The sequence below is a fragment of the Vulpes lagopus genome, chromosome 3 (assembly GCF_018345385.1).
Source record: "Vulpes lagopus strain Blue_001 chromosome 3, ASM1834538v1, whole genome shotgun sequence".
NCBI lineage: Eukaryota > Metazoa > Chordata > Mammalia > Carnivora > Canidae > Vulpes > Vulpes lagopus.
The window spans coordinates 114967732-115022232 of record NC_054826.1 but is presented as its reverse complement, the minus strand read 5'-3'; the positions used below and the strand labels follow the sequence as shown (position 1 = coordinate 115022232).

The 54501-nt window shown below is 46.5% G+C and overlaps 2 protein-coding genes and 1 long non-coding RNA gene across 3 annotated transcripts in view; 1 reads left to right on the top strand and 2 right to left on the bottom strand.

Annotated features, from left to right (window-relative positions):
* The first annotated feature begins 19415 nt into the window (after positions 1-19415).
* Positions 19416-27001, top strand: LOC121487959. Its single transcript, XR_005986949.1, has 4 exons — positions 19416-19470; positions 19911-19982; positions 20180-20254; positions 26654-27001. It is a non-coding gene; the product is annotated as an uncharacterized LOC121487959 (long non-coding RNA).
* Positions 27002-27386: 385 nt separating this feature from the next.
* Positions 27387-33709, bottom strand: ITPRIPL2 (ITPRIP like 2). The gene has a single exon (XM_041750103.1). It carries the CDS (start codon positions 33580-33582, stop codon positions 31978-31980), a length of 1605 nt encoding a protein of 534 aa, XP_041606037.1. The 5' UTR covers positions 33583-33709; the 3' UTR covers positions 27387-31977.
* A 19062-nt stretch (positions 33710-52771) lies between these two features.
* Positions 52772-54501, bottom strand: part of COQ7 (coenzyme Q7, hydroxylase) — a 17436-nt gene continuing 15706 nt past the window's right edge. The window contains exon 6 of the mRNA XM_041746917.1: positions 52772-53728. Coding sequence (XP_041602851.1) covers positions 53672-53728 — 57 coding nt within the window. The 3' untranslated portion in view covers positions 52772-53671. The remainder of the gene's footprint in view (positions 53729-54501) is intronic.

Here is a 54501-nt window from a genome sequence, read left to right as displayed (position 1 = left end):
ACATGGCACAAAATGGGAGTTTCAGAAATAGTTGTTAAAAGTTTAGTAGGAATTGGCTTGAGTTGGGATTTTGCTCATCTTTTTGATACCATTGAACCGGGGATCCGGCAACGCCTGAGACTTAGCACAGTCAATCTCCTTATTGCTCCCCTCCTACTCCATCCAGTTCTCAAATTTCCTTAGGGAGCCATATACAAGGAACAAGAGCTAGACTGGAACTCTTCATTATTAAGAGTTGAACTTGGACCTAATAATCACCAGTGTAGAAGTCCCTAACAAAAGTTAGATCTGAGCACTTAGTTTGAGTGCTAGACTAACATAGGCTTCCTAACTCTCTACCCCAATCCATGCCTATAAATCTTGAGGTCTTTTTTTTTTTTTTTAAGAGTTTATTTATTTATTCATGAAAGACACAGAGAGGCAGAGACACAGGCAGAGGGAGAAGCAGGCTCCCTGTGGGGAGCCTGATATGGGACTCGATCCCAGGTCCCCAGGATCACGACCTGAGCCAAAAGCAGATGCTCGACAACTGAGCCACCCAGGTGCCCCTAACCTTGAGGTCTTACCAAACTTAATATAGAGCACAACCAAACGGCCATCAGTTTCCCAGTGGGAAAGCACAAGAGTTCAGGCGGGCACTAGATCAGAGCCCTGCCCAGACTCTTGAAGTGGGAGAGGAGGTGGAGCAGAGCTGTGCCATGGCCACACAGTGACTCCTCCCACTAGTGATGCATGGCCCAGAGAATGTCCTGGACTCTCAAGGAGCCAACCAGCACCTTCTCCTTGGAGAGGAGCTAAAAGGGTGATGGGCAGTGGGTGGTTAGGCATGAGATCTGAAGAGTTCTCTTTGCCTGTGTAAATGAATAAATAAATAACCCCTCAGGTACCATCCAACCCCCTCCCCCTGCAACTTTCATGAGAAAACTGAAATCCCCAAAGGGGAAGTGGCTAGCCCACAATCATACAACAGGACCACTGGTACACCTGGAGGGAGAAAAAGGGTCTGTGATTTCTGATTCTTAAGTGGATCCTCTTTCCAGTTGGACACACACAGTCTTCAAACTATGAACTCTATGGAAGAATGACAGGGACTGTGGGGCACCTGGGTGGCTTAGTCAGTTGAGCGTCTATCTTCAGCTCAGGTCATGATCCTGGAACCCCAGGACGAAGCCCCACATTGGGCTCCCTGCTCAACGAGGAGTCTGCTTCTCCCTCTGTCCCTCACAGCTTGTGCTCTCTTTCACTCTCTCTGTCTCTCAAATAAATAAATAAAATCTTTAAAAATAATAATAATAGGGACTCAAGTATAACCAAATATCCTAGAAACAGACGCAACACACACACTGGCCAGAACAGGATCAGATGGCTACCCCTAGGTGCAAAGGGGTCTGGGAAAGCAGGGAATGGGATTGCCCAATGATTGGCTTAGTGATCAACCATGATCTATAATCTAAGTCCATAAGAACAGATTCCCAGTATGTAAAGAAGTAGGGGAGATGGGCAATTTGTAGGTAACATTGTCCAAGCCAGTAATAATATTATGTTCATATTACAAACAAAGAGCCCTCTACTAGAGAGCAGAAGTGATTTGCCTAAGATCACAGCTAAGTAATGATCAAGTCACATTTCTTCTTTGATTTTCAAGTCTGAACTCTTAGCTGTGATGGAATACCCACTTCCAGAAAGAAAACAAAAATGTGAGGCACTTCAAAAAGTTGAGAACCATACTTTGCAAAGCTATGCTAATCTTCTTTAAATAATCGGTTGAAAGATTCTTGAAATTTATACACATTTTTTTATTCAAAGCAACAAGAGATCATTTTTTTCTTCACAATAAATCTTATAGGATGGTTGAACCCCAACAGGTGCCATTCACACGGAGCCTACATTAACAACACCTTTAAGTTGTGCAGTGCACAACCTGCCCAGCCACAGATATTAAACCGTCCTAAATTTAACCTGCATGGTCTCCAATTTCACCTGCAAATTGAGCTGGTGGTTCTAGGATGATTCTGAGGTCCCTGGTGAGAGCCTATGATACTGTGACAAACCACTGTGTATTCACACAGGAGAATAATAAATAGGCAGGAACACAAAGGTGTCTTTGCCTTCCCGGGAAACCTTGCTATTGTTTTACCACAGTGCAGAAAAGAAATGGCTCCGAAATTTCCCATATTGACCATAATACGGCCTTTTTGAATGTAGAACACCCTTGTCAACAATCCAGAACTCTCTCAAGCTTAATTTATCAGAAACAAAGTATGTACTTAGAATCACACGAAAGTATTCCTTCCTCCTCCTCAGACTAACAGGGAATAGGGCACTGAGCCTTGAAGGACACTATTTATGGGTTTTATGCCTGCTATGAATTGGCATGACCTTTCTTCATCCTATCTGTTTAGTCTCCAGAGGGAGAGGCCCTCTTATTACATTTTCCCAGCCTGGAGTTTAGCTCCGCAGGCAACCTCCTGTTATTTGTTTGTCTGATGGGTATTCTTTCTTTCAAGAATCTGATTAGGATCTTTTAAAGGATTCAGCCTCAGAGTGCGGGAATTAAATATGACTCTGAATGTGTGCTTCCCAAAGCCAGGCGAAAAGTGAGATGATCATTCATTTGATTTATTCATACATTATTCAGCCTACAAACCCTACAAGTCTGACAGTGCGGCTTTTCTTTTCTTTTCTTTCTTTTTTTTTTTTTTTGGTGCCAACCTATGCTGGGAGTTAGGCAAGTAGGTAGAAATGGACGATCTCTGTCCATTAGCTACATTTCACATGTAATGCTGTCATGTGCCCACCAAGTCCCCTTTCATTTCCTTCGTTTCTTAGGTCAAAGCAGATTACACTCCACGGCCCGTCTGCAGCTACCATGATGCCATGGAACTGATTCTAACCAAAGGGTGGTAGCAGAAGGGATGGATGTCTTTAAGAAGCAGGGTATAAGCTTCAGTTCTCTCTCATCCTACTTTGGGGACTAAGAATGCAGAGGTTGAAGTATATAAACATCTGTCAGCCTGAGTCTCTGAGTGATGCAGAGCCCCAGCCCTGCCCCTACTATTCTAACTTACATAGGCAGCAGGGATAAGAAATAAATCTTTGTTTGTTTTTAAAAATATTTATTTATTTATTTATTTATTTATTTATTTATTTGAGAGAGAAAGCATAAGTGGGGGGAGAGGCAGAGAGAGAGAAGCAGAGTCTCTGATGAGCGCAGAGCTAGATGCAGGGCTGGATCCCACAACCCCAAGATCACAACCCGAGCTGAAATCAAGAGTCAGCCACTCAACCAAGTGAGCTACCCAGGTGCCCCTAAACTTTCCTTTTCTTAAGCCACTGAGATTCAGGGACTCGTTTGTTACAACATAACATCGATTCATCTGATTAATTTTAAAATCTAGACTTTTAAACTGTTTAACTGGTGGTGATGGATTTGGGGAGAACAATTATATACCTCATTTACTTGGTAAATGTTTGCAGAGCACCGACTGTATTCCAGCTACAAAACTGTATTCCAGGGTTACAAAACTTAGTAAAAGATCATCTCTGCCCTCATGGGGCCCATGGCCTGACAACAATAATAACATCACAGTATCTGGCACATAGCAATCCCTCAATAAATAATACTACTATGATTACAACTCAGATGCAAAAAAACATGTACACATGTAACGCACTCCTATCAGCACACCCAGATTGTTAACAAAACCAAAACTTGTTAGGTAGTAATCAGTGCTTTTGTTTTTCTTATGTGATACACACACACACACACACACACACACACACACACACACACACACATACTGGAATACTATTCAGCCATCAAAAAAAGGAGATCTTGCCATTTGCAACACCGTGGATGGAACTAGAGGGTGTTATGCTAAATGAAATAAGTCAGTCAGAGAAAGACAACTATTATATGATCTCACTCGTATGCAGAATTTAAGAAACAAAACAGAGGATCATAGGAGAAGAGAGGAAAAAATAAAACAAGATGAAATCAGAGGGAGAAAAACCATAAGAGACTCTTAATCATGGGAAAGAAACTGAGGGTTTGCTGGAGGAGAGGTGGGTTGGAGGATGGAGTAACAGGGTGATGGGCATTAAGGAGGGTACAGGATAGAATGAGCACTGGGTGTTAAATAAGACTGATCAATCACTGAAACTAATAATATACTATATACTGTATGTTAATTAATTGGATTTAAATAAAAGTATTTTAAAACAAAACCAAAATTTGTTCTTTTTTGCTGTGGTTCTCCCACAAACATTTCACCAGCCCACGAATGCTTAAAATAGTTATTTGCAAAATCTCAGGAAGTTGCCCTTTTATAAGCAAAGGCAAATAGACACACCCAGCTTCACCACCAAAATATGAAATGTTAAAAGAAAATCAGAGTTATTAAATGCAATGTGGTATGCTGGATTGGATCCTGGGACAGAGAAAGGACATCAGTGGAAAACTTGGAAAATTCCAAATAAAATCTGGAGTATAGTGAATACCAGTGCACCCAAGTGAATTTTTTAGTTTTGATGAATACACCACAGTTTTGTAAAATGTTAAAACAGGGGAACTACGTAAAGGGTACACTAGAACTCCCTATACTATCTTTGCGACTTTTCTGTAAATATAAAATCTTCCAAAATAAAAAGATTTTTTTAAAAAGATTTTTTAAGAAAGAGTTTTTAAAAAATCATTTTAAAAAATGTTTTCCAGGTAATATACGCGAGGTGAGTCTATGTGCAAGGTTGCCACATAAAATACAAGATGCTCAGTTACATTTGAATTTCAGAAAAACAACTTTTTTTAGTGTAAATATGTCCCAAATATTGCATGGGATATATTTATACTAAAAAATTTATCATTCATCTGAAATTCAAACTCACCTGCATGTTTTACATTTTTATTTGCTAAATCTGTCAAGCTTCTCCAGATGTACTATTGATAAAGAAGTATGAATAAATCTTATTTTAGAGGTACTTGGCTGGCTCGGCTGGTAGAGCATGTAACACTTGATCTTGGGGTTGTGAGTTTGGGCCCCACACTGGGTAGAGGGATTACTTAAAAATAAAATCTAAAAAAAAAAACCACTCTTACTTTATAATTTAAAATGACACCACATAGACTGTGTAGATTTTAACATGTGGTAATTAAAATGAAAAGCATCATTGCATATTTCACTTATTTGATATTAATTAATTACAATAGTGAGACGTCCTGTATGAATGAGTGATTAAAGGAGTTCATGAAAAAAAACAGGAGGAAGAAAGGAAGGAAAGAATGAATTGGTCAATAAATAAATGAGTGAGTGAAAAAATGAGTGGTACATGCCCCCAAATTCCAAAAGAGAAAAATGTATAATTATTAGAACTATGATAGGGCTCTCTAAAATATCTACAATATAGGATGCCTGGGGGGCTCAGTCAGTTAAGCCTCCAATTCTTGTTTTTGGCTCAGGTTGTGATCTCAGGGTCATGCCATGGAGCCTGCTTAAGATTCTCTCTCTCCCTCTGCCTTCCACTCCTGCCCTGCTGGGACATGTGCTTGTGCACTCACTCTCTCTCTCTCTCTCTCTCAAAATATAAATAAATAAATAAATAAATAAATAAATAAATAAACAAATAAATAAAATATAAAATAAAATAAAATAAAATAAAATAAAATACCTGCAATCCACTTTATAGATTGAGACAGATTGGAATAAATTGGGAGTCCCAGTTGTGTCTGTTGAGGATGGCATCAATGTTGTAACTCTTTAATCAAGAAGGAAATGAAGGGCATCTGGCTGGCTCACCTGGTAAAGCCAGGGTCATGAGCTCAAGCCCCACATTGGGTATAGAGATTACCAAAGATAATAAATAAATAAACTTTTAAAAAAGAAGAGGAAGGAGAAGGAGAAGGAGGAGGAGGAGGAGGAGGAGGAGGAGGAGGAGGAGAAGGAGAAGAAGAAGAAGAAGAAGAAGAAGAAGAAGAAGAAGAAGAAGAAGAAGAAGAAGAAGAAGAAGAAGAAAGAAGGAAAAGAAACCTAGGAACACTGTGGAAACCATTCTGAAAATGGCACTTCAGGCTCACTCCCTTGTCCAGCCCTCCTACTACCTTATTCGAAAAACCTATGTATCCCCTTTTCCCCCCAAAATATAATCAGTGCTTTGCTCATGCTTTTTACCTCCAAAATTTAATATAAAAAACTTAAAACATACCAAGAAGTCTAAAGAATTTTGCAGTGATCACATAGGCTCTATTAATATTTTACTGTGCCTGCTTTATCATGAAGCTATCTGTTTCCATCTGTTGATCCATCTTGAGATTTGATGCATTTTGGATGAAGTGCAGTTATTATTTTACTTCCTCCTAAATCATTCCCTAGAGTTCAGTATTTGTTTATAGGTGAAATTACACATAGGAATTTACAGATTTTAAGTAACATTATTCAATGGGTTTTGACAAAGGAGCATAGCTATGCAACCCAACCCCCCCTCAAGATACAAAATGTCACTAGCACCCCAGTAAGTGCCCGAATTCATGCTTTGCTCACCACTCCTGACCTTCTACCTTAGTAAAAATATCTCCATGGGTAAAATTAAACACAAATGCATGTAACTCTAAATAACAACTCAAAGTCCCCAAGCTGTGAATGGTAAGCCAGGAGAGTGGGGGTTATGGATCACTGTGGGTGCCAGAAGTTCTGAGGGCTCTGGCTTTGAAAAACATCCTGCCATCCACCCTTTTTCTCATACTCAGGAGGATACAACTGAATCAAGTAATGGAGAGGGAGGTTACCTCCTGTATCCCTATCTTTGCAGACTTTGGTACTTGTTAAAAATAAGTAATATACTACCTGCCACATCATGGTCCCACAGTGGGGCCATTCACCCTCCCACCCAGGGTGTTAGGTAGGTCAGGTCCTTTCTCGAAACACACAGCCATTCAACAATCATTGATCCAGCATCATCCCAGACTAAGTCTGGGAAGAAAGTGGACAGTGCATGACACGATCCCCAGCATCTGATATCTATACTCAGTCCAGTATGACAGACACTTGGGTCCCCTGGTACATCTGGGCTCCTGGCATGGTGCGTGGTGCTAAGTCAGAGCTCAGATACTGTTGATTGGTTGAGTGTATACATGACCTTGTTCATCGAGATCCGCTTAGAGAGCACCTACTGTAACCAAGGCACTGTGGGTATAGCAGTGAACAAAACAGACCAAAAAATCCCTACCCCTGTTGTGTGCATATAGCCGTGTGGGGGTAGGTGGCAATATACACACAAATCGGCAAATACACAGGTTTCCAGATGGTCCTAAGCGCTATGGAAAATGAAGCAGAGGAGGGAACCAGGGGATGAGGCAAGAGGAAATGGGGTTGCGATTTTAAAGAGAGTGGTCAGGAAACCTTGCTCAGTGACTGCAAAGCAGAGACCTACATGAGGCCAGATGCATGGGAAAGTGTGAGGAAGGGAGTGAGTGTGTTCTTCTGGCAGGGCTATTGCAACAAAATACCACAGACTTGGGGGCTTAAATGATTGAAATTTTTTTTCTCAAAGTTCTAGAAGCCCAACATCGGGGTGCTGGCAGGGTGGATTTCTCCTAAGGTCCTCCTCCTGAGCTTGCAGGTGGCTACCTTCTCGCTGTGTCCTCACTTGGTGGCCTCTATGTCTGGGCTGTCTGTGCCCTAACCTCTTCCGGTAAGGGCACCAGTTACACTGGATTAGGGCCCTCCCATAGGATTTCATTTTGAAAGTCCTATCTCTTGAAAGCCCTATCTCTTTGAAAGCCCTATCTTGGGGCACCTTGGTGGCTCAGTCATTGAGGAGCTGCCTTCTGCTCAGGTCATGAACCCGGGGCCCTAGGATCGAGCCCTGCATCAGACTCCCTGCTCGGTGGGGAGCCTGCTTCTCCCTCTGCCTGTGCCCATCCCCTGCTTGTGCTCTCTCTCTCTCTCTCTCAAATAAATAAATAAATCTTAAAAAAAAAAAAAAAAAAAAGCCCTATCTCTAAATACAGTCACATTCTGATACACTGGAGGTTAGGACTTCAATATATGAATTAGAAGGGATGACCACAATTCAGTGTATAACAGTGAGTAAATGAATGAATGAACAAATGAACCGGTCCTCTGCTTTGTTTCTGGGCAGGACCGTGAGCCTGGTCAGAGACACACAGAGACTGAGGGAACAGGGGACAAGGGACTAGTAGCCATATCAGGAGAAAAGCCAGGGATTTGAGGCGTGTTGGTTTTTCAAATCCCTCTTGGCCAATTCAAAATGTGCTTTTTTCTGGCTCTGACTCTTAACTATTTCCAGAAACGATTTTATTAACCGCTGGCCTACAGCAATATGTGCTAGGGGAAAGCCCTGAACAGGGCCCCAGAAGAGCTGGGTTCTGTATCTTCTCTGCTGGGTGACCTTAAGGAAGTCACTTAACCTCTCTGGACCTTCTTTGCTTCATCTCTAAAATGGCAATGGGAACCCTGCCCCTTTGCAGAACTGCCAGAGCGGTGAAGTGAGGCAGCAGGCAAACAGATGAGGGCATGTAGCAACAGGGCTTTTTAAACAGGAAATGTAATATAAATAAAAACAGAAGGTATTACTGCAAAGCTTGCCCTGAAAACTACTGTGGACAGCGCATAGCTGGGACCTCCAGGCCATTTCAAAGGGAGCTTATTTATTAAATTCCAGGCCCTGTCCTGGTTGTGTCTCCTCAACCCCCCTAGGGCAATCAGAGAGTGCGGGGTTGGGAACAGGAAAGGCTTATAAAAGGGGGCAGAGAGGTTGATTCCACCCGAAGCGGAGAGCTGGCCTTCCTGCCTCAGCAAGGCTTCTTTATAACATAGATGTATAGGGATCCAGATAGAGATAAATAGCAAATATGTAGAGCAAATAGCTAAGCTGGGGCTATTTAACGTATGAACTTGATGTGTTTGGAGATGAGTACACACCCGTGAAACCATCAACACTACCAATGCCATAAACTTACCCATTGCCTCCAAAAGCTTCCTCCCACCCCTTTTGTCTTTTCCCTTCTATGGTAAGAACACCTAATGTAAGATCTAGCTCTTAGCAGATCGTTAAGGATATGATACAATATTGTTTCGCGTAGGCCCCATGCTGGACAACAGATCTCCAGAGCTTATTTATTTTGGATAACGGAAATTCTTACCCTTGCCCAACATCTCCTCATTTCTCCTTTCTCCCAGCCCCTGGCAAACACCATTTTACTCTCTGCTTCCATGGGTTTGACTATGTCAAATTCTACATGTAAATGAGATTGCACAGTATTTGACTTTCTGTGTTTGGGTTATTTCAATTAGTATGAGGTCCTCCAGTTCTATACGTGTCATTGCACATGGCAAGATTTCCTTCGTTTTTAAGGCTGAATAATATTCCATCTGTGTGTGTGTGTGTCTGTGTGTGTGTGCCATATTTTCTTTACCATCAAGGATTCTTGGCATTGAGAGCTGACTTTGATGGGTACCATCTTTGCCAGATTCTATGCTACACCCTCCCCAGGAATCAATTTACTAAGTCCTCACAGTACTCTCTGAAGTTGGGGCCATTATCTATCCATTTTTCAGATCAAGAAACTGAAGCCCCAAGGAGTTAAATTGCCCAGAGTCATATGGCTCTTAGGAGGCCGAATTCAGTTTAAGTCAGCTACTCTGTAAACTTCAGCCTCCTCCCGCCCTCACAATTATACCAAATGCCCTAAGGTGTACCTGGTACTTAGGTAGATATTTAAGGTGTCTAAATTCTCCTGTTTGCAACTCAGCCCCGGCATTGCCCAGCTGTGCGACCTTGAACAAGTTACTTACCATCTCCAAGGACCATCCTGACCACCTATCAACTCCACTACTGTCCATGTGGCAGTTGGGGGTTCAGCCTCTTTCAGAACTTCGAATCAAGAAAATAATCATCTCGGGGACACCTGGGTGGCCCAGCGGTTGAGCATCTGCCTATGGCTCAAGTCATGATCACGGAGTCCCAGGATCAAGTCCCACACTGGGCTCCCTGTGTGGAGCCTGCCTCTCCCTCTTCCTGTGTCTCTGCTTCTCTCTCTGTGTCTCTCGTGAATAAATAAATAAATTCTTTTAAAAAAGAAAAGAAAAGAATTATCTCAGCTAAAGATGTGCCATTTTCCTTTGATTAGAAAACAAAAAAATCGTGTGACACATCATGCTTCACTTTTTGCGTTGGCTACTGGAAAGCTCAGAGCTAAATTTAATTCTTATTGAGAGTAAGTGAACGAATCTGGGCTGTCTTCCTTAACGTCATGGGCATTTTAAATTTTCTGTTCTAGGGAATCCCTGCGTGGCTCAGTGGGTTGGCACCTACCTTTGGCCCAGGGTGTGATCCTAGAGTCCCGGGATCGAGTCCCACGTCGGGCTCCTTGCATGGAGCTTGCTTCTCCCTCTGCCTGTGTCTCTGCCTTTCTATCTCTCTCTCTCTCTCGTTCTCTGTCTCTCATGAATAAATAAATAAAATCTTTATAAATAAATAAATAAATAAATAAATAAATAAATAAATTTTCTGTTCTATTAACTTTATTGTAACATTCAGAGTTAATGTAAAAAAAATTGTTAACACAGCCACTTGAAAAATAGGCAAGGTAAAAATGAGCAAGACAGATTATGTAGTTATGGTTTAAAACAGTGCATTTGAAATCTAAGCACTAACTGTTACTTGGATTTTAGACAAAAATAAAAGACCCTGAGATACCAGAGATTAATTCCAAAGTAGAATTAGTTCAGATGAAGCATTTAGGGGGAAAAAATTGTAAATCATCCCAGAGCTGGTCAGTCCTGTTGGTAGGCAGAGGAGGGTCAGCTCTAGCCTGGGCTCCACCCTGGCTGGCACTCAGCTATTTGAGTCCCAGCTCACAGAGGAGCAGAGGCCTGTCCCATGTCCCTGTGCCTTGAGGGACTTCCTGTTTATCTTTCCAGATCATGTGTCCACTTGCACAAGATGTGAATCCTCAGCAGAAGCCAAGATGACAGGAGCTATTTCTGTAAGTCAGTTCGATGTTAAACACGTTGAGAGGGGGGAGGAAATTTACATTTAAATGAATCTTCCATCACCCTCCCATTGTCTGGAGTCTCCAGAAAGAGAATCTGTGGGTGAAAGAGAGAATGTGTATGTGTTTACATCCCCATGCAGTATGCCGTCTACACAGACTGTTACAAGGGCTCTCATCTGGTGCTGATGTAGTGGCCAAAAGATTGGAAATGGTATAAAGTTAATCAATGGGAACTGGTAACAGGATGTGCCCACATCATGGAAAAGGATGCAGGTGTCACTAAAGAATGAGAACCCAACTGCTTTGGAAAATAGTTGGGCGGTTAATCTCAATATACACCTGATCTGGGTTTCTCATCCTCTCTCTTAGGATAAAATCCAAAGTCCTCAGCCTGGACGAAGCAACAGGCTTCCTCAACTTCAGCACAGCTGACATTTGGGGCCAGATGATCTCTGTTGCGGGGAATGGGGCTGTTTTATGAGTTGCAGGGGGGCACACCTGGACCCCATCCACTAGACGCCAGCAGTTCCCGCCTCTCCAAGTTGTGACAACCATGTCTCCAGACCTTGCTAGATGTTGCTACATGCAACAATGTGAATAAATCTCACAAACAGGGGCATCTGGGCAGCTCAGTCAGTTAAACATCTGCCTTAGGCTCAGGTCATGACCTTGGGGTTCTGAGTTCCAGCCCCACAATGGGCTCCCTGCTCAGTGCGGAGACTGCTTCTCCCTCTCCCTCTGCCTCGACCCCTCCCCCTGCCTGTGCGCTCAAATAAATAAATAAATAAATAAATAAATAAATAAATAAATAAAATCTTTTTTAAAAGACCTCATAAACATAATGTTTAGCTAAAAAAGCTAAACAAAAAGACAACAAGAGTACATATTATTGGGGCCTGGGTAGCTCGGTGGGCTAAGCATCTGACTCTTGATTTCAGCTCAGGTCATGATCCGGGGTCATGAGATTAAGCCCCGAGTCAGGCTCCACACAGGGCACTGAGCCTACTTAAGATTCTCTTTCTCCTCTCCCTCTGTCCCTCCTCCCCTAAAATAAAGGGGGTACATACTATTTATAAGCGCATTTTGGTTGGGAGAGGGGAGGGGCAGGCAGGGGGGCTTCTTTGATGAGAGTAACATTTTGTTTCTGGATTTAAGTAGTGGTTACATAGGTGTTTTTCACTCCGAAGATTCACTGTGCTGTGCACTTTTCTATAATTATGATATCATTCAACAAAATGGTTTTTTTTATGAGGCATATCTAGATGGGCTGATTTGGAAAGATCTCCAATATCCATGGCAAGGGGAAACAAAGTAAGGTAAAGAATGAGCATATCATGATTCTGCTTGTAAAGGATATTCAACAGCCTGGGAAAAGCACACACACTCCCCATGGGAATGTAAATTGTGAATCACTGCAGAGCACCACTGGCCCTCTGTAACACTAGGATTGCCCACACTGGGTAACTCAGCACATCTGGACCCGGGAGATGTGCTCGAGAAACCCCTGCCCATGGCCTAAGGAGACATGGACAGGACTAGTCACCAGGGTGATGCTGGGATAGCCGACTGGAGCTCAGAGATGTTAGGTAACTTGCTGAAGATCACACAGCTTGTGAATCAAAGAGCTAGGATCGGATCCCAAGTGCCCGAGGGTTGCCCTGAGGGCTCTAACTCTCCAGCACTTTCTGCTCTCCTGCATGTGCATGGAGTGTCCCACCAGGGCTGACTAAGGGCCCTTGGGCCTGAGCTGCAGGTCAGGAGGCAGCCTTCAGAGTGGAAGCGAGTGCAGCACCCCTGCACATGCTAAGGGTGACCCCTGCCAGCCTATCCCCCCAGACCTCAGTATGCACAATGTGTGTCTGTCTCCTTCCCCCCTTTTATGTGACCTTTCTTGGGAGGTACCAGCCTTGGATGGGGGCAAAGGGAAAAAATCCACTCTCCCCTGTGCTGTGGGCTAACCCGGAATCCCCCCTCTTCACTGCATTGGCTGCCTTGCCTCAGCCCCAGGCTGATGGAGGAGTGCTGGCAGAGCCCAGGCATGGCAGGTCCCCAGACCTTGCAGGGGGATGCCAGAGAAGAAGCTGGAAAGTGCCTGAAGAAGATCATAGGCAGCCCCATCCTCTGTGAAAGTGATGAGCTGCTCACCCTTTAAAAGAGAGAGAGAGGAAATAACCATGGTAGCATTTATCCCTGGTCCAGCAAGAAAAGTCACCCTCAGGCATGATCACACCTGAGAAACTCTTGCTGGAGCCTGGGCTGTGCCCGGCTTTCTCTTCTTTCACTTTTGGATCATCCACCAAAAAAGTCAAATTCCTTCCAATATTGAAAAGAAAGGTAACAGTCCCAATAAGAGCAGGGCTGTCACTACTGAGACGGGTGGAGAGCACTTTGGAAAGCTCTTTACATCTAGTAACATATCTAAACTTCCCACTGCCCCAAAGCCTAAGAGGGAGGTTCTACTGTTAGTCCAGTTTTGCCAATGAGGAAACTGAGGCTCTGAGACACAGGGTTCACAAACTCAAACACCTACAGGAGCAGGGAGGCAATATAGATGGGGGCATTGGGAGGATTGTCCATTGTGATTAGTGAGGACTGTGTGAACTGGAGACGGGCACTCAAGCTGAGAATAAAGGCGACAGCCCCTCCTCAGTCCCAGCCCCAGGGTTGCCACTGGGGAATGTGGGCCCCAGTGTAGCCAGATCTTATTTTTTAAGTGAAAATAGCAATTTGCATTCGAATGTGAATGGGACATCTTCCCATTTTTGTAAGCAGCTGAATCAGCTAGGGTAAATTTTCCTGCTTACAACAAAACTTCAAAAGAACAAGTCTAAGATAAAAGTTTATTTCTGTCACACATAAGAAAGATTCTGGAGGGCAGCCCCGGTGGCTCAGCGGTTTAGCGCCACCTTCAGCCCAGGGCCTGATCCTGGAGACTCAGGATCGAGTCCCATGTCCAGCTCCGTGTGCATGGAGCCTGCTTCTCCCTCTGCCTGTGTCTCTGCCTCTCTCTCTGTGTCTCTCATGAATAAATAAATAAAATTGAAAGAAAGAAAGAAAGAAAAGAAAGAAAGGAGATAGATTCTGGAGAATCATCAGCTCAGAACTGGGATGGAATCTCCAAGTGTCAGCAGGGATCCAGACTCTCTATTCCTGCTCAGCCATCCTCAGTTCATGACTTCCATCCTCAAGGTCACCTCATAGACCAAAACGGCTGTCCCTGCAAACTCCTTAAAGAAGGTGGAATTCATGTCTGGTCAGAGAAACTCTTGTGTTTTTTTTAAGTGAGTACAGGTATAATTGGTGGGATGTAATACGGATGGTTAATCTTTTTAAAGATTTATTAGAGAGAGAGCACAAACAGAGGAAGAGGGAGAGAGAATCTCAATCTCAAGCAGGACTCTATGCAGAGCGTGGAGCCTGACGCAGGACCCAATCCCACAACCCAGAGATCATGACCTGGTCCCAAACCAAGACTCTTGACTGACAATGCCACCCAGGTGCTCCTGTGATTTACTTTAGTAGCTGTTTAATGTATTAGAAAAATACATATAACTAGCACATTAAAGCAACAATTTAAAAGATATTGTTGGGAATAAGGCTAGAGAAAGAAGTCAACGTTAATAAAAAAGATTAAACTCATAAGGTACACTGATGTAGCAAGCACCATAAAGGTTGTACCTCAAGGGCTGGAGTTAAGGAAACCTGATTCTAAGAGCCAGCTCTGGAGACACCTGGGTGGCTCTGCGGTTGAGCATCTGCCTTTGGCTCAGGTTGTGATCCTGGGGTCCTGGGATCAAGCCCCACAACGGACTCCCTGCAGGGAGCCTGCTTCTCCTTCTGCCTATGTCTCTGCCTCTCTCTCTCTCTCTCTCTCTCTCTCTCTCTCTCTCTCTGTGTGTGTATGTGTGTGTGTGTGTCTCTCATGAATAAATAGATAAAATCTTTTAAAAAATCAAAATTAAAAAAAAAATAAGGACCAGCTCTGAAGGCAGGTGAACTTCTTTCCTGGCACTCCTGCTCCTTAGCTCTATGACCCTGAGTAAGTCATTCCACCTCTCAGAGCCCTATTTCGTCATTTATCTGATAAGGATTCTAAACAGACCTGCCCCATATGGCTCTTCTGAGCATCACATCAGCTTCTTCTTCTTCTTTTTTTTTTTTTTTTTTATCACATCACCTTCTTGATGCAGAGCACATGGCTCTGGAACCAGTGCCCATCCTGACTCTGCTGCTTACCAGCTGTGTGACCTTGGGCAAGTTATCTGCCTCTCTGAGCCTGCTGCTTCTTCCATAAGAAGGTACCTAACTGCTAGGTGGAGACAAGGATTTTATGAGTTAATTCACCCTCTGACTGATGTCTGACACATTGTGAGTGTTCAATCAATATCATTATTATTAGTCACTCTGGGGACAGCTCTGGGTGCAAGCTGAAATGGTCCCTCATAGAGGCCTTGATCAGGGGAAAGTCCCAGCTCCAGGAGCTCTTTCCAATGAGGCTGATGTCAGAACTCTTTGGAACTCCATATCCTGCCATTGTCCCCAACATGCCAGCTCCAAGGCGGGAGATGATGTCATGGGAACTGATGTTGTTTTTTTTCCTAAAAGGATGGGCAAGGGGCCGATGGGTGGGTGGGTGGAGATTTCCTAGGGCAGCCCTTCTCTTCCACTCCTGGTGTCATGGGAGAAGCTTGGCCCTGAAGATCTTCACTTCTTTCTCACAGGATTCTGCATTATTTGAACTTTTTATTTTATTTATCTTTATGATATCTATGGTCACAAACAAGAAAGCTATTTTCATTTTGAAAAATGAATCCAAGGCCAGCGTGCATCCTTCTAGATTCCCAGGGTCAGTTTCTGATTTATCTGGGTCACTTGCATCTTGGCCTGGCTCTCTGCAAAAATAATTTAACAGAACCAGGGTATTTCTGTGGTTCCTTCAACTACAGACCATTCTGAGTCTAGAGTGGAAATAAGAACACTAGCTACCTCCTAGGCCCAAATGAGTCAGAGACTGAAAAGTATTTAGCACACTCTGGGTACTGGATAAATGGCACGTTGTTATTATTCTACGAGCATCAATCATTTTCCGTGCCTACACCTTGCATGCTTTATTTTATGGGAGGTTCCCATTTTATAGATCAAGGAACTGAGGCTCAGGGGCGCCTGGGTGGCTCAGGTGGTTAAACGTTTGCCTTTAGCTCAGGTCATGATCTCAGGTTCCTGGGATGGAGCCCTGAGTCAGGCTCCCTGCTCAGCAGGAGCCTGCTTCTCTCTCTCCCTCTGCCCCTGCCCCTGCTCCTGCTTCTGCTCTCTCACTCATGCACATGCTCCCTCTCTCTCAAATAAATAAATAAAATCTTAAAAAAAAAAAAAAAAAGAAAGAAAGAAACTCAGAGAGATAAAGGGATTTTACTCACAGTTCTGAAGTCAAATTGCATTGTTTCTTCTGTGATGTCTCTTCATTTGGGTGGCTTGCTTCATCTGCTCCTTTCCAGAGCAATCCCCCTGGTAGCTAATTCTCTCTGACCTTGCTCAAGGCTCTTTGCCTCTACCTTCACATTAGAATCACTGGGGGGAGCTTTTAAAAATCCTCAATTCCCCAGATGCACATGGATCAATGACATCAGAATCTCTGGGGGTGTAACAGTCACTTGAGAGTGGGATGGAGTGTAATTCTGGGACCTGCTAAGGGTAGTTATTAATACTACCCAGGTGATTCTCATGTGCAGCTGGCATTGAGAACAGGTGTTTTAGAGTGATTTGTGGGTCTGTCTTCACTTTCTAATAAGAAGGGTCAAAATAGGGGCACCTGGGTGGCTCAGGGGTCAAGCATTTACCTTTGGCTCAGGTGGTGATCCCAGGGTTCTGGGATCAAGTCCTGCATCAGGCTCACCATAGGGAGCCTGCTTCTCTTTCTGCCTACGTCTCTGCCTCTTTCTGTTTCTCTCCCATGAATAAACAAAATCTTTAAAAAAAAAAAAAAAAAAAAGAAGTGTCAAAATAGGGTGATGACCTGTCCAGTTTGCTCAGGATTGAGGAAGGCTCCTGGGACATGGGGTTTTCTGTGCTGAGCTTGGAAAACCTTGGACAAACTGAGACACATGGATCACCTTGGCCAAAGCCAGGTTCCACGGTCAGTAAGACCGAATGACTCCAGGTGCCAGGCCAGTAACTAAATGTGTGAAGCAGCTGGTGGAAGGTGAGAGAGGATGGTGTTTGAAAGCAGACAAATGAAGAGAGCATGTCCTGCTGGAGCCTTCACATTTCATCGAAATAAATATGCCAAAACAGCACTGCATTGGCAAACCCAGATCCACTTGTTTTAAACTTCCAACAGACAACCTTCAACTTCTACTCAAGAGCCACCAGAAGAACCTTCCACCTACAGTGGGATTTTGGTGGACCAGTGGTTTTTAAAGCCTCCATTAGAATCACTTGAGTATCTTAAAAAAAAAAAAATCGTGACACTCAGGCCCCAGCACAGACCAATTGAATGCGACCCAGGCAGCAATATTTTTAAAAATCTCCCCATGTCACTGTAATGCCTGGCTAGGTCTGAAGATAGCTGGGATAGATGGTGACCAAATGAGGGAGGAAAGATGGACATTTCTTTTCTACATCCTCACTGTCTGACATCCTTGGTGTGTGATTCATAAGGTTTGGGGAGCATTTCTGTTCTACCTGCTTTCTACAGTCACGAATAAAAATGAATACCGAAGCAACCAAGATGTCCTTCAGTAAAGTGAGTGAATAAATGAGCTGTGGTGTATCCAGATGACTGGATATTATCCAGCACTAAAAAGAAACGAGCTCTCAAGCCATGAAAAGACATGGAGGAAACTTAAATGCATATTACTAAGTGGAAGAAGCCAGTCTGAAAAGGACCCCATACTGTAGGATTCTGACTATATGACCTTCTGGAAAAGGCAAAACTAGAGAGACATTAAAAAGATCAGTAGTTGGAGCTCCTGGCTGGTAGACCATGAGATGCTTGATTGTGGGGTGGTAGGTTCGAGCCCCATGTTGGGTGTAGAGATTACTTTTTAAAAATATTTTAAAATAAATAAATAAAAAGATCAGTGGATCTCAGATGTTATGGGGAAAGGGGGAATGAATAGACCAGATGCACAGGGTTTTTAGGGGAGTGAAAATACTCTATATGATACTATAACGGTGGATACATGTCATTATACATCCATCCCAAACCATAAAATGTAAAACTCACAAATGAACCTGGAGGTAAAAGCCATGAACTTTGGGTAATTATGATGCATTGATGTAGGCTCATCACTTATAACATATGTACCACTTTGGTGGAGGATGTTGAAAGGGGAAGGCCATGCATGTACAGAGGCCGGGGGTATACGGTAAACCTCAGTACCTTCCAATCAACTTTGCTGTGAACCTAAAACTGCTTCTAAATGAGTCAGGTCTCTTAAAAACAATCATTACTGAACAAGCGCTCAGGACTCAGCCGTTCGTCGAGCACCACTGAGCCCCCGGCACCCAGCCCAGCTGAATGAATGCCTGGAGGTTAGCCAGCTTGGCAGCTTCTGCTGTATGATCCCGGACAACGTCCTTAACTTCCCTGTTTCTCACATCTAACGTCAACAAAGGTGAGTGGGTCTCACGCCCTGTGGCCATTCTAAGTGGGGCTAGGGATCCAGCGTCCCAGGTCTATGGACCTCTTTGTGTAGAGAGAGGCTTTGCACAATTGCAGGAAGGCAGGAGGGTTTTCTGGCCTCAGAATGACTTACTTGTTCAAAAAAGAGGAAGAAAAGGCTTCTGGATCCTTGAAGCAAATTACTGTGGTCGGTGGAGATGGATCAAGCTGTACATATGTGTGTTCATGCATGTGGATACGTGTGATTATGCATGTGGATGTGGAGGGTGTGTGTGTGAGGGTGTGTATGCCTGGAGTGTGTGCATGTGTGAGTATGCATGCATAGGTGAACGTTTATGTGCAAATATGCATGTGCATATATGTAACCTTGCATGAGCATGAGGACTTGGGGTCTACATGAAAATGTAAATATGTGACCATATCGCTGTATATATGGATGTGAACTATGAATGTGTGTGTGATGGATATATGTGTAGTGTGTGACTGCATGTGCACGGGCATATTTGTGTGAATGAGTGTGTATGAGGTTGTGTGTGTCACTAGTTGGGTGTTGCTGGGCAGGTTATTTAACCATTCTGTGCCTCGGTGTCCCTGTGTCTAAAATGAAAAAGGGTACTTACTCTGGTGGATTAAAGGTGGCTGCAAATTCTTTGCCAGTCTGGCCACCGATAGGCGGAGTCTGCGTCACTTCCCCATGAGCCTGGGCTGGGCGTGTGGTTTGTTCTGATCAGTAGAATCTGGGCCTTCGAAGATCTGCAGTTCTTCTGCATTTGCAAATGGGGAACACCACCTCTTGGAACCCAGCGGCCAAGCTAGGAGATGCCAGAGCCAGAAAGTAAGTCCCTGTGGAGGGAAACCAAGGCACAGTGGTTTGTCCTCGGTGCCAGCTGAGCTCATAGCCCACAGCAGCACCAACTGGCCCCTTTAGGAGTGAGCCCTCCTGTAAGGGACTGTGGTCCTAGCTGACATGACAAGGAGCAGAACTGCCAGCAGAGCTCAGTTAACACACAGAATCATAAAATATAATAATGGTGGTGGCTGTTTCTAAGCCATTAAGTTTTAAGGTGATAAGCTCTGCAGCAGTCATACCTTGTAGAGTTTTTACTTAGAACAGGAGCTGGGAAACTTTCCCTGTAAAGGGCCAGGTAGTAAATATTTCAGATTTTGCAGGCCATGTGGTCACTGTCGCAACCTGGGTGGTAAAAAGCAGCCACGGATATTGCATTACTGAATGCGCATGGCTGGGTTCCAATAAAACTTTATTTACACAAACAGGTGGCAGGCTGGATCTGGCCCACTGGCGATCAGCATCCATTTGCCTAGACCTAGAAAACTGCCTGGAATCCAGTGAGTGTCTTAAAGGGTTAGCTATGAGCGTGTGTGTTAGAGTGTGAGAGCGGGTATATCTGTGCACGCGTGTGTCCACGCACGCCTGCATGCTAAGCATGTGTCAGAATGAGTGTAAATGCATCTATATGTGGAATCAGTTCAGTCCTCCTGTAAGACAAGGCAATGGGCTCATATCTGCTAACACTTCCCTGCAGCTACCCAAAGGCCTTCCTGCTTCTATTCTGGGGAGAAAGGGAAACACAGCACGAAGCCAAGAGGAGAAAGAGCTGGTATGTCCCTATCATTTGCATCTGGGTTAAGCTTGGAGGGAAGCCATCCCCTGTCAGTGGCCTGGCTACTGTAGGGCCAGCAGCCCACGCCTTCCTGTCTGCTGAAAGGAGAAGTCAGTCCTCTGGGGAGTGGGGGAGGGGACGCTGTAAAAATGAAAAAGGAAACTGGAGCTTTTAAGGAGGGGCTTGGGAAGTGGGGAGAAAGCTACCCCCTCCCCAATGGTGGGTGGCTTTTCCAGGCAACTTGCAAACATCTGCCGGCTGGTTTCATTTTGATCTTCCACTGTGGGCCTCGTGAGGGGGGACTTCCTGCATGACTAGGCTCCTTGGCTCAGTTTGCAAGGGCCAGAAATGAGTGGGAGTGGTGTGGCCAAGCAGATGTGGATTCGAACCCCTGTCTGCACTTACTACGTGGGGCACGTGGCCTCATTTTGCTGAGTCCCCGGTTTTCTCACCTGTAAAGTGGGACACCTCCTAGGACTGTTGCACTGGTCAAGTGAGGGCGGCGTGTGCCAAGCATCTGGCTCAGAGCTCTGCACACAGTTAAGTGTTCTGCAAGGGTGACACCCGGAGATAGACCCTCATGGTTAGGGTGCTGGGCTTCAAAATTTCAGGGAGGCCTTCTCTAATCCCCCTGGGTTGCTGTAACGTCCGTTCTGATTTACAGAGTCGCAGGAACCTCCTTCCTGCAAAGCATTCACCTCCACTAGTTATTGGGCACTAATTGGCATGCTTGTTTGTCCAGCGCCTGTCTCATCCAGCACACTGAAGGCTGCGGGCAAAAATGCGATAGAGTCTGTTTTGCTAACCACTCAATCAATCCCCAGTGCCAGTGCGGGCCCTGGCACAAAGTGGCACTCGGGGATTATTTACTGCGTGAGTGAACAGAGATGGAGCATTTCATAAAGGAAGTCCCTGGGGTCCTTGAAGAGGGCATCTTCTCCCCATCTAGTACAAACACAAGAATCTGAGGGGCTTGCAATGGGATTTCCCCAAAAGGGGTCATGATAGGAGCCCTCTTCTACATCCTGTGGCAGGACTACGTTTGGCCCGGCTTCTCTGCTGTCACCAAGAGTCCCAACATTTCAGTTTGCAAGGCTAACATCACAAAGGCTTCTTTTGCTCTCGTGCAAAGGCCAGTATGAGTCAGGTGACTGTCAAGGGCAGCTGTGCTCTTGGTACTGACTCAATTGCCATCTTGTGCTGCCACCATATTCACGTGTGACCTTTAGCACCTCTGCAGGACCCCTGCCCATTGCTGGGAACCAGTCAGTTGATCCTGCCTGACTGCACCGGGGCAGGAAATACAGTGTTACTCGGCTGGCAGGCGTGCCTCCCCTGGACCTGGGAAGGGCTCAGACTTCTCAGCTAGGACACGGGTCTGGGTTTAATGACAGGACAGCCAAATGCATTTTGGATACTTGGAAAATGGAGATCCCTACTAATTAGAGTGCTTTTGGAAACCAGGTATTTCTCAGAGGGGAAAATCATCAATCATCACAAATCCTTTGCTTAAGATAGAGAGCAGTGTTTTCAGCCTGTGGTTTTCTAACTGTGCAAAACCCCAAGGGCACCCCCATCTCCAAATGCCACACCATTGTTCTCCAAGGTTGAAATATGTCTTAATGGTTTTATTTTGATAAGGATCGACAGTCACCCATCAGAGGCCTAGCTCCTAATTCGAGGAGACCAATGATTAAATAAACCGTGAAGTTAAGAGATCTTTTGATGAGATAACGTCATTAAAAGCTTTTAGTTTGAGTCTGGCATTCAGTAGGACTCCTAAATCTCCCCCCCACCCCCCCTCTCCCACACACACCCAGCTTTATTGGAGGATGCCTTGATGGACTTTAATTTTTTGTAAGTGCCAGCTCAAAGTCACTGCCCAGGAGATGGTAGTGGGGGGAGGAGGGAGGCTGAGACAAACTGTGGGCAAAACCACTGAATATTCATGAAAGGAGACAGCATTTTGTAAAGACAGGCTGTATATGACGTGTGTCCTCTCTAGGCTAGAAGACAAAAAGAACAAGGCCAGTGTGCCTCTGAATAAAGAAGCTTTTTTTTTTTTTTTTTTTTTGCTGAGAAATTTCAGGATGATTCTCCAATGCCTTTTAGAAATTAATTTTTTCATTTTGTTTCCATCTCCGTGGGGTTGGAGAAAAGAGGAATTGCCAGTGGGATTAAATCCTATGCCCGAGTAGTGATATTTTGCCCTGTGTCTCTCAGCTGAAGAATTCCATTCTGCACTCTTATCATTTCACCTCCACCACCACGTCTTCAGCTGTCTGTCTGCCACAAAGCATCCTTCACACATACCAGATGGTGGTTCTAGCTTCTCTGACCTCAGGGCCATCTGACTAAGGCCCTGTGGTTCATGACCCTGGGTGCATTCTAGAATCATCCAGGGAGCTGTAAAAAGCACCCATACCTGGACTGTACTCCCTGAGTTTCTTTCTTTTCTTTTCTTTTTTTTTTTTAAAGATTTAATTTATTTATTCATGAGAGACACAGAGAGAGGCAGAGACACAGGCAGAGGGAGAAGCAGGCTCCATGCGGGGAGCCCAACGTGGGACCTGATCCCGGGTCCCCAGGATCACGCCATGGGCCAAAGGCAGGCGCTAAACTGCTGAGCCACCCAGGGATCCCACTCCCTGAATTTCTGACCTCACTGGGCCAGGATGGAGTCCTGAGTGTGGATACTTTATTTTATTTATTTATTTTTTTTTTAAGAAAGAGAGAGAGAGGCAAGTGTGGGGTGGGGTGGGAGGGAGAGAGAATCCCAAGGAGGCTCCACACCCAACATGGAGCCTGATGCAGGGCTTGATCTCAGGACCCTGAGATCATGACCTGAGCCAAAATCAAGGGTCAGACACCTAACCAACTGAGCCACCCAGGTGCCCCGTCGTGTGTGGATAATTTTACAAAGCCCCTCATGGATTATTTTAGAGCCAGGATGAGAACCATGAGCTTAAACTTTCCACCCAGGACCCAAGCAACAGAAATGAAATTTCATTTGAGAAATGAAATAAAGAGAAAGCTTATAAGAAAATGATATAATTTGGAAGAAAGAGATATGGGGGATGGTGGATCCTCTCTTTAGATGTCCCCTCTCTTGGGAACAAATATTCACAACTGCTGCTCACTCACAGACCTGAAGGACAGGAAGCTTGGTGGTGGGGAGGTCTTGGGCAGAGTGCCTGAGGGTGACCCCTCCTTAAGAAACGGATTCACCTTGGGTGGCTTTATGGGTTGAGTGCTTGACTCTTGGTTTCAGCTTGGGTCCTGATCTCAGGATCGTGGAATCGAGCCCCATATGGGGCTCCATTCGGAGTTTGCTTGTTTTTTTCCTTCCCCCCTGCCCCTCCCCCCACACCTCAAATAGACAAATAAATAAATCTTTCAAAAAAAGGAAAAAAATAGATTCACTTTCCTACTGTTCCAAAGATGATGGAGCACCACTTCGGGGACAACCACTAAAATTTGGGTAGCATTTCTCAATTTCACACACATTACCCTTTGATGCTCCCAACAAGCTTATAAAGGACAGGATTACCCACCCCACCCCTATTTGGCAAATGAGGAAATTAATGTCCAGAAAACTGACTTGCCCCAAAAGATTACAACCACTGAATGGTGGAGCTGGGACTTCAGTTCTAACATTTACTGAGCATTTATTATGCAAGGACTTAGGCAAGTATAAATCATAGGATTATGAAATTATATATTCCCTAATTACTTCTTTGACACCATCTTCTGCTATTCCCTAATTCACCCCTGAACTGCTGGCTGCCCACCTCTCGGCTCTGGCTGATGCGGCAAAGTAAGCCCCTATTTGTTTGGGGTTTTCTTGTAAGATTTTATTTATTTATTCATGAGAGACACACAGAGAGAGGCAGAGACACAGGCAGAGGGAGAAGCAGGCTCCCTGCAGGGAGCCCGATGCGGGACTCGATCCCAGAGCCCGGAGATCATGCCCTGAGCCAAAGGCACATGCTCAACCACTGAGCCACCCAGACATCCCAAACTCTTGTTTGCTTAAGTCACTACAGGTTAGGTTTCTGTAAGTTGGCGACAAATGTATTCCTAACGGATACCGTTTCCTACACGCCCTTCATCACTGTTGTTCTTTTCCTTAACAATTGAACGCACCACCCAGCACTTCAACAGCAGCTGGCATGTGATCACAGCTGAAGCTCGGCCACTCTGGGCACATGGAATCCACGTCTCCGTTGGATTACCTTAGAGACCTGTGGCATTTTATCACCTGAATCAGCACTCTCGTTTTCCCAGCCTCCGTTTATTTTTACAAGAGAAGGGCAAGTGCAGGAACATAGTTTAACAACTGTGTCAACACATGGCACAAAGATGGTGACACCAGCCCAACTGAACCACTGAGTGGTGGGCCAGCCCCGCACTGCATCAGCTCACGAGGGAAATCCAGATTCCTGGGGCCAAGTGGTTTGGGGTGTCAGTCAAGTACTTGTATCAAAGTCTGGGCGTTTGAAAGTCAAATGTATAGAAGTCAAGGGCAGCCTGTATGGACTTCAGTGGCCACCCTCATATGCCTGATTGTTTTTAAGCCTCCAAACCAGTAAGATATCACTTACTAACTCAGTGGCTTAAAACAATGTCTATTATTTCTTGGAGGCTACAGGCCAGCTGAGTCCTTCTCCTAATCTGGGCCAAGTGTGACTGGTCTTGGCTGGATTGTTCAAGGGTTTCAGTTTGTTGTCAGGTCATTCTGGGATGGCTTCTTGAGTGTGTCCCACAGGTGGCTGGTGATGAGATTGGGTGACAGGACTGATCGGATCCCATGAGCTTGCATCCTCCAGCAGGCTAGTTATTCCCACAGTGGCAGCAGGCCTGCAAGAGAACAATCAGAGGCAGACCAGGCCAGCAACCAGCACATCCCTTCCGCTACATGCTATTGACTAGAGAAAAGTCACAAAGTCATTTCAGTTTCACAGGTGAGTGAAAAAGGCTCCCCTTCTTGATGGGAGAGACCGCAAAGGCATTGGTATGGGAAGAGAAGGAAGACGGGGAACGGTTTTAGTAACCAGACCACCAGAGTTCCCAGAGTGGGAGCTTTTCATTGAGTAGATCACCGTGGACATGAAGAAAAGAGATGAACAAAACTGGAGGAGCTGGAGAGATGGTTGAGTGGATAAAAGGGAAACACACCCTCCAGTGGAGAGAGAATGAGCAGCAAAAGGAACAGAGGGAAGAGTTTAGAGAAGCAGACTAAATCAAACTTCTATTCCAATAATTATGTCTCAAAAAAAAAAAAAAAAACCCCAATAATTATGTCTCTACTGACTGCCCATTTCCAGTGGTTAAAAACCTTAAACACAATCTCACTAAATCCTCACTAACTCCTTTGAGGGAGTTTCTACTATTAATCCCATTTTATAGATGAGGGAATCAAGGTTCCAAGAGGATCAGGTAATTTGTAGAGAGACACACAGATGAGGAATGCAGGACCCAGGACTTGAAGACAAATCTCTTGGTGTCAAAAGTCCCGGCCCTAGCCAGGACACTATTGTGTCTTTCGGGCCACTTGTTTCTGTCCCCACCTCGGGCCCCCTGCCCAGGCCTGGATTGCTGCGACATCTGAAGACATCCCAGTCTGATTACTTCATCTGGAGATGTCCTAGTCTGATTACTTCCAACCGATTTTTTTCTGTAAAGAACCAGAGAGTAAATGTTTTCAGGATCGTGTTGCAATTATTCAGCTCTGCCAGGGTAGGTTGACTTCAGCCAAGGATCGTATATAAACAAAGGGGCATGGCTGTAAAATTTTATTTACAAAAAATAAATAAATTGCCTCCCCCCCCCCTTTAATCCCTTCTCCACCTCGAAGCCAGAGTGAGCCAAACTGAAATGCTGAAACTTGACCCTGCCATTCCTTGCCGAAAGCGGCTCACCAGTATCTCCGGGGATCGTCCAAACCTTTATCGTGGTGTATGACCCTGTGATCAAAGTGTGGCCCCGGGGCCAGCGGCGTCACCGTCACGTGGGGGCTCGTTAGGAGAGCAGGATCTCAGGTCCCAGCTCAGACCTGCTGAATTAGAATTTGCACTCCAGCCAGACTCCCCCGTGATTTGTACACTCCAGTGTGAGAAGCTCTGGCTTCAAGACCCCTGTATCCTGGCGCCTTCCTCCCCCTCCCACTTACCTTTTGCCACTGGAGCCTCCGCCCTCCCGCCCCCCAACCACCTTCCAGCCAAACTGAAATGCTCTGCTCCTCTCTGTCCTTGATACCTTGGTCTCCTGCCCACCTCCCTTCACTGAGCAAATTCCTCCCTACCTCTAGATCTCAGCTTCGATGTCCCTTCTTCCAAGCAGCCCTCCGTGAAACCCCTGAAATGCACGAGGTACCCCTCTTCTGTGTTTCCACAGCCCTTCCTCACCACCACCCACCACACTGCATGGAAACAACGGAACTGCCGACCTCTCACTAGTGGTTTGCGAGCTCCTGGGAGAGAGACCCCACCTGCCTGGGGTCACTTCTATATGTATCCTAATACTGGGGACAGGAACCACTCAACAACTACAGTTGGAAACTGTACCAAACACACCTACTGCATCTTCCATGGGTAAGTATCCCCCACAACTACTGTTTAATCAGCCTGTGGCTGCAGGTTCTCGAAACGTTCACCTGGCTCCAAGACTTTGAGGAGTCTTAGCATCTCCAAGATTCCATCTTTCACTAAGCCCGGTGGTTTTTCACAATTAGCAAATGTTTACCATTTGGAGAGGGCCCAAGGGCCTAAGAGATTTCGCAGCAAAATTCTTGAGCAATAAATTAGCCACAGGCCACAACTTGAATTATGTTATGGGGTGTGTGTGTGTGTGTGTGTGTGGGAGCCAGGCAGAAGGTTCTAGGCAAAGAAAAAGACTTGAAGGCCGGACCCCCAGGCTACAAACCTATAGAGCTAGGAACTAACATTCTTGCCCACCTGTGTACCTTGCCAACTCTGTGCAATCATTCCAGTGTCACTGAGCAAGAAAAGACTCATAGACCCAGATGCTGGAAGCTGGTGAGCTTGTGTCAGGAATCATAAGCCAGTGCGTCCACAGGTGCCCTTGAAGAAGAGGGGACCCTCCCCAAATCTGACATTCAGTCCAGAGATTTCTACAAGTTCTTTTATTAACAAAGCAAAGTATCAAAGAACAAGGCCCCCCCAAAGACCCAAAAGATTAAAAGTGCAAATTTACTCCAACCTGAAATAGAAAACAAATGTCTGGCCTCAACTGTGCGGGCCATGGAAATTTGGTGTGATCTAAAACTCCTTGTAATCACACGACTGTAGCAGCGGGATCATATCTGATTAACCCTTTGGTCTCTGTTATTGGAACAAACCATATACTATGACTGCAGCCGACAGACTGCTTCATAATACACAGCTGGGGGTCAGAGTACATATTTAAAATAACAATAAAATAAAAGGAATGTTTTAAAGTCAAGTCACTGAGTCAAGGCACATTTTTTTTTTTAAGCAAAAGGTGCTAAAAATATTCCTGAATATCTGACACTTTAAAAACCAGATTACACATAAGTTTTTTAGTCTATTAACACTGTATAGATGATTGCATATTATCTTCGCCCTCTCCCACCTTATACTTGCTAAATTCCCATCAAATCATGTGCTATGTAGGTATAAACGAAAATAAACAGTAGTGTCTAAGTAATAGACGTGAGATTTAAAAAAAAAAAAATTAACAAACACCAAGATGATAACACTGAACTTCCTTCCCTCTCAAGGCTCACTGGAAATGTTAATGGGGGTAAAAGACATGCTATGGAAGCAGGTTAGGTTAATTCCTTTGGAACGGTAGGATGTCAGTTTTGGTGGGAGCCATCCCAGAAAGGGGTGGAAACATCTGATCAAAACAGTGTTCTTGGCAGTGGGAATGGCAGAATGGCAGCAAACCCAAGAAGGTTGGCCTGAAGACCCAGCACTGGTTTCCTGGGGTCCACGGCCAGCAACTGTCACCGCTAAGCCACAGCTTGGGATACTACTAAAAAAAATAATAATAATTTAAAAATAAGAACAAATAATACAAATAAAAAAGAAACAAGTTATTCTGCAATCCTTCCTGATTACTCATCTGTGAACTCGGACAGAGCCAGAGGAGTTGAGCCTCAACTCACCAGGAAGGAAATGCCAAGAATCCGCCCCCAGTGGTTTGCTTGGAGGATGTGGCTGGACAAGAACAGCTCCAGATTCGAGGGTCCTTCTGGGAATTGTGAGTTAAGTGTTATCTGTGGCCTTGTTAAATTTTTTTTTTTTTTTTTTTGGTTTGTTTCTACAATAAAGCTTAGCTCTGAGCAATAAGGACTTGAAATATCACACCCCCAACTATATATAACAACATCACCATAACAATAAATATAACTTTAGACATACTTGGAGGGTCAACTGTATATGGCAGGGGTCGCAAACTGGTGGCGCCAGGCTCAAGCAACTGTTCTATTTGGCCCATGTGGCGTTTGGGACAATTTAACATTAGTTTGTTTAAAAATGAGTACGTTTCATTTAAAAAAAAAAAAAAAGAAATCCTGATTTCTGGTCCCTCTCTCCCTCCCCTTTTCCCAGCACAGAGCTGAACACTGAATGGCTGCCCCACTTAAGAATGGGCACAGTCCCCACCACCCACCCACCCCTTCCCATAAAGATCTCCCTGCCTTGCTTCTGCAGGCTGCTGAGTTTGCGACCCCTGCTTTGAAATAGCACATACCTAAAAATGCCTTTCCTACCCAAACCTCTTGCACCCACATGTGATTTCCACTCCTGGGCTCTCCTTTCCTTTGTCTCTTCCCTCGCTTCCCTCTGAAGGCCTCCCTCCTGAATTCTTCAGATTTCTTTTGGTTCCCTTGTTCCTAATCTCCCTTCTTATAGCTTCTTCCATCTCCTGTTGCAAAAAAACAGCTTTTCTCAGCCCACGAGCCTTCCAAGATGACTCCCAAGACTGGTAGGTCAGTGGGAATAATGGAAGGGTGTCTTGGGGCAAAAGGGCGGAATTGTCCTCCCCAAAACTTTTCTTCGGGCACTGGCTGGACAATTAATCTTTTTTTTTTTTTTTAACATGAGCAATTTTGCAGTTTCTTGAATAAGAATATTTGCATACATGAATCTCCTAGTACCAAGTATACACCAAAAATGTGTACATTTCAGATCAAGGATGTGATGGAGCCCTGATAAAATACAGAATTTAGCTTAGTTTAAGTGCCTCGGGGCAGCCATCACACCTGGCTAATACGCCTTATTATTTCATTTGTACACAGTACATGTTTGGGATCGCTAAACATTGATCAAAATTGATCGAAATCTCTGAGTTTTGGTTGCCATGTACAGAGAACAATCGCTCAGCATGGTCCTTAAATAAGACATTAATATTTTAAAAATTCACAAACACAATGCCCCACTAATTAAAACATAATAATAAAATTTTAAATTCTTGAGGATGGATGAGGCTTTGGGTAATTAACCTGAAAAAACATAACAAAACCACTACAAGAACAGAATGTTACCAGATTTAAACTTCAAAAGATGAGTAAGATTTAAAAAAAAAAAAAAAAAAAAAAAAAGGAACCTATCAGCTGAGCTGGAGACATTTGGAAAGTTCAGCTTTTAAAGCTTTATAATTCCTCCAATAGCCTTGCTGCTCCCGCTTCAGTAGACTTAATGACTACAGGGGGAACTGTGGCTGATATGGAAACATTATAAATATATATTTATATATGTATATATATGTATATAAAGATCTACTTACTCTTCTCATCTGTTTTAAAAAGTAATTTTAAGAAACACCATGCAGTTTATATCTTTGCAGAAGCTGGTAGACCAATCCCTTTGCTTGAACTCTGTACCTTATGACCTACCGCTGACCTTAAAAGCTGGGAATGACCTTTATGATATCAAGAGGAACTGTCCTCAGAACAACTTCAAAGAGAAGGCATGACATTTGCAATGGTTTCTCTTACAGTCCAAGGTTGCAAAGGATGTAAGAAGTCTGTGCAGCCCTCCTAAGGATTCCCTGCAAATCATTTATTCCCAATGGTTTCCTGCAGTGGCCAGGTAGATCCCCGAAAGAAAGTTTAAAGAATTCCCTCAAAATAACTCAGAAGTTAAACCATGGCCCTATCCAGGTGGCTACTTCTGTCTTCCAAGTTTTACCTTTAAGAGTCAAGGAAATACATGTCTTTGCCAAAAAAGATTTTTTTAAAGTCTCAAAGTCTAACACTGGGTGGGAGTGGTTGCATTTTCTATTAGGCAAGCAGATGATGGGACTACTCTGAACCTAAACCTAAGCTGAGTTGGGGATATGTATGTCCAAAGAGAAAAAACCAGCACACTGCTGGCAAAAGCTGTCACCGCGCCCCTCCTCCCCCTCACTCGCTCGCTCTCCTTGACTGACTGCTGACCGGATGGTCAGAGAGCATGGAGCCCAAGATCCTGAGTTCTATGGGAAATGCCTTACAAGACCTGGGCTGAATCAATTGCTCCTCCGAGCTGGCCTTAGGATCGCTTACAGGCTGCCAAGGGCAATGGGAGAGAAACGTGGTAACCACTCACCATCACTGAGCAGTGGCCGAGAGAGCTAACTCCATGCTAGACACTACAGCAGGCATTTCCTCATTATCCCATGAAGCGCAGAAAGAAATTTCCATGCAGAAGAGTTTGTTCAAAAGGCTTCAAACAACACCGTATCTGTCTCCAGCCAGCAGCAAGCTCTGATGAGTCACCTTGATAGGCAAACACTGATATGCATCTTTCTCAAAACCCAACATGTTCTGAGTCCTGGCCAGTGTTGTCCTAAACATGTTCTCTTTTGCTACTTTGCACCCTACCTGGTTCCCCGTGGGCTCTTCTGCTACGAATGGGTGTTGACTGGTACATATCCCAGTGTGTGCCTGCAGGCAGGTTAAGCAAGCCTGCTTTTTAAGACTGCACATTTCTTAATAACAAACGTAACTGGTCTCCCTTTGGGATGCAACACTTGGCCCTGGCAATTACCACAAAATGAAAGGACTGATCAAAATAAAGTGCTATCTGCTCTGGAAGTTTCTCTAACCAACTCTTCACTGCCTCTCAACACCTGTGACTTAATTCTTTGCAATCCTGTCAAGCAGCCCTGATTGCACCATTTAAGAAACACATTAATATCAATGTGAATAGTGGAAACTGTTCCTCACAATATGAGCCCCTAGAATAGAACTTAAATTCCAGTTGTAGACAAAGATTCAGATTTTTTAAAAGACAATCAGGAGCCCAAAATATAGCAGGCAGTTAGAACAACAACAAAAAAACCCATTAGCTTCTTTGGGGGGTGGGGGGCAGAGATCTGGGTCTCGAAACCTGACAAAGGAACTTTCTCTGTAGCTAGTTCTTGCTTCCTTTATTGGGTTTCCCTAGAAGCTGGATCCTTCTACAGAATCATTCCACACAAACCAACATTTTGAACCAACTCTCCCCTGCTGGTGTTTGAGGTCTTTCTGTAGCTTGCTCAGGACATGCTGGTGGGTGTGAAGAAGACGCCATAACTAGACTGGATTGCAGAGCCTGGGGTGACATTTAAGCCCCCAAATGTCACCCTCCGAATTTTCCAACACCCTTGGCACCTCATTTCCTTGAATTAAACTGGCTTCATCGCCCTCCCCACCCTACGCGGTGGGAGAGGCTATAGGAGCATTAGGCCTGGCGGCGCACTGTCCAGGTTTAGGGCTGATCTTCAGGGAAGCCCTGCGTGCGCTGACTCCCGGGTTGAGGGCACATGTCCAGGTAGCGAGGACCCCCGTAGACCCGGAGAAGCTGGGGCAGCCTTCGCCATGTGGACAGCAATCGCGCCGCCGCAAGTTCCCGGGCGTGCCTGTCGAACGCTGCCAGGAGGTCGACTGGGGCAGCTTCCCGCAGCACCTTGGGCAGCGGGCCGACCTCGGCCGCTGCCCCTCCAGGGCCCAGGACGCAGTGGAAGAGCGTGTGGTGCCGCAGCAGGCAGTCCCGGAGGAACTGCACTAATTCTCCCAACCGCTCGCACAGGTGTGTCTCGTCCCAGCCTTGACCCGGAGCCCCCTCACGCAGCAGCACCGCCAGCAGCGCCGTCTTGAGCACATACGAGGACAGGATGCGTCCCCACTGGGTGGCGGCCGTCGGGTCCAGCCCGCGGGCGCCCAGGTCTCGCAGAGCTTTAAGCAGCTGCAGGCACTTGAGGTAGCAGGCACCTGGAGGGGCCCGTTCCTGCAGCCAGCTCAGCAGCTTCTGCTCCTGGCGGGCGGTGTTCACGCCCCACAGCGCGTCCGTGCGCAGGCCTCCCGGGAGCTCCGGCAGGGGCCCGACGAGCGAGGGGGACGGTGACGGTGGTGGCGCCACCAGGAAAACGCCATCGCCCACGTGCACAGCGGGGATGAGACGCACCGCCATGGAGAGGCGGCAGCAGCCGTAGTCGGTGCGGCAAGGCAGGATGTGCAGGGTGGGAGGCTGCTCCAGGCCGCCGGGGGTCAGGCTGACCCGACAACGCCCCTCCAGGCTGTAGCGCACGGTGGCCAGGGAGCGCTGCAGGTGCGCCTGGAACCAGCGCAGCACCAGCGAGGCGGAGAGGTGCCGCCGCCCGAGCACGTCCACGCAGAAGCCGTCGGCGAAGGGCCTGCAGTCCCGGAGCCACCGGCTCGCGGGGGCCCCCGGCGGCGCCCTGAGCGCGCACACGAAGCAGCCGAGAAAGGCCGGGGCGAGCGCCGCCTCCGCGCCCAGGCTCCGCGGCTCCAGCGCCACCGGCGGCGGCAGGCGCAGCGGCACCAGCACGTCGAAACCGTCGGGCCGCCGGATTTTATGCTGCTCGTAGGCGCTGCCCACCTGGATGAAGTCTCCGCGGAAGGCCAGCGCCAGCGCCCCGCCGGGGATGGGGCCCGGGGACCCGCGGGCGCGGCCAGCGCGCACCAGCTCGCCCACGATCCGGCTCACGTGCGCCTTGCTGTGGCCCAGCACGTGCGGGGACAGGCGCACCTCGTGCTCGTAGTAGCTCTCCAGCAAGATGCCCAGGCTCGGCTCTCGGAGGTGCCTCGGCGAGAAGGTGGAGTGGCCCCCCAGGCGAGGGGCCCCCGGCAGGAAGCGCTGCCGGACGGCGTGGCGACAGCGCAGGAGGACGTAGCCGAGGAGGAGCAGCGCGGCCACCCTGAGCAGCGGGAAGCCGCCGTCCGCGCCGTCGGGGGGCTGCGCGCGGGCGCCCCCGCTTCCCCGGAGGACGTGGTACAGGCACACCAGGGCCGTGCAGAGGCCGGTCACCAGGGGCCAGAAGACGCGCAGGTTGAGGGTGTAGTGCACCGACATCGCGGGCGCGCGGGGCAGCGGCGTCCGTGCGGCCCGGGCCGCGAGCCCCGGCGGCGCCCCCGGCCCAGCATGCGGGCAGCGCCCCGGCGGCCCCGCGGCCCCGGTGTCCGTGGCCTCCGCGGCGGCCGCCCCCTCGCACGGCCGGGGGAAGGCGCCCTCCAGCGCGGCCTCCTCTCCCAGCTCGGGCGTCCCCTGCAGCCGCGGCCCGCCCTGCGCTCCCGGGCCCCGGGCCGCGCCCTGCGCCGGCGGCGCGCTCCGTCCCGCGCGGCGGCCCTCGGCCCTCGGCCCTCGGCCCTCGGCGCCCGGCTCCCCGCCCCGCCCGGCCCCGCCCGGCCCGGCCCGGCCCGCCTCCTACCCCGGCCGGCGCTCCGGGGCTCCCCGGCGCGCTCTGCCCGCTGCTCGGCCCCCGGAGCCCCCTCTTCCGAGGGGAGGCGAGGCCGCGCCAGCCAGCGGGGAGGAAATGCCGGAGTCTGGCGGCGCGCGCCGAGGCGCCGGGCGGCGGGGCCCCCTCCCCGGCCTCCGCCTTACGGCGACGCGGGGCGGCGGGAGGGACTTCAGGGCGCGCTCGGAACTGGCTCCTCGCGGGCCGCCCCTCTCCCCTCCTCCCCGAGGGCAGGCCTCGGAAGGCCCCGATTCCGGGGCGGTGGCCGCCCGGGGAGTCCGGCTCGCAGAAAGTTACGCTGGGAAGTTGAAAAGGAAGAGGAGAGGAGCTCGCCCCGGGCGTCCCTCCCCGCCCCCGCCCCCGCCCCCGCCCCCGCCCAGCGGGTCGTGGCGTTGGTGGCGTGGCAGGCAGGCGCGGCGCCCGGCCCTCGTCCACGCCCCGGATTGCCTAAGCACCTACTACGTGCCAGGCTGGGAGCTGGGGGCGCAGCAGCCCAGGGGGTCAGCCGAGGTCTCTGCCTTGGGAGAGCCTCCAGCCTTTCTGAAAAAGGAAACCAAAAGAGAAAGGATCCAATGCTCGCAAGAAACGATGCTGTGCTGGGCAGCGAGAAGGCTGAGAAGTGGGGGCTGCCCCCTGGAAGCCCGAGGCTCCCTGAGGGCTGACATGTGGCCTGAGGTCTGAATGCGGGGGAAGCCGGCCTTGGGAATAACAATTTATTGTCCTAAATAACAAGTCTTCTTCCGGAGGACTTGCTGTGTGCAGGCACTGGGCTAATCACGTTACACATGCTCACTCCTCTTGTTAATCTTTTTTTTTTTTTTTAAGATTTTATTTATTTATTCATGAGAGATAGAGAGAGAGAGGCAGAGACACAGACAGAGGGAGAAGCAGGCTCCATGTAGGGAGCCGGACGTGGGACTCGATCTTGGGTCTCCACGATCACACCCTGGACCAAAGGTGGCACTAAACCGCTGAGCCACCCGGGCTGCCCCTCCTCATGTTAATCTTATAAAATGTACACTATTATCTTCCCCATTTTTCAGATAAGGAAACCCAGGCAGAGCTGGCTTGGGCCGCTTGCCCAGGGTCACACAGCTTTGGCAGAGTTGGGCCTTGAATAGAGGCTTCTAGCTGCAGGGAAGCCAGGCGGCAGGACCACGGGGTACCCTCCTCAACTGCTGGGAATTCATCCAGGCCTCTGGAAGCTTTGTTTTGTTTCATAACAGGAGTACGCCCTGAAATAATCTGGAGTTGTTTAATTAAACTGGATTTACTTAAATAATCACCTTTATTTATTTATGTTCATTGCACCTTACCCCCTCCCAACACCATTTAATGAGAGCAAAGGTGAAAGGCATTAAAAATGTCAGAACTCAGCTGCCATCTGAGACTTAGGACACAGGGGATGGCTCCTGAGTTAAGCATTGGGATGAATCCCAGGAAATCTCGGAGCTTCTTGGAGCTAAGGAGACCTGCTTTCAGATCCAATGGAGGCCATTCAGATCCCAATGGCCATGGGCCCATTGCCTACTTGTCCGGGTTCTTTGGCTTGCGAGAGAAAGGAATACAGCTAAAAAAATTTACTGTGTCAGTGTTAAGTGAGATGTCCAGGGAATCCTGGTACAGTTGGATCCAGGTACTCTCCATCCCCTTCTGAGCTCTGCCTTTTTCTGAGATGGGGGCACTAGGCTTTCTCCGCATGCCCCTGGCTGCTCTAGCCTCACGTTATCCTCACATTAACCTCAGTGCAGGAGGAAAAGAGAGCTGTGCTTGCCTGAAAATTGTAGCAAATGCCACACCTAGAGATAGGCTTGAGACGCATCCTAAAAGTGACCAAGTTAGAGGCACCTGGCTGGCTTGGTTGGTAGAGCAAGTGATTCTTGATCTTGGAATCGAGAGTTTGAGCCCCATGTTGGGGATAGAATTTACTTTAAAAAAATTTTTTTAAAAAAATAAATATGTGAAAGTGGCCAAGTTAGACAATGCACTGATAAACCTGGGCTGGTTCTATGGACTGTTGTGTCCCCTCAAAATTCATATATTGAAACCCTAGGGATGCCTGGGCAGCTGAGCGGTTAAGCATCTGCCTTCAGCCCGGGGCATGATCCCGGAGTCCCAGATTGAGTCCCCCATCTGGCTCCTTGCATGGAGCCTGCTTCTCCCTCTGCCTGTGTCTTTGCTTCTCTCTCTGTGTCTCTCATGAATAAAGAAATAAAATCTTAAAAAGAAAAGAAAAAGAAACCCTAACCCCTGCTGTGACTGTATTTGGAAACAGCTTCTCGGTGGTCATTAAGGTTAACTAAGGTTATAAGGATGGGTCCTATTGCAACAGGACTGGTGTCATTATAAGAAGAGGAAGGGGCACGTGGGTGGCTCAGTGGACAGAGCCTGACTTCTGGTTTCAGCTCAGATCATGTTGTCATGGGTCCTGGGATTGCAACCGAAGTGGGGCTCTGAGCTCAGTGGAGAGTCTGCTCAGAGTTTCTCTCCCTCTGTCCCTTCCCCCGCAAGCTGCATTCGTACACATGCGCACTCTCTCGCTCTCTCAAATAAATAAATCTTTAAAAAAAGAGGAAAATCTAGAGGTCTCTCTTCATACATACACACACACTAAGGAAAAACCTTGTGAGGACACAGCAAGAAGGTGACCATCTGTGGGCCAGGAGGAGAACTTGCACCAGAAACCAGACCCTCTGTACCTTGGACTCTCCAGCCTCCTCAATTGTGGGGAAAGTAAATTTCTGTTGGTTTAGTCATCCAGTCTATGGTATACGGAGCCCCAGCTGAACAACACAGTTGGGGCTGGGGTGAGCCCCAGCTGAACAACACAGTTGGGGCTGGGGTGAGTCCTGCCCCTGAGGACTGTGGGAGGGGTATTCCCCCAAGAAAAGCCGCAGCGCCAGTGCTGGAAGAAGGGAGATGCTCTGGCATGCAAAAACAACAGGTGGCCACCAATTTTGGATACATCTCTTAATCTCACTTTGCTTCAATATCCCCTCTAATCTATGGAAGGGGGGCAATATTAACAGGGTACTATGTTCTCCCAATCGGAAATGGCGGCATGTGTCTTCAGCCATACAAGAAAGGGCAACTCTCGGGGCACCTGGGTAGCTCAGCGGCTGGGCATCTGCCTTCAGTTCCAATCATGATCCCGGGGTCCTGGGATCGAGTCCCACATCAGGCTCCCCACAGGGAGCCTGCCTCTCCCTCTGCCTATGTCTCTGCCTCTCTGTTTCTCTCTCTCTCTCTCTCTTTTTTTCTTTTGGAGATTTTATTTATCTATTCATGAAAGACACATGGACACCCTGGGCCAAAGGCAGACACTCAACTGCTGAGCCACCCAGGTGTCCCTCTCTCTATGTTTCTCCTGAATAAATAATACAATCTATACAGAAAACAACAACAAAAAAGGGCAACTCTCAGCCAACATTTTTTGTTGTTGTAAAAGACCAGAGAATAATTATTTTAGGTCCTACAATCCCTGCTCCGACTACTTGGGTCTGCTGTGATAGGCCAAAAGCAACTGAATTCATGTCCCAGGGCTGCTGTGACAGAGAATCAGTTTGTGATTCTCTGTCACAGGGGAGGGGGAGGCCTTGAAATAACAGAAATTTAATCTCTCACAGTTCTCAAAGGCAAAACTGGCTGGTGCTCCCTCTGAAAGCTTTAGGGGAGGACTCGTCCTGTTGCTGGTGGCCCCAGGCCTCCCTTGGCTTGTAGCCCCATCACTCTGCTCTAATCCCTGCCTCTCTCTTCCTATAGGCTTCTCCTCTGCATCTGTATCTTTTCTTTTTCCATCTCTTGTAAGGACGCTTGTCACTGGATGTAAGCCTAGTGATCTCATCCGGAGATCTTTAACTTATTACACCTGCAAAGATTCTCTTCCCAAAGAAGGTCACAATCACAGGTTCCAAGGGTTAGGATGTGGACATATCTTTGGGCGGGGGGGGCGGTGTATTGGAAGAACCTCGGTTTTCTTTCTTGGGTGTCTCCTTTACTACTCACACCGCAGACCCTACTTCTGACACTTCAGTCCATCAAACCAGGCCCAGATTTTTCTGCACGACAAGCAATTCTTTGCCACGCCAGCTGGGTGTCCTACAACCTAACCCATTCTGACACTCTCTACCTGGAGATGGTATCAGATCCCACAGGTTAAGAGCTCATTCCCCTAAGCCTGTCCCCACACTTCAGATGCCAGTCATAAATAGCAGGTCCCCAGCTGACCCACTACTTCTGTCCCACTTGGCTACAAATTGGAGGCTCCCATAACCCCCACCTTAGGTTTGATTAATTTGCTAGCAGAGCTCACAGGACTCAGGGAAGCATGTTTACCTATTTATTAAAGGATAGGATAAAGATCTTTCTGTCCCTGTAGAGTGGGGGTGTCACTCTTTAAAGGGTGCCATGTCACCCTCCCCGTGCATGGACGTGTTCACCAACCTGGAAGCTCCCCACACTGTGTATTATTGAGATTTTATGGAGGCTTTCTCACATGGGCATGATCAATTATTAACTCAATTTTAGCCCCTTTACCATCCCTGGAGAAGCGGTGGGGTTGCTGAAAATACCAAGCTGCTAATCATGCTTGGTCTTCCTGGTGACCAGACCCCATCCTGGAACCATCCAGGAGTCCACCCAGAGTCACCTCGTTGGAACAAAAGATGTTCTCTGTGCTGTTATCACCTAGGAAATTGCAAGGGTTTTAGGAGCTCCGTGCCAGGAACCAGGAGCAGAGACTAATACATATATTTTCTGTTATTTCACAGTGGGCCACGATTCACCCCACTACACTGCATAAATGATGTATCACTGTTACCTTTTTTCCTGCCTATAATCGGTTTCCATAGCTCATTTCCTCCAAAGAATTCAAGGTACAAGTAAGCCTCAGAACCTTGCCCTTGGAAAATCTACTGTATGTGTCAGGACAGACACAAAATCACTTATTATTAATTTATTACACACCTCTGTGGGTTCTCACCTTGTAACAGGCAGGAATGCAAAGGAAAACAATCAAGATGCTCCATTCACACAGTGTGGGTGGATTCTGAAAACTGCCACCCTTTCAGTGGCTTTCGATAATTATTTCCTTAAAAAAACCTTTAATGTTTACTAGCTGACAAAGGCCACTCCTGTTTTTTATTAATATATCAGCAAATATATACCAAAGTCCTTCCAGCATTTCTGATATGCCAGGGGTGTGTTCCGTGGAGGAAGAATGCCAACACTGATGAGAGGAAAAGAGAAGGCAGAGGTGACTCATTTCTCACGGGGAGGTTTGGGGAAGGCCCCCGGGGACGGGGACGAGACATATGATCAGGCTTTGAAGGATGGGAAAGGACATGATGTTTAATAAATATCATGTGCCTCCCAGACACAGCCCTTCCTGAGTAGCATCTCCTGAAATACTCAGAACAAGCCCAGTGAGGCAGGTGCTGTTATTAATGCCCTTTTGCATATGGGAAAAGTGAGGCTAAGGGAAGGTAAGTAACTTATTCCAAGTTACACAGCTGGCAAATCCGACCCCAGAGCTGAGAGCCCAAACCTGGCACTTTCCTCCCTTTCACATTGTAAATGGTTTTACAGCACAGAAAGGGGGACTCTGGGGAGCAGGTTAATTTATATATATATATATATATATTTTAAAGATTTTATTTATTTATTCATGAGAGACACACAGAGAGGCAGAGACAGAGGCAGAGGCAGAGGGAGAAGCAGGCTCCATGTAGGGAGCCCAACGTGGGACTTAATCCCAGGACCACGGGATCATGACCCGAGCCACAGGCAGATGCTCAACCGCTGAGCCACCCAGGTGTCCCTTATTTATATTTCTATGTCCCTAACCAGATGATGAGGTTCTTGGAAGCAAGGACTTTGCCATATTCCACTTGGTATCCGCAGCACCCAATGCCATGCTTGGAACTTCAGAGGTTTGTTGAATGAATGAATACAATTTTGAGCAACAGAAATGCAGGGAGGCCATTTAGGGCAATGGCAACAGATGATGCAATGCACGGAGGTCCAGGAGCATGACAGTTGTGGGGAGCAGGACGTCAATCCTGTTGTTGTGAGAGTCTGGAGTGTGTGAACAGACACTGTGGCCTTCACTGGCCATGCACTCCAGCCTTCTCCAGCGAGCCTTCTTCTGCATCAGGAGCTGGAAAATGGAACACAGTCCTGGATTCCCTGGCAAGACACCCACTTTGCTAGTATGGCTGGTGGCAAGGGTGGGGTGGTTCTGCTACCCATGACTGGGACTTGATTCCATAGGCAGCTGTCTGGTGGGGGCAGGGGCAGCAGCTCCCATGATGGCCAAGTTCTGCTGTGTGGCTTAGGAATCTTTTCTGGAAGTTGGGTTCAGAGTCTTTCCTGCAGCTTTCTCGGTGCCTTTCTAAACTGTATACAATAGATGAGTTATTACTATTCCTTTAAAAACTTCCTGTTGGGGGCAGCCCTGGTGGTGCAACAGTTTAGCACCGCCTGCAGCCTGGGGTGTGATCCTGGAGACCCGGGATCGAGTCCCACGTAAGGCTCCCTGCATGGAGCCTGCTTCTTCCTCTGCCTATGACTCTGCCTCTCTCTCTCTCTCTCTCTCTCAATAAATAAAAAATAAAATCTTTAAAAAAATAAAAATAAAAATTTCCTGTTGGTTCTCCTATGCATGACTATTACACAGCTGATATCACATGCAATTCAGAACACCCATGCTGGTCTATCCTCTATTCAGAGAGACAAGCCCATCAGTTATACTTTTATGGATGTCACAACAATGTCAAATTGATATATATGCATATTTCTAAATATTTACTCTCAAGTCACTTCACCAGGGCAGCCAGCGACACAGGGGGCTGCCACACAGGTTTGCCAACAGAGCCATCCAATAATAGATGGTGACCAAATGGCTCAAACCTATCCCCTTGGGGATTCTGAATGGGACAGAGAAGTGGGATTCAGAATTAAGCAGAAGCCACAGAATATGCCAAGACCTCGAGGAAATTGATACCATGGCAGGTCAGGGGAGGGTAGGAACAAGCAGCTGACTGAAGTGTCCGAGTCACTGGGTATCTGAGTCACTGTCCCGGTGCTAAAGCTGCCATGTGCCTCAATGACATTCCAGACCTCATTTCTGTTTGAGTGAACAGCCGTGACCTGTTTTTTCTAAAATCCTTCTAATAATCCCCACTGGGGTCTGAGATCATGTGAGTGTGCCTCTTCCTGGTAACTCTGATGCAGTGGGTGGTGGAGGTGGCAAGAAGTGAAAAGCATTTTAGCTCCATTTCCTAGAAAACAGAATGTAGTTTGACTTGCACATGAATGTGATCCTGGGGATGCAAAATGAGCTGGAAGTAAAAAGACAAAGGAAGGGCAGGACAGGGAATTGCAACAGTATACTGGCCATAACTTAGTCACCTGCTGGATTTTGTGATTTTAGAATAAGAACTATTTATATGGTCTTCACCCCCTCTCCTGGCACAGAGCAGGAATTTGGAATTTCGAAGTGATGAAAGCAATCAAGGTGTCCTTTGTTATGTTAATGAGGTGGCTTTTACCATCACCTAAGGATGGGGAGTGATTGCTGGGAGAACCAACCCCGTGATTAGGAGGTTAGAAATGTTCAGTCCCATCCCCTGACCTCCAGGGGTAGGAGGGAGGCTGGGGTTGAATCAATCAGCAATGGCCAATGAGTTAATCAATCATGCTTATGTACTGAGATTTCTATAAAAATCCAAAAGCTTGGGGTTTGGAGAACTTCCAGTTGATGAACACGGGCTGATGGGGAAGAGCGGTGCCTGGAACACCCCCCCCCCCCCAACACACACACAATGCCCTTTCCCAGTGTCTTGCCCTATACCTTCCATCTGGCTGTTCCAGAAGTTATATCCTTTTTCATTTTTTTTAAGATTTTATTTATTTTTATTTATTTATTCATGAGAGAAACAGAGAGAAGGGCAGAGACATAGACAGAGGGAGAAACAGGCTCCCTGAGGGAGCCTGATGCGGGACTTGATCCTAGGACCCAATCCTAGGACCCGGGGATCACACCCTGAGCTGAACCAGATGCTCCACCACTGAGCCACTCAGGGGTCCCAGAAGTTATATCCTTTTGTAGTAAACCTGTAAACTACTAAGCAAAATGTTTTTCTCAGTTCTGTGAGCCACCCTAGCAAATGAATCAAACCCAAGGCCAGGAGGGTTGGGGGGGTTGGAACCTCTGACCTATAGAAGCTCCATTTGGTCAGAAGCTAGGTGACAACCTAGCCTTGTGAATGGCACCTAAAGTGAGGTGCTGAGGGGGCGTCTTGTGGGACTAAGCCCCTAACCTGTGGAATCTGAGTCTGATACGTAGTGTCAGAATTGAGTTGAATTGGAGGATACCCAGCTGGTGTTGGGGAATTGCTTGGTGGTGTGGGAAAACCCACTTCTACACACTGGAATTTGTACCAGAATCATATGTGGCCATATAGGACAGGAAAGGAGGCTGGGAAATGTAGTCATTATCCTAGATAGCACATATCCTGCTAAAAATAAATTTTTTAGGAGCACCTGGGTGGCTCAGTGGTTGAGGGTCTGCCTTTGGCTCAGGTTGTATCCTGATTTGAGTCCCGCGTCGGGCTCCCCACTCCCTCTGCCTATGTCTTGCTCTGCCTCTCTCTGTCTCTCATGAATAAATAAATAAAATCTTGGGGAAAAATGTGTGTTTTATTTTTATGGAAAAGAGAGGAAGTAAATTTAGGGGACAATTATCAGCCTTTGCCAGAGCAAGCGACCAACAGTAAGTATCTGCTCCAAGGGCTGCTGTTGGATCAGTTCTATCCTAATTGTAATTCATTATTTGTATGATTACTAAATAAATGTTTGTATTTCTAAATATATTGTAAGAGTTCTTGCGAACTGGGAACATAACTGCCTTGTACAGACTCAATTGCTAATTGTTGAATGTCTGACTGGATGAAAGAATGAATCTTATTTCAGAAATCCCGCAAAGTATCCCTGTATTGATAAAGAGCTTTCCACTAGAAAATGTCCTTCTCTGATCTCCATTTTCAAAGATACTGTTTATTTAAGGTCCTGAATAATGAAACCAACATCAGTCAAAGGCAAGCTTTGGTCTGGCAGAGATGAAGGGCCAAGAGAGAGGTAATGAGTCTGTAATGCAATTTGGTGCCAATAAAATGGTGCAATATTAAATTCAAGGCCATGAGATTTACACTAAAACCCAACACAATTAGAGAGTAAGAACCCAATCCCCCACCTGCTCCAATTCTAGTTTGAGTCATTTTATGGACACAGACTTCCCACTGACATTGTCTGGTGATGTCATGGTGAGAATTTTGACAGTCATTAAATTTCTGGCTGGAAGGCCAATGCGGCCAGAGAGACTCAGAACAGAGAGGAACATAAAATCACTGAGTTCAGAAAGCCACTGTCTAAAGGAGGGAGACTGAGTGGGGAAAAATTAGAAAGGAAGACAAACCATGAGAGACTCCTAACTCTGGGAAACAAACAGGGTTGCAGAAGGGGAGGGGGATAGGGGGAATGGGATGATTGAGTGATGGGCACTAAGGAGGGCACTTGATGGGATGAGCACTGGGTGTTACACCGTATACTGGCAAGTTGAATTTAAATTAAAAAATTAAGGGACGCCTGGGTGGCTTAGCAATTGAGCATCTGCCTTTGGCTCAGGGCGTGATCCTGGGATCTGGGATCGATTCCCACATTGGGCACCCTGGGGGGAGCCCTGCATCTCCCTCTGCTTATGTCTCTGCCTCTCTGTGTGTCTCTCATGAATAAATAAATAAATATTTAAAAATTTAAAAAATAAATTAAAAATTAATAAAATAAAATAATGTTTTAAACCCAAATATACCAAAAAAAGAAAAGAAAAAGAGAAAAGAAAGCCACTGTCTACCAGAGGTTAATGAGTCAGATATGAGATCTCCTCTTCCCTGTCTCCTGCTACAAATGTGGTGATAAGGGTCAGCACGCCCTGAATGTTTGCTACTTGGCAGGCAATATTCTAATTAAGATCTAATTAGGTAATTTAACTAATTAAGCCCTCCCCACACAGAACAACCTGATGAGGCAGGTTCTATCCTTATTTTGTAGATGGGGAAACTGAGGCATACAGGCAGGGTACATACTTGGCCCTAGTTCATAGAGCCAGAAACTGGCAGGGTTGGGATTCGAACCCACCCTTCTTATGCTGATTACTTGAACCACCCCACAAACTGCCCTGAGTCAACTGTTCCCAGAATGAACCTCTGATGAATGTTTTCCAGGGTCTGGGGCAAAAGAGCAAAAAAAGGGATATGAAGAGAATTTGTCATACAGCTCAATTTTACGGTGGAGTCTCTTCTTGCAGGGTAGGGACATTTCAGTCAGCACATGGCAACAGAAAATTGTATTTAGTTCAAATTACCCTTGATAGATCAGCAGAGGGATTTGGATTACACATTTGTCAAAACTCATTGAATAGTCAGTCCACTTCAGGCTTATGGCTTTCACAGTATCTCAGCTTTACCTCAAAAAATCATAAATGCAAATTGGATTCTAGTGAGTGATGTGCATGCTGAAGTGTTTTGGGGTGATGTGTACTGGCCTCAGCTATTGTGTTTGAAACGTATCAAAAAGTGAGCTGGAATGATGGGCGGATAAATGGGCAGACATGAGAAAGCAAGTCAAGTTAAACATTCAAGGTAAAATCTAAGTGGTGGGTAGATGGGCGTCCTCTGCACAAGTCATTTGATTTCTCTCCTACACTCAAAGCAGTTTTATTTATGTAGCTGAATCCCAACAACCTAAATTTGCATACGATAAGATTCTAATATAATCATTGAAAAAAATCTGTCCTTTAAAGAGTATGCCCTGGGTGCCTGGTTGGCTCAGTCGGTGGAACATGCGTCTCCGGAGTTGTAAGTTCAAGCCCCATGTTGGGTGTAGAGATCACTTAAAAAATTTAAGCTTAAAAAACAAAAACAAAAACAAAAAGTGGGGCACCTGGGTGGTTCAGTGGGTTGAGCGTCTGACTCTTGATTTCAGCTCAGGTCATGATCTCAAGATTTGTGAGATCAAGCCCTGTGTCAGGCTCCACAAGAAGTCTGTTTGTCTCTCTTCCTCTCCCTCTGCATCTCCCCCCAACTTGTGTGCACGTGTACCTACAATCTCTCTCTCTTTCTCAAATAAATACATAAAATCTTTTTTAAAAAATAGTAAGAATATGCCCTTTTGCTCTGTTGGATTTTTTTTTTAAAGATTTTATTTATTTATTCATGAGAGAGAGAGAGAGGCAGAGACACAGGTAGAGGGAGAAGCAGGCTCCTTTGGGGAGCCTGAAGTGGGTCTCGATCCCAGGACCCTGGGAACACGCCCTAAACCGAAGGCAAATGCTCAACCACTGAGCCACTCAGGTGCCCCTGTTTTATGTTTAAATAACCATTTTCAATTTCTAAGGAGAAATTGATAGCAATGATGATCAAGGGAGGCTTGTTTCTCTCCTAAAGTCCTAACTGAGCAAAATTATCAGTGGGCGATCCTAGATCAGAGTCTCAACTCACTTACCTCTGCCACTGGGATGTGGGCAGGCGTCCCATTATCTTCTCAGTGCCTGGCGCAAGAATCACTCAAGAAATAAATATTTGTTGAATTTATTTTACTGGCCTGTGAAATCTAAAGAGTTAGAGAGAAGAAAAACCTGCATTAAGATGTGAGAACTTCTCCGGACCCATGAATGCTAGACAGATGTGCCTGTGCTATGACATGGCAGAAAGATGGGGAAGTGGGGAATAAAGTGGGGGGGAGATGAGAGTCACAATATAAACACTGATTGCAGGAAAACCACCCATCTACTGCTGGCTCTCTGGGGGCACATGGCTCTTGGTTAAGCACAAGATGGAAGCTGACAGTCTGCTGGTCACCTCACTCTGTTCAGTTCACACCTCCTGGGTGTGACTAATATTCAAAGATTGCTATTTCCCGGGGTGCCTGGGTGGCTCAGTCATTTGAGTGTCTGCCTTCAGTTCAGGTCATGATCTCAGGGTCCTGGGATCGACCCCCTGCATCAGGCTCCCTGCTCCTTGGGGATTCTGCTTCTGTCTCTCCCCCCTGCTCCTGTTCTCTCTCTCTCAAATAAATAAATTAAATCTTTTTTTTTAAAGTAAGATTGCTATTTCCCTTCATTATGGTCCCGAGAAACAACTTACTGAGCTCATCTGGAGAAATGCAGGGATCTGTTCCAGCCCTGGAAAAAGAAAAACAAACGAGGTATACAGAGATAGTATGATGTTGTATATACCAGGAATTTAAGAAATCATTTCAAGGGTATCTTTGATAATATGTCCCTTTTCACCATCCCCGCTGCCTCTGGAACCTCCCCATCCCATCCCCAGGCTGCAAGGGATAGAGAGAACGAACAGGCCGCTCACTTTCTCCGAGACCTTTGACAACGTCATATTTTGGGATGTTTTCATCAATTGAGTTTGGAATACTCTCACGGGTTTGAGCCATCACAAATGTAGATGTCATTTTTTTAAAAGATTTTATTTATATATCTGACAGAGAGAGAGAGAGAGGGAGAGAGACAAGGAGCAGAGGGAGCGGCAGAGGGAGAGGGAGAAGCAGACTCCCCGTTGAGCAGGAGCCTGATACTGGGCTCGATCCCAGGACCCTGAGATCATGAACTGAGTCAAAGGCAGAGGCTTCACCGACTGAGCCACCCAGGAGCTCCGTAGATGTGATTTCTAAGTCCTTGAGAGTTAGCTTTGTCAGTGATCTCTGCCTCCTGGCCCTGGAGCTCTGGAGCAGCTTCGTAAACCATCCCTGACCCCAGGTGCTGGAGGGCTGGTGGGCAAGGATGTCCCTCTGTGCTGGCAGCCGCCTTGTCCAGCTCTCGAATGGCCACACCAGGCTGTCCCAGCCTCAGCAGCATCCTGTTTGCTGCCCTGAGCTCTGTCCATTAGCTTGACAAAATGCCAAGATGCCTTTGTGTACCTTTCACCTGAACACAGAGATCCTTCGCTTCTGTTCCTTTGTGAAAAGTGCATTGTGGGGAAAGAAGGAGTGAATTTGGCTGTCTTTTTATAGCCCCTCTCCAAAGGTCAGGCTTTCTTCTGCAGCTGGAAGTGGCCCATGACATACTGTGTGAATAAAAGGGATGGATTATCAGCCCTGCTTTCATGTCAGGGCTGTGCTGAGCACTTAATTTACCTCCCTTTTCTTTGGCAAAGCCACCTGGGGCTCAATTTCATGTGTTTAATTTCTGACCCTGCATGAGGGGCCCCGAACCCCGGGGACCCCAGTTCTTTAGGCAGCCTTAAACAATACTTACCTCGTTCATCTGGGATGCCCAACCTGGACCACATCTGGTATGAAGTGAATGTTCATTTTGTATCACTAAAAACCCAAACCCCCAACTAGGCACAGTTTGCTGTAACCACATAGAGGGACCAAGAGCCAGGTATCCAGATGTGTTCAGAGTTATTTTAACAGAATAGTCCTCTTCCAGCTGTGTGGCTCTTGTTCACTTGGCAGCTACCTGTGTGGATCACTGACAATTGACTCAAGCATCCACTGATTCAACACACACTTACTGACCACCTACTATGTGTCATATTCTGTTCTAGGTGCTTAGAACACTCAGTAAACAAAACAAAGGGCTCAGCCCTCACTGAGCTGATATTTGAAGCCTCCTACATTATGGTCCGGACCATAGACTTTATTGTCCAAACTCATGCTTGAAAGGGAAAACAGGTGCCATGGATTAAGTGAGTTGTATGATAGGCATGGACCAGGACTGTCCCGGGCAAACTACAGGTGAGGCATACGGGGCTCTAAGGCCTTGCCTGGCAAAGGACACAGCTCAACTGCTAGGTGCTTCTCTAATGGAAAGAGCATGAGCTTTGGAGGGAAGTAGCAATGGATTGGAGTCCCAGCTCAGGGACTTAACTGTGTCACTGACTCTACATCTTTTCCTTCTGAGTTCCAGCTTCCCTCTCCTGGATGATAATACTTCAGTGAAACAACACACAGAAAGCATCTATCCCACACCTGGCACATGGTAAGGGCTTAACAAATATTGGTTTCCTATCCTCAACTCAGTGCCAACTCCTCCAACACACACACACACACACACACACACACACACACACACGTTTACTAGATTTGTTAACTGTTCTTTAATATCTAAAGCAATTTGCTTGGATCTCCAAAAAAATATATATTCATCAAATACTTACAGGGAAGTTTCTACTGGATGAAAAGAGAATGAGATCAGTGAAAACGTCATAATAATTACCTTTGTTTATTGAGGATTTACTGTAAAGGCTATGTCGTTTTTATGTTCGTTGTGTTTCATAATCCTTACAATCCCTGAGAACCCAGGCATGTTTCCATCAACCCATTTTAGAGATAATAAGAGCAAGGCCTAGATCAGGGGTTACGAATGTTTTTTGCAAAGGGCCAATAGGTAAATAATTTAGGTTCGATAGGCCATACAGATTTTGGTTTTTTTGTTTGTTTGTTTGTGGTTTTTTTTTTCCAGATTTTGTTGTAGGTATTAAAGTCTGTCTTTCTCAGTGGAAATCAGCCAGAGACATGTAAATGAAGGACAGGGCTGTTTTTCAGTAAAAACTGATTTACCGTAACAGCTAGATTTGGGGGCTCAGTGGTCTCCAAGACTTACTATAATGGGAGTAAACTAAGATGCAGAACAGAGTATATAAGAGTAGCTCAAATCTCAGCTAAACCACTTCACTAGCCTGATGAGGTGGTGGGCCAGGGAATTATGGCCAGGGAGCTAAATCTAGCTGTTTTTGTTTTATTTTAGATTTTATTTGTTTGCTCATGAGAGACACACACACAGAGAGGCAGAGACACAGGCAGAGGGAGAAGCAGGCTCCCTGTGGGAAGCCCAATGCAGTACTTGATCCCAGGATCCCGGGATCACGACCTGAGCCAAAGGCAGACGCTCAACTACTAAGTCACTCCAGTACCTCTGTCTCCCCCAATTTCTAAGACGCTTTCTTAGGAGTCCCACCTAAGAACTTCTCCTTATATTTTACTGGCCTAAATGTAGTCATGGGCACATCCCATTGCCATGTGGAGGGAGACAATGCTGGCTGCATAGAGCCCAAGGTGGAGACCGTGGCATCAGGTAAGAGATGACGGTGGCCAATACTTGTGAAGAGGTGATGGGTGCGGGTAAAATGACACGGGTTTGAATTTTTTAAAACCTGAATACAACTCCCAAATCTCTCCATCTTTGTTCATGGCTGCTTAGAAATCAATACCAGGGCAGCCCGGTGGTTCAGTGGTTTGGCGCCGTCTTCAGCCCAGGGCGTGATCCTGGAGTCCCAGGATCGAGTCCCATGTCGAGCTCCCTGCATGGAGCTTGCTTCTCCCTCTGCCTGTGTTTCTGCCTCTCTGTGTGTGTGTCACTCATGAATGAATAAATAAAACCTTTTTAAAAAGAAAGAAAAAGAGTAGTGATAAGGGACATTAAAAAAAAAAAAAAAGAAAGAAATCAATACCAAAAGTAGAGTCCGTGGTAAAGTGATTTACTCCTTCTCTCATCTCTGCTCATCTAGAACAAAAAGAAGGAAAGGGAGAAGGGGGAGAAAAGGTTTCCTGCTGATGGGTTCCCACCTTGGAGAACGGACAACTCCCCGCCCCACCTCACCCAAGATGATTTAACAGTCTGAGTGTCTCCCCTGGGTTCCCACAGAAATGGGTAGACAAACACGATGCCCCACAGAACTCCAAGGAGCCAGGGGTGACCGGTCCAAACTGTCCCTCCTTGCCATGGCTGTCAGGTTTCCTTCCATCAGAGGGGGATAAAGTATAAAGGGACTCTCAGGAGGAGGGATGCTCAGGATGGGTATTTTTTTCCCTCTTTCTGGAGCTGTCCTCTGCCTCCCACCCATCTTTCTTCTACTCTGGGCCCTGTTTTGACTAGTGGGATTTTATGGAATAACTGCAAATAATTTTTCTTCGGGCACTATCTCACCCTCCTACAAACACTAAACATTGGGACGCCTGGGTGGCTCAATGGTTGAGCATCTGGCTTTGGCTCAGGACGTGATCCTGGAGTCACAGGATCAAGTCCCACATCAGGCTCCCTGCATGGAGCCTGCTTCTCTCTCTGCCTGTGTCTGCCTCTCTCTCTGTGTCTCTCGTGAATAAATAAATAATCTTAAAAAAAAAAAAAAACCTAAACATTGGTAGCAACCTCTGTCCTGCCACCTGAAGTAATATGGAATTACAAAATATACTTTGTGTCCATGCACTTTGATCAATACCAGTGACTTTCTGTTTTCTGATTCCACATATAAAAGTTCTTCATCTACCTCACATATGACCACAGTCCTCCTGAACTCAGAATGAAATCATTTCAAAATGTTGTGAGTCTTAAAGGAATGGGGGAGGGGAGGGGGGGGCAGGAATGGTGATTCTGATGGAAGCCATCTCTATCCGCCAAAGAGACAGATTTTAAAGCAATCCAGGAAGGTTAAAACGACAGATCTTAAGATTAATTCAATGCTGAGAGTGAGGCTAAAGATAGAGTCGAGGATGGATTTGGCCTCTAGTGGAGTCAACGGCGTGGATCTTTCAATCCCCAGGGGCTGGCACTCTATCTGGTACAGGCCAGATGTTAAATAAGTGTTTGTAAATGAAAAAGAAAACTCTCTTGTCCCCACACCAACCACTTGCCTTGATTTGATTTCCTTACTTCTGTCCTATATTTTGATAGTTTTCCTAGTCATTCAGCCAGAAACTTACCACTGACTCATCTTTCCTTTGGGTCCTGTCCTTGTCGAGGCTCTCCAGAGAAACAGAATCAAGACAATCTACATTTATAGAAAAAGAAACTCACATGAGTGGGGAGGCTGTTAGAGTCCCAAGATCTATACAGTCAGCAGGCTGGAGACGCAGGAGAGCCAATGGTAATAGCTCCAGTCTGCAAAAGACCAAAGAGCTGACGTTTCAGCTGAAGTACTGAGTCAGGAAAGGACCAGGGTGCCAGTCCAGCAGTCTGGCAGAAGGAATTGCCTCCTACTTTCCAGAAAATCACACTTTATGTTCTATCCAGGCCTTCAACTGATTAGAGGAGGTCCACTCCCCACCATCCACCCTCCCCAATTAGAAGAGCAATCTGCTCTACTCAGTCTACCGATTCAGATGTTAACCTCAACCAAAAACACCCTCACAGAGACACCCAGCTTCTGGCCAAATGCCTGAGCACCCTGTGGCCCAGTCAACTGAACACACAAAATTCCTTTCTGAGTAGCCAGTAAGTCCTGCTCTTCTTCTGGAGACGTGGTCTCAATGCAGTCAGAGTCCTAGCAGGAAAGGGGGGCACACTCAAAAGGAGATAATAAAGACAATAAAGGGGGTTTATGATGGGGCTATTCGGAAAGACAAGGTCAGGATGAAAGAAACTTAAAGGGCAGCCTGGGTGGCTCAGCGGTTTAGTGCCGTCTTCAGCCCAAGGCCTGATCCTGGAGTTCCAGGATCGAGTCCCATGTTGGACTCCCTGCGTGGAGCCTGCTTCTCCCTCTGCCTGTGTCTCTGCTTCTCTCTCTGTGTGTGTCTCTCATGAATAAATAAATTTTTAAAAATCTTAAAAAAAAAAAAGAAAAGAAAGAAACTTAAACTTGAGGTCTGATGAACCCCCCAGGGTCTGCTACGGTGGGAAGCCACTGTGACCTCTGGACCTAGTGAAACAGGCAGACAGGATGTGCCAAGTACTGTAAAAAGCACTTGACACGTATGACCTCTAAAAAAACCCCAACAGTTTTATTGAGATATGACTCACATATCACACAATTCACCGATCGAAGGTGACAATTCAATTGCTTCTATTCTGTTCACACAGTTGTGCGACCATCCTCACAGTTTTAGAACATTTTACTTATCCCCAAAAGAAATCTGAACCCCTTAGCTGTCACCTTCTTCCCCAAGACCTGCTTCCCAACCCTAGGCAATAATCACTAATCCAATTTCTGTCTCTAGAGATTTGCCTATTCTGGACATTTCCTGTAAATGGAATAATAATTTGTGGTCCTTTGTGATTGGCTTCTTCCACTTAGCACATGTTTTTCAGGTTCATCCCTGACAACCTGGGGCAATCATTTCACAGGTGGAGAAAGGTAAGGACATCCCCTGGAGACCACGGTGAGTGGCTGACAAGGAGAAATATGGCCTGAATGGAGAAAAATGAGTCTAGAGATGGGGGGTCGGGGTGTATGGGCTGTGGATTCTGGGAAAGCAAAGTTTTCTCTCTTCTGCAGAAGCTAGAGGAAGAGATCCTTATCTTTCTTGTAGGTGGAGGAGTGTTAGGAGGTGATGCATGGAAGTGCTGCCCTAATTCTGCTGCCACACAGGAGGAGAGCCACGGGGGGAGGAGGGGTGTCATTGTGAGCCTAATATCAACACTGTGGAAAGCAGAAGGACTGAGGGGGGAACCTGTATTTGGTTTGAGCTCCTGGATCAAACCATACCTGAAGAAAACATCTGGTTTTTCATTTAGCAGAACTAATATTTTCTATCATAGCAAAGTAGAGATGTTTTATGTCTCTTCTAAATGCTATAAAAAAGGATTGTGAGGGACGGCTGGGTGGCTCAGTGGTTGACCATCTGCCTTTGGCTCAGGTCATGATCCTGGGGTCCTGGGATTGAGTCTTGCATCGGGCTCCCTGCAGGGAGCCTGCTCCTCCATCTGCCTATGTCTCTGCCTCTCTCTGTGTGTCTCTCATGAATAAATTAATAACATCTTTTTAAAAAATTAAAATAAAATTTTTTTATTCTGCAGCACCTAGGATAATATACTCCCTTAAAACCAAAAAAAATGAGATAATTATTCTTTTAGTGACCTTGTCTTACTTAAACATAAATACATACACAGAGCATCAGGAAGCAAGTGCAACAGGTGGCAACTCCTCACAATTCTTTTATAGATTCAATAAAGCCAGTTGGAAGCTAAGCATGGAAAATACTACACAAAGACTGCTCTCCACACACACCCCACCCCATCCCTCCCCATCCCCCAGCCGAACTGAGAGCACTGCTCTTCCCCATTGTTTCCAACCCATGAAGACAACTTGGTCTGGAACATGTTTCCAGCTGTCATGGTACTGAATGGACTGGAGAAAACTGGAACAAGTCACATTTTAGGAGAAAACAGTGCAGGAAGGGAGTGGAACAGAATGGAAATCCTGAATCAGCCCCCCCCCCCCCCAATAAAATATAAAGCAAGGGGAAAGCATCCATTTGGGGACAGATTTTAAAATGAAGCCCTTATGGCATGAAACCACTGATTCTTAACCAGGCCTGCACATCAGAGCCCCATGTGAATTTTTAAAATATATTCATCCCTCAAGCCAGCCATGTAGCTTCTCGTTCAGTAGGAGCAGATTTTTTTTTCCTTTTTTAATCTCAGGAGTTGATTCTGATGCACATGCCCAGGTAAGCATTCCAGGAATAAGAATTAGAAAATTCTGCATAACCCTAGAAACATAATTGACATTTTAAAAAAGGAAGGGAGTATCATAAAGGGAAATTCTCAAAAAACCAAACAGTGGCAATAAAGGAAAAGCGTTTTGAGGAAGAAGAGTTGAGGCACAGCTGCAGGTTACATGTTTGCCAGGCTCACGCAGGGTTAAGGAAGCAGATGGATGAGAGGGTTGAAGGTCCCTCCTTCCCAACGTCATACTTTCATCCAGAAGTTTCTGTAGAGGCTGCTTTTAGGCAAGAGGCTTGAGCAATGGAAACCTGTGTAAGGTAAAAGGGCCCACAGTGATCACTGGGCTGAAGCAAACAGGCTCAGCAGGCGACCCACCTCCAAATACCTATAGGCCCCACCTGACCAATGGGCCACTTAGGACCAGGTACAAGTACCAAAGAAGAACTCAGTGTGTCTCCATCCCTTCTCACGTCCCCCCACCCCTGCTAACTACAGCCCCCCGGGCCCCCCTCCTTGCAGACAGCCTCTCCTCTGCTGTCTGGCCACTGCTCCCTTACAGTGAACCTCTGTCTCCTGTGTTCTGCCTCAGGTGCCATCTCTCCCCTCCTATTCTTCCATCCTCCACTCAACACGGTTCCCCTTACAGTTTCTAGGTCTATTCACATTGACAGCAGGAGGATTGTTTGTCATTACTTGTGATTACTGGCGTCAATTCATTTGGTTTCATTTTATGAGTTCATATGTGTTTTGGTTTTTTTATTTTTTTTGCTAAAATTAGTTTATCAAACATGGACTCGGGGCGAGTGAGGTGTGGGGACAGGCCTTGCCTTACACAGCATCACGCCACGATGGAGAGATGGTAGGAAGGCAGGGAACGACCTTCAATGATAGAATCCAAGAGAGATAAGTGAGTGTGTGGGATGACATCACTTATGAGATAAATGGCTTAGGAGGGTAAATGGCCTTCATCAGAAAAAGGGCCCATCATGTGAGCCAGAAGGTGTGTGCCAGCAAGTTGTGTCCAGGGAGCAGGGTGAAATAATGAATCAATACTCAGTGCAGGCCCCTGGGTACTGCAGAA

Bases quoted from the DNA above. Each gene is read 5' to 3' on its own strand.
- ITPRIPL2 (XM_041750103.1), bottom strand. From the start codon at position 33,582: ATGTCGGTGCACTACACCCTCAACCTGCGCGTCTTCTGGCCCCTGGTG.